Source organism: Cryptomeria japonica, chromosome 9, assembly GCF_030272615.1.
Source record: "Cryptomeria japonica chromosome 9, Sugi_1.0, whole genome shotgun sequence".
Classification (NCBI taxonomy): domain Eukaryota; kingdom Viridiplantae; phylum Streptophyta; class Pinopsida; order Cupressales; family Cupressaceae; genus Cryptomeria; species Cryptomeria japonica.
In genome coordinates, this window is record NC_081413.1 from 613,271,063 (window position 1) to 613,343,151 (window position 72,089).

At 32.3% G+C, this 72,089-nt stretch overlaps 1 pseudogene; it reads right to left on the reverse strand.

The window, feature by feature from the left end:
- Positions 1-41,190: 41,190 nt before the first annotated feature.
- Positions 41,191-52,292, reverse strand: LOC131858552 (probable indole-3-acetic acid-amido synthetase GH3.9; annotated as a pseudogene).
- Between the last annotated feature and the right edge of the window lie 19,797 nt (positions 52,293-72,089).

The window sequence follows — 72,089 nt, forward strand, 5'->3', positions numbered from 1 at the left end:
ATAGTTTTGTATTTGTTACCTCTTTTTTGTTTGTTAAATAGACGGATTTAAAAACCGAAGAACCAACTTAGGTGATAATTTTGAGTTTTTGTTTGCCTTAGGTTTGGCGTTCTTTCAAGCAAAGCAGTCCGGTGTTCTTTGGAGGTTCTTTCGAGCAGAGTAGTATGGTGTTGTGAATGGTAAAGGCATTTTGTGAAACAAGAAAAGAAAGAGTGATTTCATCAGGCGATTGGTGCAAAAGAAGTAAGTTTTAACAATTTTCTTCAATTTTTTTCCTGTAACGTAGTATTTTCTTTGCATTTTTTGTCAAGTAGGCGGATTTAAAAAATAAAGAACTAACTGAGCTGATAGTTTTGTATTTGTTGCCTCTTTTTTTTGTTAAATACCTGGATTTAAAAACCGAAGAACCAACTTAGCTGATAATTTTGTATTTGTTACCTCATGCTGTTTTTTCACATTTTTCAGTTATGACCTCTTTTTTGTTGTGTTTAATGCCATTTAATTGATTTGATGTCCACGTTAGGTTCACTCGCATCATGTTTACTGTTGAGTTTAATATGGTAGTCAAGTTGTATTTTCTCCGTTTATGAATTCTTCTTTGGTTTTTCTCAGTTAGCAAATCCTTCTATGGAGGCGAGCATTGTTATCGACGATGCATTTTTATGGATTCGGTATTGGCTCAAAAAAAACTTCGCAGAAAAATAGGGCTTCTCCTCATTTTTCTTAGCGTCTCTGTTCATTGTAGCAGAAGGAGCTTGCTACGCATCTCTGTTCATTGCAACAAAAGGAGCTTGTACTGTTGTCAGCCACATCACAGTCGAAACAACATGTAAGATCTGAAAGGTTTAGGTTAACTTTTTATTTTGGGGGTTTCATTGCCAGGCAATTATTTCTTTGGTTTTTGTTTTAAAATTTGATTGGAACCCTAGATTTGCTAAAGGTCACTCTGAAGAATACTCTTTGTTGTTGAAGTTTTTGGTAGAATAAACTGTTTAAGTTGTTGGAAAGTTCTTAGTCTATTTACAATCTATATGCTGCAATAGTACGTATCCAAGATAAGATTTGTTCCACATCAGTTTCCTCCTTCCAAGAAATAGTTAAAGATTTTTTTGCAGTGCCATGGATGCCTAAGGTTCTCGAAGAGCCAAAAACTGTGCATTCATTTCTAAGCATATTGCAAGAGGATAAAATGATGGGATTTGTTAATAGAGCATTGCAAGATAGTAATTACATTGGTGAAACTTAACTAGTTCGACATCACACAATTGTCATACAACAACAACCATTCTTAATTGTCCACTACTATTACATAGGTAAATACACTTGAATACTAATATATTTCACTTCCCACTTCACATTTTCAGCTTTCCAATGTTCCTTGACCGATATTGATTCCTTCTATTAGTTTATTTTCCATCCTTGCATTTTTCAACACATCTTCTATGTTCCATTTAGCGATGGTCCAACAAATTTTAACTTGGACCCCTTCGGTTGCTGATTTGAATTCTAAACATTTTCATCCACATGCCTACTACAAAGGACATCATGCTATCTCACCAAAAAAAAAGGGTACAATTTATAGTTTTCTCTTTTCTAAATATGTTATTTCAATCATATTTTAATTTCTTGAAGTTACTTATTCGTACTTGTCTATCTTTCACGCAATGTGGAGATTACCTTGGTTGCAATCCACTTGTTGATTTTAAACAATTGACTTCCATTACAAAGGTAATCTCTATTACATTTCTTATAACTAAGTTGAAACACTACCACCAATGTAGAAGCTGGTTTCATCCTTGTTCTCATATAATATGATGCTTAAGGTGATGACCATTTCACTCAAAACATCCATTGTGTTTCATCGTGACAGGTATAATATTTAAATTTAGATTTTTGAAATATGCTATATCAATAATTTAAAATGTATGAAAAGTGTCTTATTCCCACTTTAAATGAATTGTTCTGTTTATGAACAACTGCACCAACACTTTGAGAGTTTGAGAAACTAGCAGAGACACATCGTCAGTGCGGTTGGCAACATCCCATTGGCACTTCCCTTTGCATTGATTTCCCTTCTTCGTTTGACGACGTCACTAAAAACCAAAAATATTCTTTTTGCCTTCAAATTCTTCTATGGTGCAGTTTCAGCTTTACTAAATTCTACACTCATTGCACTTTAAACTATCTTTTTTTAGGTTGCCATCATATATTTGGAGTTTCCAGTCCACATATTGTTTTCTACACTACAATGCTTGGGTTCTTTGTCTTAACTCATTTACTTGCTTCTGTAAGTTAATAAATGTTGTTTTCTTATTGCACGTCCTTCAATTGTTTGCTTGCATATATTGTTCACTGGTTTTCAGTTACTGAACATGGAAATCCTTTCCAGGGCATGTAGAATTTCCTTTGCTACAAATATTTTCAGGCTCCCAATAAAGCACCAGAGCAACATTATAAGAAGGCTGGTTATCAATCACAGTTTGTTGTTCGCTTACATACTTTCCTAAAAATAAATTGTAAGCATTTCCATCACTTCCCTGACTTGTCTACTTTATTGCATTCTCCTAAATATATAATTCTTTTCTTATGCACTTTTCACTTTCTTGATGCCTCCACTGGTTGTTTCTTTATTTTCTGTCTCCAGGTTCCCACGTCTCGGATTTTTTGTTTCACACGGCTCAAAAAGCTTGTTATAGGCGCATTAGATTGCTTGATATGGAAGTTGCATGGTGATGACAAGAGGACATCTGCTTATTTTTAGCAGGCTCTATAGGTTTCCCCTCCACACTCGTGAACACACTTTCTTATGCATCCATATCTTCTTTTCAAATGTTATTTTTTCTTTGCCAACACATTAACAAAGTTACTCAAATATAACACTTAGAATTCTTGATGAATAAACTTTGAATTTGATTCGATTATTTTCATTCAACTTTTGATGTTTACTTAGACAACTAACAACCCATGTCTCATATAATGGATTGGAACTCAATGAATTTGTCCCTCTAAAGACATCATCTTCGCCCAATATGATCTGCATATTGTAGAGATGACTGTTAGAGAAACACTTGATTTCTCAGCTCGTTGCCAAGCACTGGATACCAGACAGGGTATGTAGTTGTCATTATTCTTTTTAAAATCAAGTTGGGTACACGGTTACATGTGATTTGTTGATTTCTTTCTTTTCTAAATACTTTACATCACTAAAATGTTCCTATGACATTTTTCAGGTTGTTGCAGCAAAGGATTTCAAATGAAATCTTGGAACAGACAATTTTTTGAAGGTGAAAAATTCAATTCTTTTAAGTAACACCTCTATAGACACGTACTATGTTAGCATATGTTATTTGATATATTCCTGAACAACTTCTACAAAGTGCTTACTCCTTACTATTTTACAAGAATTCACCATTGATCGTTTGGACAATTCTAGCTCATTAGACTGTCTCAAGGTACCTTGTCAGCTATATCTTTTCCTTTATATTTTTATCTAAAAGAACTAATATACTCTTCTACCCTTAAACTTCTATATCTTTGTTTTCTCTTCAAACGATTAGATACTGCTATCTTTGATAGTGATTGGGTCCTCATGGCTCAAATAATGCTACTGATTCTGTGAGTGAAGATCTTTGCTTTCTTTGTAAACAATCCATCTCTTTCTCTTTGCCAAATATTATTGTTCCAACAACAATGTTTGGAACTTATAATGGGAATTTAATTGTAAATTTGGGCCTTTCCATTCAATGATGGAAATGATAAGTGCATTGGAAAGCATATTCTTGCTTAAATGGGTAACACTTTTACTCAAGTCAACAAGAAAAAAAAAAACTTACCCCGAAGTAATGGTTTACCTCCAATAAGACTTGCTTTAAGACATTCAATAATCTCACACATTTGGGTTCCTTGTATATTTTAGTATAACTTTGCTTAGTTCAATTTGAGGAATAAAGAGGATTTATCTTCCATGTAAATATGTGTAGTTTCCTTCTCAGAAACAATTTGTATTTTCCAAGCAATATGATATTAATGTTGGTTAGACATGTAGGATAGATAGTCTTACTCTTTTAAGAAATAATTAACCCCTAGAAGTTTCTTTGATACTTTCACTCTCAAGCAAGTGTTTCTTTCATAGAATTAGAATCTTAATTAAAGCATTATTTCCTTACACTTAATCCATAGTATTGGTTCTTTTTCTTCAAGTATCACTAGTTAACTTCAAATAAATTCCAATAGTAAATAGGTTCCCTAATACATTTCAAATATTTAAGTTCTTTATTTATTTCAGGCTACCTTTTCCAATTAGTGCAAGTGTTAAAGGTTAAAATAATTTACCTACCAAATAATTATGCTTAGATTCATAGTTACCCCTTTTATGTACTTAAAGCAATATGATTTCCCCAAATCGAGAAGTTGATTATTTGATTGTTTCCTTAATAGATTCAAGATATAGAATATATGAGGCTTTTGAGAATAATCAAATATATTAATAGCTAAATCATTTACTTTCTAACTACAAAGAAACATAAAACTAGTACAAAGGAGAAGTTTCATTTATCTTGCAAGTAATTAGTATAGATAAATTTAATTAGCATTTAAACTTAGAGGTAAATTTCATACTTAAATCTTCATAAAATCTAAATGGTATAATCTATTTTGGAAGAACATCAGTATTAATTAGGATGTAAAGAAATTTTATTTAAATCAAAATAGTTTCCAGCAAATGGAAATGGAATAAAAATTGTAATCTTTTTTACAAGATATGATTAAATCTTGCGGAATCTCAAATTTAGTGAACCTTAGCTTGAAGATGAAATAAGTTATAATTTGTTATTATTGGATTCTTACCTTAAATTGAGAAACCTATCCTATGATCACTTAGAGAATTAGATTGAAGAAAATTATAGGAGCAAGTTTTAGCTCACTTCTAAGATTTTGAAATTTATGAAATAAAGTTAACATTACTTCAGGTGGAAGGTAATAGATAGTTGTCTCCTTATAGTCTTGCAAAGGATTTAGAATTAGTTCAAAAGCAACTAGAAGAAGATTGATTAGAATTATTTAGGAGCTTTATTTATATTGGTTAATTAGCAAGTAATTTAGACTCTCTTCTAATCTTAATTTCAAACTTTGGCAAGTAATGTGATTATCAATCTTCTTGTTAAATAGTTCATTCCTTCAAACAAGTAAGTATTAAATTCATTTCCAAAAGTCTTTTTATTTAATAATTTATTCCAATTTATTTCTTTCAAGAAAATTAGTATCTTTCAAGTATTATGATTCAAATTCAAAGTAAGGTTATCATTGTAGAAGATAATTAAAGATAAAATCTATGTTACTTCAAACAAAAGAATTAGTTGAGCTTATAGTTTTTTTCCCCTTCAAATAAGCAGGTGTTAAATTCATTTCCAAAGTCCTTCTATTTAATTATTTATTTTTCTTTCAATAAATTTATTACCTTTCAAGTGTTAGGATTCATACATAAAGTGTAATGGCTTTGTTCCAAAACAATTATATCTCGCAAGTAATTCAAATCATTTTCATAAGTTATCTTTACAAGTATCATTCCAAGCAATTAGTACTTTCATGTATTTAGTTCAAGTTTCAATTATTATCATAGTTTTTCCTTCAAAGAAAATACTTTTTCCAAGTAGTTGATTTGTTTATGTTCTTTTCAATTACGTAAAAATTATACCTTAGTTTTTAATTTCAAGCATAATTCCTTGTATATAATAGTTTCTTTTTTATAATTGTATCGGTATATTGCTTCATTTAAGGTTTATGAATTTAAAGTTTAATTTCTAGTTAGGCAACTAAACAAGAGGAGTTGAAACAAAAAACTAGCAACATTCAGTATCTATGGTGCCTCTGGGTCACGCTTACGGGTAATGCCATTGTGTTGAACTACAACACTTAACGCCTAATAAAGATGCAACAATGACGTCTGTGCCATCATCCCTATAAACCGTTGTGGAGAAATAAGGGTCATTTGGAAGTTAAAATCCAAGGGGCGGGTAATTCCACTTGGATCAATAATCTAAAAAGATTAATTTTAAAATGGATTTACATTCGCTCAGTTAAACCTTAGAAAACTCCATTAGGGTTTGGTTGCGTGTGATGTTTTGAATTCATTCATCTTGATGATTTTCAGTGAATGATAATGGGTCAAGGGTGATGCATTTGATAGGAAATAGGACTTAGATGTTTTAGGCCACAAGCAGAGGGCCACCTTGAGCCTTTTTGCTATAAAGCTACCATTGTGGGTAGCAACCGCAGAGAAACTGTTTGGGACATTGACGCTAGAAAGGGTTGCATACCCACCAAATAGTTTACACTAAACCATAGTTAGAAACCAGAACTACATACTTTACGCCTTGATCTCGTGCTGAAATAGGTATGTAGGCAGTCTAGGGACGAAGTTGTCCCTTGTACTCAGGCGTTCGGGGATGGGGATTAGGTTTTGGCTATGGGTGAGTTGATGGTTTTTCGAAGTTCCTTAAGTCCCTTAATTAAAGGGTGTAGATAATGCTAATTGGAAGGTTAAAATTTATTCAATGCATACTTAGAAGGAATCCCGTATGGATTCGCTTGACTTTCCAAGGCTTTAGGCCGAATTCCGAGGTGAAACTCAAGCTTGTTTTTATAATTATTTTTATATACTCCTAAAGATGGAAACCTCTATGCATTCCTAGTAGAGGAGTGTATTCTTTAGAGAGTGACTTAGGACCCGAATGGTCCTGATGAGTCTAAAGACTTTGGCCAGAGCATAGCCTATTCTTATGAATAGATGCCTACCCCGTTTGGGTAGATGCCTATCCCAGATTGGATAGATGAAACCTCCTGTCCCATATGGACAAATGCCTAACCCGTATGGTTAGATGCCTAACTTGTATGGTTAGATGCCTAATCTTGTATGGTTAGATGCCTGATCCTGTATGGATAGATGCCTAACCCGTATGGTTAGATGCCCATCCTAGTTGGATGGATGCCTATCCCGTTTGGATAGATGTACCTGAGTATGTGATTGAATCAAACATAATTAAGAATAAGTAAGAATAAGAAATCAATATTTATATATATATATATATATATATATATATATCAGTTGAGATTTAGGGTTAAGATGAGTGGGTTATTACACATAACTGCATCCCACTTCATCTAATGCAATCTACTTCATTTCCTCAAGGTTAACCATTTATCCTAACAACTACCCATTCACATTCATATTCTAGAGATATCCACTTACCAAGTATAACAAATTTTTTATTAAGAACATTCATTTAATGCCATCATAAATACTACATACATATCAAATATTCATTTACAACAAAAGCATTACAATGACTTCAATCCACTACTAGTCCACAAGCTACGAGATACATTACAATACATATCAATGTTTTCTTTCACCAAGCATAATCAAGTCCTAAGTTAACATCTACCATTACATACATATATCCAATATATCAAGAGCATTACTCTTCTACTACATATACATGATATATACATAACAAGTGCCATAAGATCAAATTGTTAGCATTTTCACAAAGGAGATTGTTAGCATCTCAGTAAGTTTGTTGGTATGAGGATATTGAGAAGGTTGTTGGAGATTGTTGATATAATTGAGTAAGGATGATTACTATCTTAATAACATTATTTTGTCATTGATGTCAAGCAATTGATTTTCTAATTCAATATGATGTTGCCATATCTTAATGAGTATGCTTTGATAAGTATAAAGATGTTGGTAAGAGATACAGAATGAATGTAAAAATAAAAGGGGAATAATAAGTTATTCAATGGGCAACTATTACCGAGTTAGACAGTGATGAGATTATGTTGTTTTGATTGTTTTGATATCCTATATATGAGTATTCAAAGACTAAACAAGAAGGAGAAAAAATTTCAAGCTATAGAATTAGTTAAGGCTTGATACTGTTCTATGTTACCGAGCAAGATGCTAGTCGGTAAACCCTAAGGTTATCACTATTGGTATGTCATGCAAGAAGTTTGTTGAGGATCTACGACATTGAAAATACAAGAGATAAGATCTATAGTGCAGATTGAACGGTCATAACCTAGCACAAGTTCCAAGGTGAGGTAAAATGTTTTCAGATCGAAGGATACAATGAACCTAGTCACGTTTTAAGATATGATGGCTAAGATTGATCATGGGAAATGTGATCGAGGAGATTAAGCAGTTAGGTATTGTTCATAAATAAGAAACTGTTGATGAACAATGCATGTGGGCAAAAATAGAAGAAAAGTGACACGACAGTAGTGATCACCAAGCACATAAGATTGAAGAATGGATTGAGAAGCCCAACAAGAAGCAAGATAGGTCTTATGACTAGATTGTTTTGAGCATATAGAATCTGCTTTAACATTTCAGATGTGAAGTTGCAGATATATTTTATTACAGTTATTTATTTTGTAAGTGACAGGAAATCTCTTAACCGAGTGGACTTAACAGTCTTATTTGTAAACCCTCTAGCAAGGTAACATTCTAAATGAGTGTTTGAAATCCTTTGACAAAGGTCACTTCTAACAAAGTGCAAGACTCTAACAAGTCTGAGGGAAATCCCTTAACTGGGTCACATCTAGCAATGTGTTTTTGTAATCTGTAACTGGATTAGCTTTTAACCGAGCATACTCTAGAAGGGTATATTTCTTAGTGGGTCCGAAATCCCACAGTGGTTTTTTCCTGTTTGGGTTTCCACGTTAAATCTGGTGTTAAATGTGTTATGATGTTTTAAGTGTATCTGTTTATGAGTTTTAAAAGATTTACAGTCATAGTTGCATATCAGTAAAGGCTACCGAGGTTGAATCTGGTGAATATATTGTATTGTGAGTTTTTATGATTCACCCCCCCCCTCTCATCTTAACTAGCAATTGATATCAGAGCTTTGGACTCCAGAAGAAAATTTTAAAGGTACTTGAGGCAAGATCCGAAGATGTATAAAAGGGATGCACCAAAGCTGAACAAGTCAAGTTTCTCCACATGGCAGAAAAGGATGAAGCTGCATTTATTAGGAATTGGAGAATATGCAACATATTATCTAGAGAATGATTACATAGCACCTAGCACCAACCCGATGACAATGGAAGAGATAAAGGCAAAGCAAGAACATATTCAAGCTATGATTGAAATAACATCAGGATTAACCGACTCAGAGTTTAATGATCTAGAAGGTTGCAATGATGCCAAAGCGATGTGGACTAAGCTTATATCTGTGTATGGTGGCGATGATCATGTTCAAAGAGCAAAAGTAGACAGTCTAAGAGGTCAACTTGAATCCATGAGAATGAATGAAGGTGAGAACATAAGCCAATACAGTACAAGGTTAAAGGAAACTGTCAATCAAATCAAAGGAGCAGGAGGAACTATTGAAGAAAAGGATGTAACAAGTAAGTTGCTTAGAACACTTCTACCTGCTTATGCCATTCGAGTATCTGCAATCAATGAATTAAGGTCTATGCCAAACATGCCAGTCTCTTTGGATGCTACTATCGGTAAGCTACATGCATTTGAGTTAAGTAATTTTGATAACAGTGGGTCCTCGGTAAATAAAGTTGAATTTGCATTCAATTCTTTTCATATTGGTGAATCTGATGATTACAATGATAGAATGTATAAGTATACTGAAGGAAATCATAGTGGAGCAAGTGAAAGATTTTGCAAAAACATGGAAGAGGTACACAAACTATATGAAGAAATCAGAAAGCAAGAAGAGTTTGAAGCATTATTAGCTAGAAGGTTACCGAGAGGCAATGGTAAGTATAAAGGAAAGTTACCTTTAAAATGTTTTAACTGTGATAGAATAGGACATATGGCTTCTAACTATCCTGACAAAGAATCTAGTGAAAAGAGAGAATACCGAGATGACAAATAGAAAGACAACCAATACAAAGAACATCAAGACTTCAAAAGGAAAGATAGAAAGACATGCCTAGTAGCTGATGAGGAATCCAACGATGATAAATCTGATGGGACTAATACAAAGGAAGTTGTTTATGTGGCTATCAAAGATGGATCAGATGAAGAAAGGTATGAAGAAAAAGCCCTGATATCTCACATAAATAAAAATGATTCTTGGATCATAGATAGTGGATGCTCACATCACATGACAGGTGATAAACACAAGTTTGTTAAATTAGAAGACTATGATGGAGGATATGTAAGATTTGGTAATGATGCACCATGTCTGGTGAAAGGTAAAGGATCTATAACACTTCTTGACAATGCTAAATGTGATGATGTATACTGAGCTGAAGGTTTGAAATACAATTTGTTGAGTGTAGCATAGCTAAACAATACAGGATACCGAATAGAATTCCAAAAGGGATGTGTCAAAGTTCATGACAAACATGGAAAGCTGGCTGCTACCGGGACACAAACAAAAGGTAATACATTTCATCTTGACTCAACTCAGAACAATTATCTATATGCTAAACTATAAGATACCTGGTTATGGCATAAAAGGTTTTGTCATGTAAATTTTGATAACCTGATCAAAATAAGTAAGAAGCACAGAGTACCGAACCTTTAAAAACCTGAGAATGCAATATGTTGAGGATGCTAGATGGGTAAGATGACAAAGTCAAGCTTTACAAGTAAGTCCTACACTTCTAAAGAAATTCTAGATCTAGTGCACACTGATCTTTGTGGTCCTATGAAAGTTCAAAGTTATTATGGAGATAAATACTTCATATTATTTGTGGATGATTACTCAAGAATGATGTCAGTTATGTTTTTAAAAGAAAAATCAGAAGCCTTTCAAATGTTCAAATGGTATAAGGCTAGAGTTGAAAAAGAAACAGGAAGACAGTTGAAATGTCTAAGATCTGATAGGGGAGGAGAATTCATTTATGATGAATTTAACCTATTTTGCAATGATCATGGTATAAAGAGACAAGTGTCTGTATCGAGAACACCTCAGCAAAATGGGATAGCTAAAAGAAGAAATAGATCAATTGTAGATTGTGCCAGAACCCTGATGATAGAAAAGAGGGTACCTCAAACATTTTGGAGAGAAGCAATCAACACTGCAGTTTTGTAATGCCCCTACCCTAGTCGGCCTTGTAAAACCCGTTTGACCTTGGTTGACTTTCTATGTGGCATTCTTGAATGATTGATTAACTGTGATGTAATGTTGTATATTAGATAATATAAATAATTATGCGTACCTATTATTGTGCTTTTGCATCGATTCTTGTGTAAATGTAATTGTTCCCTAATTCTTGTTATAAATCTCGAGCTAACGCCTTCACTGAATATGTATATATATGTATGCTTGCGTGACTCATGGTTGCAGGAGATTGTAGGTACTATATCGCCTTGGTGCGGGGATCATCTCCTTCAGGATTCACAGGGTTGAGTATACCTCCTTCATCCTTAGAATTCGGATTAGGTGGTCATAAAACTCTCATCTTGCCTTAGCCATGATCAGGTGAGCGTCGTGTGTGGTCCGTAGGGTTTCTTTGTCATTTGGGTTGCGTGTCGTGTGATTGATGGACTTTCTTGGTTTGCGTGCCTTGCATGTGGAGAATGGAGTATTTTATCCTAAGTATTTAATTCAATTTAATGTGTGGATGTACGCATTAGTAATTGAGAAATTTAAAATAGATAGTTTTCTTTTATATGATTAATCGTTAATTTAAGAGATCGCTTTATTTATAGTTGTAGCAAGCTTAAGTATTTAAATTGAATTAATGTGTTCATTTACGCATTAGTAGTTGAGGAATTAAAATAAACAGGTTTCTTTCATGAGATTAGTCATTTATTAAAAAGATCACTTTATTATGTTTGTAGCGAGTTTAGTTTAATAGTTAATTTTAAATAACGAATTGAATTAGCTTATGCGTTTTAAAAAAAGGAAGATTTAAAGTCATTTGGAAATAGAAATAATTTAACCACTTTTGCATTTTGGAAATGAAAGGGTAAATTTTATTATTTAAAGAAAATCATTTTTAATTTGTAAAGTTTGATATAGTGTAAAAGATTGATTTTGGAAATTAATTTAATTTAAATACTTTACCCTTGTCAATAGTTCGAAATATAAATGTTGGCTTAATTAATATTGAGGAATTAAAATTAAGATCAAAATAAGAGAGAAGTATATTAATTAGAAAATCAAGTTAAATCAATTTAATAGTTGAAAAGAATTATCATTTCTTTTTATTTTAAAAAGGGCTTAATTTTCAAAATTAGAAATTAGGTCAAAAGGGGTTTTCCATTTAACCTAAGTTGAAAAAAATATTTTTTGGGGGTGGAATTTTTGGAAAAGAAAGAAAAAGACGGGGGATGGAGATTTGGGGAAAAAAAGATGGATTTCTACAGCTGTAGATTTGGGGGCTCATCTTCAAACTCTTCCGAAAATGTGATAGAGGTAGGATTCGAATGCACCTCTTGTTTTTTTTTTTTGAATTTTGGGTATATCTCTAAAATTTGTTCTTGAAGATTTCTTGCTCAAAAAAAAAAAACCCCTTGATTGTTGTTTAAACGTAGGATTCAATTTTAAAAGATATGGGTTGTTCTTGGATCAAAATTTTCTTAATGAATCTGGTGTTTTAAACTTGCTGAGAAAATATCTTCCCAAAATGAGGGTTTGGGTAAAATCTGGAAAATAAATGGGTCTGTGATAAAAGAAAGAAATGGGGGGAATTTCGATTTTTGGGTTTTCATTATTCTTATACAAAAATTATTTTTTTACCTTAAACCTAAACTATGAATCCTTCAAAAAAAAGAGATATAAACAAAAAAAAAATTACATATTAATTGGGGTTTTCGGGGGGGGGAGCCAAAGCTCAACCCGCCCCTCCCCATGGCGCCATCCACAGCCATTCGGCTCCACAGAGTGGCGGTCCGAGGGGACTGCGACCCCCACGACGGCTGCAACAACCCCTGGATCCACACAGTGGGGGCCGAAGGGGATTGCATCCTCCATGGAGGCCGCAGCAACCCCCGGCTCCACTATGTGGAGGCCGAAGGGGCTGCGACCCCCACGACGGCCGCAGTAACCCCGGCTCCACTGTGAGTGGAGGCCGAGGGCCTGCATCCTCCGTGGAGGCCGCAGTTCCCTCCTGCTAGGGCACGGCTAGGGTTTCGGCCGCCCTAAAATTTATTATTATTTTTTGTCATGTTTAAAATTTAAGTTTGATGTTATTTTAGTATATATATAAAAAAAGATATATAATAACAAAAATATATTATAAGTAATATATATTTGTTATTAATAAAGTTTGGTTGTGATTTATATTTTTAGCAAGTAACAATTATTAAAAAAAAAGAGAAATTTTGAATGGAGTTTTGATTATTTAAATTCAGTTTTTATTTTATATTATTTAATTCGAGTATTAAATAATATCTGGATTTTAGATAATTGAAATTTAGATAATCCATATAGTAATATGTGTTATTAATCATATATTGATTTTTGCCAAACTCTGATTAATATATATAGCATTAATATTTAGTAATTATTAATTATGGATGAATGTGGATATTAAATAAATGATATTTTAGATAATCCATATATTAATATATAATATTAATTATATGTGGCTTTTTGGTCCCTTTGTAATGAATTTTGTCAGTGAATTAACCATTAGTGCTCAGACGTTAATTTTATTTGGTTAGATATAAATCGAGATACATGTATACTTGCCTTATATATATGCAAGAGATTTATAAATCATTGGGGAGTGTTTTCTTTTCACTTCAAAGATTCCTTTTAAGGTATATTTTCTTTTGAATAGGGTATAATGGTGTTGCAAGAGATGGGACTAGTGTATAGCTCTAAACCAATATGTCAATGATGTTTATCTAAGGATTAAATAACATACCTAGATGAGTGATGCTTTCATTTATGTGAACTTGGTTGGAAAACTTGTAGAGATGTATTTACTGACTGAAGTGGACGTTTGTATATTGGTTGTGTTCGCCTAAAAGGTAGAAATGTATATGACATGTAACTTATGTAATCCTAACTATATTAAATGCTAGAGGGGTCTTGTAGTTGAGCAGACCCAGAAATGTAGCCCTTTAGGGGTGAACTCTAAGATCATATCTGTGTTATGCGATGCTTTTGTTCCACCTGTTTATTCTTAGTGCTAGCATGTATGGTTGTATTTTGTAAGGGTATAATGGGGTTTTAATGAAGTTATTTCTTGGATGCATAAATAAAGTCATCTTGATAAAAGTAGTAATTAGGGTCATAAAAGCTTGTAAATATGATTATGGAAAGTATTTTGTTAATGTAATTGAAAAGAAGTAAGCATGGAAAGAATCTCGCTAGGTTACAAATATTGGAATTAATTTGTTTTAAAGCTTGTAATTGGAATGTAATGAATGGACAACAAATATTGGGTAACTGTCACAAGTTCTAGATTGAATTCTAATGGAAGAAACTCATTTGGGTATATACCTTTTAATCTTAATAAATGAACATCGTCATGTCAGCTATACTTCACTATATTGGATGAATTTATTTAGTTGTTTATGTTTTATTCTAAACAAATAATCCTCACTAGATTAGTTTTATGATTGGATGAACTCAAATTGGTTACCCTCATTATAACCTTAATAAATGATCTACAACATAATTTGAACTAAAACGGGAGAACTCATTTAGTTGTTTAAATCTTACCCATAGCAAATGTATTCCTTCATATTAACTTTATTTTAAACTAAAAAGAGTGGACTCATTAAGTTAGTTATATTTTAATCCTAATGGATGATCGTCACTATGTACTTATATTTTTAATCCTGAAAGAATGAATATTATCTTGCTAACTATATTCTAATTAAAGGGATGAATCTCATGCGACCATAGTACATTTTCACCTTAATGAATTGAGCTCCATCTCTTAGTATTATTTTTAACTTCAATGAAAGAACTCTTTGGCTATTTACATTTTATCCTCTATAAATGAACGATGACTTATTAGTTGGTTATGTTTAAAACCAAATGAAGGAACCTCATTTTATTATTTACAACTTAATTCTTAAAGAATGAATTTCACCTCTTTAACCATACTTTTAACTATAAAGAATGATCTCATTTGGGGTTGGTTACTTTTAAACCTAAATGAAGGAACTTCGTTATATTAGTCGCATTGTATCTAAAATGGATGGACTCGTCAAGTTAACCCTACTTAAACCTTAAAGGGTGGACTCTTAAGTTAATTATGTTTTAACTTCATTGAGTAAATATCCTCTTGTTAGCCTCATCCTCAATCATAATAGATGAAACGCTTTCTAAATTATAAAATGTCAAATCATCGAACATAACATATCCATGTCTTAAGCATTAACTCATAATTAAGATATCCAACTTATTGGATCAATTGTCGCGAGTTGAGTTAGGTGTGTGGTTACGTAATCACGTTGGGAAACTCCTTAGGTTCGTTTAGTCTTCCACTATGTTATCTAAGCTTTAGATAACTCTAATGTTTCTTAATGTTGTGTCTATTTTTAACACTCTTAATTATTAATTTAAAAAAATAAAAAATATTTACACTCCATTTGAGTGTTTTTAAACTTAAACCCCTTCGGGGTTTCCTAGCGGGGTATTACAAGTTTACACCCTGAACCGAGTACAACTGAAGAAAGGAACTTTGAAGACACCATATGAAATCTGGTATGATAAGAAACCTAATGTAAGTTGTTTTAAAATATTTGGAAGTAGATGTTATGTTCACAAAGATGACAGAAATGGAACGTTTGATCAGAAAAGCGAGGAAGGAACATTTCTTGGCTATTCTTCTAGAAGTAAAGCATTTAAATGTCTGATCAAATCATCTAACAAAATAGTAGAAAGTGCAAATATGAAAATTGATGAATTTGCAGAAAGAAATGATGAAGGAAATTCTAAAGAACCAAAAAATTATGAAGAATTTGTTTACGTTCAACCGAGAAATCCTACCAAGAAAGTTGATGAAGAAAATGAAGAAAATACTCAGTTACCGAGTGATGAAGAAGATCAAATAGAGCATACCAAGCCCATATTAGCCAAGTATGTCAAAAGAAATCATGCATCAAGTCAGATTATAGGAGATAAGGATGATCCAGTGATGACAAGGAACAAACTGAGACAAAACACATGTCTGATATCTGAATTTGAACCAAGGATAGTAAAAGAGGCATTTAGTAATGAAGATTGGGTAAATGCTATGGTAGAAGAAATTGAACAAATCAAGAAGAATGAAACATGGACACTAGTCCCAAGACCAAAAGAGAAAAATGTAATCGGTACAAAGTGGATTTTCAGAAACAAGCTAAATGAAAAGGAGAGGTCATTCGGAATAAAGAAAGACTAGTTTGCAAAGGATATGCTCAAGAAGAAGGAATTGATTATGGTGAGACTTTTGCACTTGTGGCAAGACTTGAAGGAGTGAGAACATTGTTGGCATATGCTACTTACAAAAATTTCAAGGTATATCAAATGGATGTTAAATCTGCATTTTTGAATGGTATACTAGAAGAAGAAGTTTATATTGAACAACATGAAGGATTTATTGAAGACAAGAATAAAGATCAGGTATGTAAGTTGAATAAAACTTTATATGGTTTAAAGCAAGCACCTAGAGCATGGTATGAAAGGCTGCACTCTTATTTGATCAAGATTGGATTTATAAGGACAAATGAAAACAACAACATGTCTATGAAAAATGATGAAAACAATGGTATACTGCTTTCAACCATATTTGTTGATGATATTATTTTTTGTGGAAATGACTCCTTATGCAAGAACTTTGGAAATGAAATGTGCAAAGAATTTGAGATGTCATTAATTGGTGAAATAAAGTATTTTATAGGTTTACAGATACTACAAATGAAAAATGAGATTTTCATTACTCAATCCAAGTATATAAAGGAAATCCTGAAGAAATTTGGAATGGAAGATTCTAAACCTATAAGTACTCCTATGACTACCAATTGTAAAATATCAAAGAGTGATGAATCTGCATCTGTTGATGAGACACTTTACTGATCTATGATTGGAAAGTTGTAATATGTGTTTCACAACAGGCCAGATATAACACATGCAGTAGGTACAGTTGCAAGATTTTCTGCCGATCCCAAAGAAACTCATTTGACAACAATCAAGAGAATTTTTAGATACCTGAGAGGCACTGAAGATTATGGCTTAGTATATCAAAAGAGAAATGTTTTTGACTTAAAAGTCTATACTGATGCTGATTGGGCATGAAACATTGATGACAAGAAAAGCACAAGCGGTGGAGCTTTCTTTTTGGGAGATAAACTAGTAAGTTGGCTAAGCAAGAAACAAGGATGCATTTCACAGTCAACAGTTGAAGCTGAATATGTCACTGCAGCATTGAATTGTACCAATATAGCATGGATCAAACAACTGTTGGAAGGTATGAACGAGAAATTTACTGAGCCAGTAACTATATTATGTGATAATACTAGTGCCATTAACATTTCAAAGAATCCGGTAATGCACTCTAAGACAAAGCATATCTCTATAAAGTATCATTATCTTAGAGAAGAAGTTCAAGAGAAGAAAGTTGTGCTGGAATATATCAATTCAAAGGAACAAATAGCAAATATTTTCACAAAGCCATTGCCAAGGGACACTTTTGAGTATCTCAGAAGTCAGTTAGGGGTCCTACCCCTATCTAGTACTCACTGACAGAGTTCGGTGAAAGCATCAATTCTATGAATCTAAAGGATAACTATTTATGAGTTGATGCTGCTTTACACACTTTAGGAGGTTGCCTAAAGTTGTACAAGAAAAAGTGATTGAAGACAAAGATGTTCTGACCGTGACTGAGACTGCAAGGAAATTACTTCACAAAGCAAGAAATCATGAATTAGTTTTTCTTTTTGGTATTGTTGTCAAAGGGGGAGAAGACTAATTTGTAAGGAACTAACAGAAGAACCTGGGAGAAGATTAATGACTGGGGGAGAATTCCAAAAAATTTCAGAAAATTTTAAACAGCAATCCGAATCCGAATCAATTGAAATAAATCATGTTGGTATTGCCATTAAAGTTGGTTTTGCCATCAATGCCAAAGGGGGAGATTGTTAGCATTTTCACAAAGGAGATTGTTAGCATCTCAGTAAGTTTGTTGGTATGAGGATATTGAGAAGGTTGTTGGAGATTGTTGATATAATTGAGTAAGGATGATTACTATCTTAATAACATTATTTTATCATTGATGTCAAACAATTGATTTTCTGATTCAGTATGATGTTGCCATATCTTAATGAGTATGCTTTGATAAGTATAAAGATGTTGGTAAGAGACACAGAATGAATGTGAAAATAAAAGGGGAATAATAAGTTATTCAATGGGCAACTATTACCGAGTTAGTCAGTGATGAGATTATGTTGTTTTGATTTTTTTGATATCCTATATATGAGTATTCAAAGACTGAACAAGAAGGAGAAAAGATTTCAAGCTATAGAATTAGTTAAGGTTTGATACTTTCCTTTGTTACCGAGCAAGATGCTAGTCGGTAAACCCTAAGTTTATCACTATCGGTTAAAGAAGGCAGAATATCTACCAAGTGAAGTTCAGTATTTACCGAGTAACAACCGAGTAATAACAGAATGCATTGGATGGATAAATACATTATTAAATATACAATACCAATGAGCTGGAGTTGATCAGGTTATTGGTATGTCGTGCAAGAAGTTTGTTGAGGATCTACGACATAAAAAATACAAGAGATAAGATCTACAACGCAGATTGAACGGTCATAACCTAGCACAAGTTCCAAGGCGAGGTAAAACATTTTCAGATCGAAGGATACAATGAACCTCGTCACATTTTAAGATCTGATGGCTAAGATTGATCATGGGAAATGTGATCAAGGAGATTAAGCGGTTAGGTATTGTTCATAAATAAGAAACTATTGATGAACAATGCATGCGGGAAAAAATAGAAGAAAAGTGACACGACAGTAGTGATCACCGAGCACAAAAGATTGAAGATCTGATTGAAGAACAGATTGAGAAGCCCAACAAGAAGCAAGATAAGTCTTATGACTAGATTGTTTTGAGCATATAGAATCTGCTTTAGCATTTTAGATGTGAAGTTGCAGATATATTTTATTACTGTTATTTATTTTGTAAGTGACAGGAAATCTCTTAACCGAGTGGACTTAACAGTCTTATTTGTAAACCCTCTAGTAAGGTAGGTAACATTCTAAATGAGTGTTTGAAATCCTTTGACAAAGGTCACTTCTAACAAAGTGCATGACTCTAACAAGTCTGAGGGAAATCCCTTAACCGGGTCACATCTAGCAATGTGTTTTTGTAATCTGTAACTGGATGAGCTTTTAACTGAGCATACTCTAGAAGGGTATATTTCTTAGTGGGTCCGAAATCCCACAGTGGTTTTTCCCTATTTGGGTTTCCACGTTAAATCTGGTGTTAAATGTGTTATGATGTTTTAAGTGTATCTGTTTATGAGTATTGAAAGATTTACATTCATAGTTGCATATCAGTAAAGGCTACTGAGGTTGAATCTGGTGAATATATTGTATTGTGAGTTTTTATGATTCACCCCCCCTCTCATCTTAACTAACACAAATACACCTATATGATCCAATATTCATCCATAAGCCATCATGATAGAAGAATCCACATCCACACAAGAATCCAATGAAGACATCCCAATGGAAGAAGGCATCAAGTACCCGACCATGTGGAACCAAAGGAACCACCCCTCGTGCTAGGATACGACACATGGCCCCAACACACACTCTAGACCTAAGATGACACCTAACAACCAAAGAGACTCAAACAACTCAAGAACTATAACCGTATATAATCATACTTAAATCACAAGGCAATCACAAATATAAACTCCTAGAGGTGTACCAACAATCAAGATATAAGTGTAAATCAAACAAAGGACGCATATAGGGGTGGTGTAGTACCCCTCCTCGATCAGTCTCTTTTGTATGTTTTGAGTTACTTCAGTGACTGCTATGTGGAACATTATTGTATTTTGATTCGGCTATTATGCGATGTTATTTCATGCTTTATTTGAATTTATGGTATATGATTTTATGCAGTATTTCAGTGCTTATGAGTAATGTTATTTTTATGGATCATTATCATGGATTGACACTTTTCCCTTATATTGCGATGTGTTTTTATATGTTGCGTGTTTGCAAGTGTATTGGGATGCGAGGGGATGATTTTCCTTCACTCACTCCGGTGAGACAAGAACGTCACGATTCTCCTTCATCGGTGTGCGTGTCGTGTCTGAATATATATATTGGTCTATATGCACGTGTGGTTCTTTGGTGCAGGATATTGCAGGTACTAGTACCGAGTAGGTACGGGGTATTGACTCCACCTAGTTTCGCAGGTCTGAGCATGCCTTATATATCTGATGGGAGTGGATGAGATGGTTGTTGTACCCTAGCTTGACCGCAGTTACACTCGTGTGAGTGTTGTCAGTCAGTTGTGTTTTCCTGTCTAACTGTTATGCGTGTCATGGTGCCTTGGTTTGGTCATTTGAGAGTCATTATTTGATCTGTCTTGGTTTTGAGTGTTTCTGTTTATTTAAATGGTTATTTAATTTAAATGGATGATGCTATCTTGTGTTGGCGTATTCATTTAATTAATATGCTTTGTGATTATTGATTTGTTTAAATTAATGATTGCTAGATTAAATGGTTAAATGGCGTAATTTATTGTGTAAGTTGCATAATGTATTTGTGTGAAATAAATAAATTGCCTAGCCATTTAAAAAGGTTAAATACTTATGTTGAAGGAAGTATTTATGGAAAAAGAAATAAGTAAAAGTTTTCCTTTTTTTTTTTTTTTTCCATTTGGCCTTTTTAAATTTAATCATTGGAAAGATTTATTATTTTTGGTAAATAATTAAATCTGATTGCCTTTTAGTTTTAAAATATTTAAATTTGATTGGATGAAAAACTTTAACCTAGAAGCTTGGGTTAAAAGATATTTTTGGGCATCCATTCTGGGCATTCACGATAGGAGAAGAAGAGAATTTTGGAGAGAAAAATCTGGAAAAACTTCTTGGAGGAGCTAGAAATTCGACCTGGCTGCAAGACTGGTTGTTCTTCATCTCTTTTCTTGCTAATTGCTTCAAGGTTGGAGGTTTCCTTCTTGTTTTGAATTTGTTTTATAATTTTTCAGTTTGCTTCATGTGTATGGAAATTTATACAATCTTCCTGTAGATGTTTGTGGAATGATTGAAATGGAAGAATTAGTGTTTATTTCTGCTGGTTTTGTGAAATCTATATCATATGGTTGCATTCAGGAAAGAAATGGTTCATTTCTCTATCTGATGTGTGTTTTGTTCTTGGAAATCAATTTCTTGCTTTACCTTTTCTTTTGAAAGAATGAACTTTAGATTGGGTTGGCTGGGTACTTCCTTGTTTCTTATTGTCAAGATTTGGTTAGTCATTCTTTCCAGTGTGTTTATTTCACCATTTACCTTGCTGGTAAACTCTTCCTTGAAATTTTGGAAATTGGCACTATATGTGTGTGCCCGTGAAATAATTCTGGAAATGAAGTGTTACCAGTTCAAAGAGGTAAGTGTTACCAGTTCAAAGAGGTAAGTGTTACCGGTTAGAAGAGGTAAGTGTTACCGGTTTGAAGAGGTAAGTGTTACTCATTTGAAGAGGTAAGTGTTACCAGTTTGGAGAGGTAAGGGTTACGAGTTCGAAGAGGTAAGGGTTACGAGTTCGAAGAGGTAAGTGTTACCGGTTCGAAGAGGTAAGTGTTACCAGTCGAAGAGGTAATTTTATAAATGGAATGTTTAAAGTGGTATTGCATGATGTAATATGATTTTCATGTGATTTCTATTATGTGGTTAATAAATTTATCAATGAAAATTAAGGCATGAATTAGAGATTCAAATGGTAGATTTGGGATATTGATTTGGAAATTGATTAGATGTGACTGTTGGAAAAGAGTGTTTTATTTAATTTTCAATCAATGATGTTGCAAGTGTTTATGATGCTGATATTTTCAAAGATTGTCTGAGTGCAGATTTGATGTATTTAGCTATCCTTTCATGTGTTTATTATGATATTTTGGTCTATGGTTCAGTCATCCTATGGTGGTGTAATTGGTACCTTTGACCAAGTGATATATGTTGGCTCCGTTGTCTTAACCATGTAGTGTCTTTGCCTTATGCTTAGTCAAGAGTCAGTATGTCCTTGTTTGGCCACTTGTTTCTGATAGTGGTGTTATGGCTATCTGCTTCACCATAGGGTCCTCGGGGAGTGATCATGCTTGTGTAGTGTCCTTTGAGAGAGTGGCTTTCGCTTGGGGGTTACACCCAAAGTGGTAGGAATTACGACCCAGCGAAAGTTAGATAATAATTGGTAATCTAATGAAATGATTAGCTGGGTAGTATCATAACATTAATAAAGATAATTGTACCTCGTGCATAGGTGAGTGCTAGTACATGGCTCATAATGTTGCGAGAAGGCCTGTAATGGCAAACCAACCACCTTGTCTTCACGAAAGGCTGGTAGGGTCCGCATGAGACTTAGTTGGAACTAGACGGTCGGGAGAGGTTACCAGGACAGTGAGCCGGGACCTATGGAGGCTGTACTAGGGTAACCATCTTAAGCTATGCGATGACACTCTCTCATTTGGTTCACTTGTGTTTTGTGATTTCAGTTCACTTGTGTTTGTGAAGTTGAGTCACCTGGATTCTTGTGGAGTCTTATTGTGCTACCATGGAGTCATATTGTTTTGTTGACCATGTCACGCCTATGCTTGTTTGAGGGTCCTCAGCTATCTCCTAGCATGGTGGGGTGATTCCATTTGGGAATTACATGGTTAGGTGGTAGTGCCACTTCCCATCGGATGTTCAGATTTGTGCCTCCATGCGAGGATTGGTTTCGCAGGTGTTCCTGTGGTTCGTGACTCATGCTTCATCTCATGTTTTGAAGGTTATTTGTATTGGTAGACCTATGTGGTCATTGTATCATTGTAATATTGATCTTATGTAACCTTGTAATTGGATGGGATCTATCCTATATGTTTATTGAGAAGCTATGTATTGGAAGAGCAATGTAATCCTATGTTTGGATGTTTTTTATCAACTCCTGGATGATGTTAGTAAATTCTTATTGAAGTGGAAATTATGTTGTATCCTTCCAATCTTTCTATGATGAAACTCTATTTGCTTTTGGCTTCTTGTGATCATTGAGTTATGATGCATATGTGGAATTTATGGTTTTGTGGAAGTTATTCTTGAAGTTAATTCTTCGTTGGTAACCCTTAAGGAATTCTGGTGTAAGTCTTCCGCTTGTGTTATCGTGCATGTTGTGTAAATGCACTTATGATGTTTATACTTTAAAAAAAAATTTGTTTCACCCTTGTTGTGGGTTTTCCTTTGGGGTTCTTGGCAGGGCATTACAGGTGGAGTGTCACCACATGCTATCCTCCAAAACATAAAAGCACTACCCTGAAAGGCACAATATTGATAGACATGTAGAGCCATCTCAACCTATGAGAAAAACAAGGGAGATTGACTTGCCATCGCAATGGCCTCTCCAAGCTTATCCTAAAACATCCTCCCTAGGATCAAGTCTTGGGGCTCACAACTATTAATTATCTTGATTAGATGAATCCTAATTACCCAACCTATCTAATTAATTATTAATGTTATCACTTAATTCCAATAAGGATGAACTTCCAATGTGCCTTGGCAGTATAGACTCCAAGCATCCTTACAAGGAATCTCTTAGTAGCCTATCTCTCATGACCCTGGTCATCACATGAAAGCCCACTCCCCCTAACACGTTCCCAAAACAACAAAAGCAACAAGGAGGCTCAAAGCAACATCCAGAATAATCCATAACAACACATAAGAATAAATAGCCATCAATATCAATCAAGAGCTTTAATGCGAGATAATGAATCAAGGGCCATCTCATGGGCAATCAAAATCTACCATAAACATTAAGCAATCCTCAACAACAAGGCTTATCAAATCGCTAGAGCAAAAGCAATAAAATAAACCTCACAACATGGCATATCAACATGTTGGAGAAGCATAAAAAACTCTACGACAAGGCTTACCAACTCGCCAGAGCATAAAACCACAATAAAACATCAAATCTGAAAGTGCACAATACAAGAAAAAACAAAAAAAACCTCAATACAAGCCTCTGGTACAAGGACAAATCTAAAAAATTCATCACAGATAAGCAAACTGAGAAAAACACTAAAACTACACAGACTAGTGCATATGACACGCAGAGTAGCGCATATGACTAACTCTGCAGCGCATATACAAACTCTGACAACACATTCAATAATTCCTGAAGTGCACATGAAACATCATTCAACGCATATGAAACATAAAGTAGCGCATACGATGAACATAAATGTGCATTTAACCAATGAAACAATACATATGAAATATAAAGTAGTGCATTTGATATAAACTTTATCGCATATGATATCCTTGGAAAATTTACACTGAAATACGAATCCAAAATAAAAGTCACAGGAAAAGTTCTAAGTCTCAAAATCAAACTTAAAGGAAACGCCTAGACATAAGGAAAAAGATGAAATAAACAACATAGAAAACCATAGACTAACATGAAAGATTTCACAAAACAAAGATCCATGACTTCCTAGCAAAACTTCACATAGAATAATTCACAGAGAATACAATAAACCCCAATAACACTCCCAAAACCTCCAATGTCACAAGAAATTCACCAGACAAAGATAAAACCCTGATTCCAAATGAAATATTGCACACACTAGAAGCCAAATCATACAACCAGAAATCCCGTTGTCGGCCATTCACGACAATGGCAAAACTTCCTAATATTAATTCCCAATACTATAGTCAAAACTTTATAATATAATTTTACTCATGAAATATTTCATTCTTTAACTATATAAACTATACAAATATTTTTCCCATTTCCTGGAAAATAATCTTTTCTCTGCAGACACGGAGAAGACAAGAAATAAAAATAAAATTCAAAAGTAAGATCCTCCAACCTGGAAATTGAAGTGATGGAAAGAGAAATATGAAGAAGCGCAACAATCCAAAGCCAAAATCCAAGCTCCAAGCCTTCAACCAAAATTATCAGCAAGCCAAGTAAATTCTCCAGATGGTAACCCCTCCAACTTGGAAATTGAAGTGATGGAAAGAGAAATATGAAGAAGCACAACAATCCAAAGCCAAAATCCAAGCTCCAAGCCTTCAACCAAAATTATCAGCAAGCCAAGTAAATTCTCCAGATGGTAACCTGACAAAATGCACATGCTACCATTTAAATATAAAATCATTCAAAACATAGCCTCAATGTCGGCCAATGAAAATAATAAAAAAACTAATAAATCTTACCTACCCCACCTTATATAATATTTTATTTCCCCAATACATATTTAATCAATAACAATTAACGGTAGGTAGGAAATATAATAAAACTTATTTACCATGTAACAAGAGAATATATTATAATAATATAATAAACGATAATAATAAATTAAAGCCCAATAAAATAAATTAAAGGCGATATAAATAAATGCTCCAATTAAATATAGAACCACAAATGATATAAATAATTAAACAAAACATTTTTGTAATATTATCATCACAATCATAACTCCCAAGAGGGCCAATCATAACAAGGGGTAGGTACATAAATAATAACAAATAAATAAAACAAAAATGCAAATTAATAAATAAATAACCAAAACAATTAATAATTGGACAAACAATAATAACCCAACAATAAATAAATAAAAAATAAAGAAGATAAATAAATAAATGTACGAACATACATAAATACCCATCCAGTAATTAAACAATAAATAAATAAATAAATAATAATCCAATAAATCAAAAGCTCAAATAATAAATCAAAACCAATATAAATAAGTAATAAATAACCAATAAATAGATGAGCCAAAAATAAATAAATAGATAAACAATAAACAAATAATTAAATGTACAGATACATATTAATGCTCTAGCCAATATAGTTTAAACTCAATACTATAAATATCTCCCACATACATATAAAATAATCAAATGAATAATAAATAAAGAAATGGATGTACCGATAAGCACCGATAAGCATAAATACTCAACTAATATAATTTCACCAATTGATTATTAATTAATTCTGAGTAAATATATTGTATTCGTACTAACCATTATTTAATAGTTTACACCAATGGACTATATGTAGTAATTGATTAATTAATTTCCACAATTCCAAATAACCAATAAAATATAAATCCATAAAATAAACATTAATGAATAATAATTCTCCATTAATAATAATTCACACATTAATTCATGGATTTTATCTCATGGATTGTGGAAACCTAATGTCTTTTATTCACACATTAATATCAAATATTTATGCCATCCATTACTTTAATTTAATAATAAATGAACTATATAAACCAATTAATTATTAATTAATAAGTAATCGCAAACTCACAAGGCAACCCGACATAAGGTTGAACAACATACTACATGACGCAGACCAACGAATCAAGCCAAGACACTAATTGACAAGGGTATCAACTTAAGCCTAGAGTATGAGAGAGAAACACATGCCATCTCCAACAACTTGTCATTGGGATAAAGACACACTCAGACCCGTGAGACTAGGTGGAGTCGATGTTTGATACTTGCAATCCTACATCCACCACTAAATGCAATACAACATATATACAACACATATACATCATAAATGATCAGGCAAGTGATAGAGAATCACAACGTCATATCGTGTTCGCAATGAGTGGTATGACATTGTCTCTAATCACGAATACACTAGAAGACAACTCACAAACATCTTAACATCAACTCAATCATCATAATCATAGAGTAGGGCTAGTGTAATCATAATGTCATCAAAATCCCATAAGCAATAGATCCATCATGAATAATGAGCACATGTAAATCATCAAATATAGATCCATCATCATATCCAATACAATCATGAAATAGGGCTAGTACATAACATGATACAATCAGATCATTATAAAATAGACTAAGCTAGATCAATATATTCCTTTGATGTACAAAAATACACGATGAATCAGGGAGGGGCACTACAAATTTGAAAATGCTAAGTAGCAGATTCATTCCTTGGAACATGTAATAATATTCTGCAGAGTCCCTCAAAATCATTGTACTCACTTGATTGCAATCTTAAATTTAGAATGCCCACTGCAATCCCTATCTTACATATGCCATCTCCCATTGATCTAACTTAAAATTCTAAACAAGAATGTATATATTTCTCCAATGAACAATGGATTCAAATTTAGCTTTACATGCGAGAATACAAAATCAAAAATCCTAAGAAGCCGTAGAAGAGCTTCACTATCTCTTCCATACTTTTGAATCGATGCATAAAGAGAGAGAAAGGTGAAATTTTAGTATGAAAGATCTTTGCGTAGATTCAAAGGTAAAATATATATTTGTATATTTAAGATGTAAAAAATCACAACATTTTTTTTTTCCAAATTATTGTAATCAAGTACTAAAGCTAATGCAAAAATTGATATATGAGATGAAGTGATGAGGAACACAGATACAAAAATACACTTTTGTTTGTAGGATTTTTTTGTTATCTACCTTTTCAAATGTATGATAACTTGGACTTACTTAATTATGAGGGATTCTTCAAGTTGTTGAATCTAATAGATATCCATTTTTAAAATAAAAATAAAAATTGTTCGATTAAAGATAACTTTTATTTTATAAATAATTATAACAAATTCATAGACCAAAATGTTCCAGCACATAGTTAAACAACAATAACTCAACTCTTGACAACAATAAGGGATCAATATGAAGAAAGATTTATGTGTAAATGCCAAGGAGACAAAATAAGCATACATAGAATTTCAAATGCTTATTCAAATCACCATGAACTCAACTTCAACTTGGCCTTTGGAAGCACAATTTCCATAAAAAAATGTACCTTTTATGTTTCATTTCACTAATTAAATTCACGTCTTTCTGAATGAGGCCATCTTTGTAGATTCCATCAAGTATTGCCACAGCCTTGAGAATTAGTCTACTTAAGTTTTTGTTTAGATATGGTTCTTTTTGTTTCGTTTACAATGTATAACCTCTTATATATGATTGGACACGTCTCTCAACTAATCAAAACATAAAAAACAATAATGATATGTGGGCACAGATACGAGAGCGAAAGAAATAGATTTGTTGTTGGAATGTGAAGTCCAAATTGATCTCTTCTAGATGTGCTCATTATCATGGATTCTCATCTAGATGTGGTTGAGTCATCACAGAGACTTACTATAAATAAAAAGTTTTGTTAGGAGACATACTATAAATAGTAATTTCGACATGTGTTATACATATAGTTGTGCGAGTCATACCTACTATATTTAGTAAGATGACTTCAATTAGGACTCTGCAACGCAGCTGTTATAGGCTACTCGAAGTCATGTTTTGATGTACAATTTTGAGATTGTTGTAACTCTGAAATTTTTTGAGAATCAATATGAAAGATATTTTTCTTGTGGTTTTTTTCTTGGTATAATTTTACAAAGTTTTTTCACATAAATTTGAGTGTTATGCGATTTTGTTCTTTTCTGTATTTTCTACACTTGTTATTTTTCTTACATTTGTAACGTTAATGATTACCTCAATTGTAATGGCTAGAGGGGTTTGACATTGAGTGCAAAGAGATTTCATGTATGCGGATTGCTGCTTCCACTGTAGATGCCTCTTGACCTAATAACACATACTAGAATTACTAGATTTCAACAAGTTATTTCATGACTGTGATGTAAGTGGATGTGATATTGGAGTAGTGTTGAGCTTAGAAAGAAGATTAATAACATATTTTAGTGAGAAGTTGAATTATGTAAGAAGGATATATATAATCAAGAATTTATGCCATTTTTGAAGCATAAAAAAGTGGGCATTACTTGTTGCCAAATAATTTATATTTTGGATACAAATCATCAAACATTTTAATATTTGACTATTCAAGGAAAGTTGAATCAAAAGCAGATGAGATGGGTAGAGTTTATGTGGGATTATACTTTTGTGTTGAAGCATAAGAGTGGAAAATCAAACAAGGTTATAGATGTATGAAGTAGGAGATAGAATTTTCTAATAGTTTTTTAGCAATGATGTCTCAACCTTGCTCCTAATGTTAAGATTACAAAAATAATGATTTTGAGTTGTAAAATATAAAATAAATTCTAGGCTATGCATATTATTTTTTACCAAAATAAATATTTTATTTTTTGGCATTAATTCTCACATACCTAACACATAGATCTCGTTGAGCTTTATAATAAAAAAAGGGCCCAAAAAACCAAAAGGACTCAAAGTACGTGAAAACACTTTCTACACTAATATTTTGAGGATATTGTTGTTAAAATTTCAATATTTTAACATTAAGAAAGAAAAGAATTATTTGAACATAATTTTAACAATATATACCATAACACAAGTATACATGGAGAAAACCCTTGAAGAAAAACTCCACACTCCAAAGAAACTCGATCTATTATTTAGTAAGCCATGAATATAATACGCTTTTAGAGTAAGCATTCATAAGAGTATCACCAACCAAATATTTAAATCAATTCTTATGCATTAATAGTATCTACAAAAATCTACACTCTAACTCCATATCAAGCACCTAATAGATAGAAGATACAAAATCCAAAACCATCAAATGGTAACTAGAAACCTATGAGTTAAAGCCACCCAAAAGTTCGCACACAAATTATCCCCAATAAAAAATGTCTTATGATGTGCCATAACACATGTCATAAGTTGGTAAATAGGTGTAACTCCCCTTTACAACTCTTTTATGCATCCAACAACTTTATGCATTTCCTATGAAAAATTTTACATGACATAACATTTGATTCTGTAGGCTGAATGAACTTCTTGTTTTTAACTTGAAGTACTTGAAGAGATATAACCAATAGGCAGCTCCATATGTAATTATAAACAATAAAAAATATTTATTTAAGCTAAAAACCAATCTTATAACCCCAAAATTGAGGTTTTTCCATTTTATATAAAAAAAATCACTTTTGTAATCTTAACATAGGAGTAAGGTTGAGACACCTTTTCCATTATCATCATCTTAGATAAAAAACCGTGGCCTTCAAAAGTTGGTTCCCCCATATCAAAAATATAAAAAATGTATATGGCACATAAAAGAGTTGTGAGAGGAAGTTATGCTTGTTGACCAACTTATGACATGTCATAAGACATATTTGAATAAGAATAATAAAGACAAAATAGAGTGCACAAGTTGGTGAATGGATCATATTGAATTTAAAATAAGTGGAAGAAATATGCTGTTTTTAACCTATAGAATCATCTTAGGATTTGGGTGTTGAATCTTAACTAAGAATTTTATCACATTTTTTGTGGTTTTAGTTCATTATTTCCTAATTACCATATGATGCTTTGATGCATAACTTCTTCTATTTATTGGGTGCTTGAGATTGATATTTTAATGTTGAATTTTATAGGTACTATTATGATGCCAAATTACTCTAGATTTATAGTTATGATACTTCTATAAAGGCTTAGACATTGTCAATGTATTGCAACTTTTGATTACTCAATATTACATTGAGATTCTTTGGACTAGGGTTTTTATCCCAAAAGGGTTTATCCCCATAAATTACTATGTTTTTTATTAAGGACCAAACAGGTTTTGAGGGGACCTGAAACCCCTTACAACAGGTTATAAAGAGATTTGAAACCTTTGGACTTAGCGGAAAACCATAACCCAAAAGAAAGATGTTGCACAATGATAACACAAAGACTAACAACAACCAAACATCAATTGAACATTAGCAAAAGGGCATCAAATAGTTAACTGAAACACCCATAAGGCCAAATCCATCAAACAAGAGAGACTAATGAGCCAAACATAAGCACAAGGATATAATAGGCTCCCTTACCTTGAACATGGGTTTCAACATGGCTCCCATAACCACCACCTCTGGGGAAATAAAAATGAAACAAACAAAACCAATCCGGAATACTGGGTTTTGAAAAGGCTCCCAAAATCTTCACTTGGGGCAAAAACACAAATCCATTAAACACCAAAAATTCAAACTCCACCTAGATCTTGACCTCAATAGAAGAAAAAGGAAAGAGAGAAAGAGAATACATGTCAATAGGAAGCCCATCCACCAAAACATGAGGAAAAAAGGTCCCCATCAAGCAACAACCTACTTTACCCGCCAAGCCAAGCTCCACCTTAATAGGAATCCCATCCACCTCAGTAGGATCAACTAGCAGGGAAGACAGACAAGAAGAAATCTAAAACTTGGCCACCCTCACACAAGGGTTCCCCACCTCAAAAGGAGACAACTCCACCTCAATAGGAGTAGTAGGGAGGAGGACCAGAGAAAAACCATCAAGAGCTCACAAAAGATAACAGAGTCCAAGAAACCAAAGAGCTCCATCCAGCTACACAAAGACATAGTTCACCTCCAAACCAAGGAAAGCCCTTAAAAGAGAATAGGAAGCCACACCCAAAGAGGCTCCATAAAGCTTGAATCCCAGCCACTTCACCAATAAAGAATCAATAGAAACCCTCTTGAGAGTGACAAAGAAGAGAAGAGAGGAGAACAATCTCCACAAAACATAGTAGCCACCCAAAGATATGAGTAGAGACACACCGATAGCATCAATGATATCCCCTAAAAGAGGGGCCATCCCAAGAATAATAGAGGCCCCAAACAAAGCCTTAGAAGAGAGGAACAATGCCTCAAAACCCTCAAAATAGCAAAAACTCACAACCCAAGAGTCCCTATAGAGAGAGGTCTTGCAGACACCACCCTATTGAAACCCAACACCATCTACCTCCACTCAAACAATGACCGTTACCACAACAAAAAAATAGTCACCAAAAAACCACCATATTCCTTCGCAGGTAGCATATTCATGCACGGGCAATGACCCCAGCCAATCCAAAGCAAGCAGAATAAGGTCGCCCTGAACCCCATTTGGATCGTCATCATCCTCTTCACTTGTATCACCTTCCCCACCCAAAACCATACCTCCCCCCTTCTCTCTCCTCTTCGCGCTCTCACTCATTTCAAATTCATAAATCACTATGTTATGGTATATTACTTATGTTTTTTTTTTTGTGTTATATGATTATTTTATTTTTACACATAACTCATCTAATAAATTAGTGTAAGGTGTATTTTGTACCTCTAGAACTTTATGAAAGGAAGCTAAGGTGTAGAAAATACTTCCTAACACAATTATAGTGGGGGATATAATGCAAATTTTCTTAATCTTAAATTGTTACAGAATAAGAAACACATACAAAAAGATATGTAAAATATGCAAGTTGATAAACACAATAAACATAAGATATATCAAGGGTAAAACCCTTTCGAGAGGAAAACCTCACACTCCAAAAGCACAATTCTTTGTATTAATGAAACAAAAGTTACAATATGTAATAGAAACACACCGCTCTTCAACACTCAATCCAACAATACTTTGAATCGATTTTGATAGCATATCACTTCACCTGCAAAACATAACATGACTAATACTCTCGAAGGCTACCTTATATAGATAAATACAACAAAGAAGGGAGCTTCTAGATGAAGCAAGAAGATGGGGTCATTCAAATCACTTAGAACAATATTTCAACCACTTAAAAACATGCAAATGACACAAGTCCATCTCCATATGACCCCCCATTCAAACCTCCTATGTTGGGCACCCAAAATTTACTATCTTGAGGTGTGACAAATGCTCTTATGCATCTTACAATTGTCATAAGAATTTGTCATAAATATTGTCATAAGTTACAACACTTACATCTGTAAGAGAATCTATCATAATTGACAATAAATAACACATTCTCTTACAATTTGTCATAACCCAATTTGAGTGCCTACTTTCACCATGCAAAAGGTATCTCCTGTCACTTGTCCAATTTTGTCACATAATTTGTCATAGTTTGTCATAAGTAAGTTTGTCATAATCAATGTCATGGATTCTATCATAAATCTATCATAACATGACACTTGTCAAGATCCTCAAAGTAGGATGCTTACTTTCACATGAGCAACATATGTGTCATACAACCACTACCATATAGGATGCCACCCAACTTGTGGGTCCCACTATATGACTAGACATTTATAGGAAATTAATTAATTAAAATAATAAATAAATATAACAAATGAATACAATAATCAATGTTAGGATTTGCAAAGGTTGAGACACCTTAATCCCAACACTTTATTATATTTTATATCAAATGTTGTTCACCTCAAATCCTAGTTGTTAGAGACAAGGATTTTTGTACTAATCTTAGATTGAGTGGGAGCTTATGTAAAAAAGGATCCTATTGCAAGAAAGTGGCAAGCACATCAAGGATAGAGATGGAGTTCACAAGCATAAATTTTGATCTTTGAAAGCTCAATATGGAGGATATGCCCATGGATAGAGATATATGTGTTGTTGTGTCTAGATTCAAATCTACCAATATGAAACAAAAAAGATTCAGATGAGTTGAACTAAAAAGAAAAGTATCTCATTATAATTTATTTGGCCAATTCAATATTTTTATGAAAGCTTGAGGGTAAAACTTGTATGTATTTTTGTTGTTTGACGTTTTAGATCACACTATGTGATCTTTCATCATGAAAATAAAAAATGACTAGGACAATAGATGTATGACCTTATAAAGAAAGAAATAAGGAATTAAAAATGAAAAATAAAGAAGAGACAAATAAAAGACAAAAAGAAAAAATCTAAAAAATAAAAATAATAATAATAAAAGGACAAGAAAATGACAAAATAGAGAAACAAATGACAAAAAGAAAGAAAATTGAAGATAAGGAAGATCACGATAAGAATAAAAATATACAAATCAAATGACAAAAGTGAGAAGGAACAACAAAAAAAACATGAATAATAAGACAAAAAAGGGGGTGGTTTTGGGTAGGGGATTAAGGTAAAAACAAAAGAAAGAATGGAAAAAAGGAAGGGGTTAAAATAATATAAGTAAATCATAAAATAATAAAATAATAAGTAATAAATAAATATATAAATAAAAAATAAAAAATATAAAGCAACAACTGAAAAGAACATTCATAAAAACAAAAATATTAAGGCAAACAAAAGAAAACAAAGAAAGATAAATAAAATAAGAAAAAACAAACTAAATAAACAAGACCAAAAAAAAGATAAAATAAGAAAATGAACAATTAAAAATTCATAAAAAAAAACTAATGAAAAACGAAAAAAAACAAACTAAAACAATAATAAAAAACAAATTCAAATATTGAAAGAAAGTTATGCAAAAGACACATATAAAACATAAAAGAGAGTTAACAAAAATTAGATATGAGAATAAAATTACAAGAGGAAAAGAAAAAGACAATAAAAACCAAAAGAAGTAAAAAAGATCAATCATAAAATAAAACAAAATTAAGGAGAAGGATGAAGGCAATTGAATTGATCCTTTTTCGTTCCTTTCTATTTTAATTTTATTATTATGCCAAACATATTCCTTATATGAAATATGGAACCTACTTTTTGAAATCAATGGTTCAGTGATTTCTTGTTCTTTTTTAAGGATTAATTTTTTTATTAAGTTTAAAATTTATTTAAATTATTTATATTTTTTTTATGAAACTTATATTAATTAAGAGTTATTAGAATTAATTTAATTTATATACATTTTAATTTTATGTTCTTTTATTAGGATATTTAGTGGTAGGCTTTATGTGGGAGGTTTTTAAGTCAAAATTTTTTTGTTATCCTTTGTTAATGCTAGTCACACAAAAATGACAACTTTATGTTTTGTGTGTATATTTTATAGATTATTTTAAATTGAAGATTATCTTGTTTATTATAGATGATTTTTTCTTTTTAGTATATTTTGAAGATTATCTTGAATATTTTTTAATTTTTTTTGAAGATTACCTTAAATAATTTTTAGAAATTTAAGATTTATGTTTTGTGTGCAACTTTTTGAAATTGATAATGTATCTCATTTTAGAGAAATCAATACTAATTTATAATATTTAAATATAATATAATAATGATTTTTTCTTATTAGTACTTGTCTTATTAATCAATTATTTTACACCAATCAAAAATTATTTATTTTTTGTTTTCAAAATAAACTTGATTTTTATAAAGTTGAGAGTTATATTTTTAAAATTAATATATATTGATTGGTTTAAAAAATTTTGTGTTATGGGAATAAGAATGATTGATTTTTTAGTTTTTTTAGATTTCTTTATATTTAAAAAAGAAATGTCTGTGTTAAATAGTTTTTTAATAAATTTATTTTATTTTTATAATATTGTAAATAAAGTAATTTTTCTATATAACTATATAAATTTTCATATTTTTATTTTAGATAATAAAATCAATTAGCTATTTTATAGAGATTTAATTAACACTATTTAAATAAAATAAGATACTCAAGTACTGTTATCATAGTGTAAAATTATTACTCTTATGTGTACAACTATTGGGGTAGCAATGTATATGCATTGGAGTATTTCATATTAGTAATTTGTCTTATCACAAATATAAAAGGTGAACACAATAAATACCTTTTTTTTCTCCATGAAATGTGAGGGATTCAACAATTGGTCCCTTTGTGTTCATATAAGTTTTATTTTATATCATAATATGTTGTTTTTGTGTTCAACTATTGATCCTTTGGTGTTGGATATAAAAGTTAGAGATAACACACATTTATGATTACTAATAGGTATTTGGTCCACTTAAGTTTCATATAAGTTATATTTTACATAAAAACACGATAGTATATTAATTACAAATGATATTTTTTTATTCAACAACTAGGGATTTTTAGATTAAGTTTTGGTCAAATATTTAAAAAGTCATTTTTTTGACACTTCGCACTAGACGTGTTATTTTGACAACTTGCATGATGAGTCACGCCTTCAAACCTTAGTTGTAGATAGTTAAGTGTCCATATTACATTTCTAAAAAAAAATAGAGGTCTTATAATATTCCATGTGACGGCTACATGTTGACGAAGTTAGCCCTAATGACTACTGGTCCCTCTCCCCTAGCTATGATATTTTATTTGAAACAAAAAATGATCTATTTCACTTGTTAATTAATGTATTTATGCCTTTTTTATATAACATTTATAGGTTCTCTTATGTTCAAGTATTGGTCCATTTTGATCAACATTTGACAATTTTTTTATTTACATGTGGATTATTTATTTACATTATATAGTATAAATATGTGGCAAGACTGAATATTATATGCACAATTGCTATAACGACTATTGAACCCTGTACAACTACTGGTCCCTCTCCCCTAACTGAACTGAACCCTATCTAATTATGAAGGAATGCCTTACTAGTTTAGAATGACATTTTTAATTAATTGATGATTATTGCGAAAAGTTATTTACTTAATTTTTGAACTCCCATTTCTAATTGTTATTGAATAATTCTCTTTACTTTTAGATTTGTTCTATGCCACATGCTATTTATCAACTTTTCAATCATGTTCTTGTTTATATGTGGTCTTTTTCCAACTCTTTTATGGGGAAATATTTGAACAGGCAATATAAAGTTATATAAGCTGTATGGAGTTTATGTTCAACATGGTCTACTTTTTCCTATCATTAGCTTTCTGCACTTTGTATGTTTTCTTAATTTTAATTAATAATTGATTAAAATAGTGGTGAATTCATTCATATAAGCAGAATCAAAGTGTAGAATTATGTTGGGTGAGGCAAACACTACAATATTGGTAGTAAGGATCCTTCGATAACCTCAATTTCAAACAATGGTTATTTCTGTCATATATCCACTTTTATTTTTTATAGTACATTTTTTTCCTTTCATTGTTACAGTATTGTGGATACGTATTTAATCTGTTTAATACATTCTAAATTGAGTTGGGTCTTCTAATCAAATAAAAAAGCAACTGGACAATGCTATATTAATTCAACTCAAAATTTCAGGAAACAATGGGTGGGCTCAAAGAATCTCAAGAAGAAAAATATACCCATTAAAGGAGGAGATGAACTTAATTTTAGTTCATCTAGAAATCATGTTAATATATTCTTTATATTCTCCTTACTAACAGTTTGACAGTTGTGTCAAAGATCATAGAATGTTTTCAAATTCATTTTCAAGTTTTTTTTTCAAACAACTTTTTCATTCTGATAATGGATAATGGAATACAATTCGAAATGTTAATGCAAACAAATTACACGTAGAAATAGAAAATAATAAATTTTAATATTGTCTATTGTTGAAAATTCTCCAAAACTTTGAATTCTCCTAAGATATGTTTTGCATTTTTAGCTATATAATCTGTTTTGGTTTCCTATTTTCTTTTTCTACTAAAGATACCCAGGGTTAGGGATCCTAAGTATGCAAGAAATATAGAATAAAATGTAAGCCATGAACAAGGAAACATCATCTAGGTTATATTATAGAAAGAATATTATCATGCTAATTTTCTCTTTAAATTATAGAATCTTAGATCATTACCCATTTCATCATAATTTGAAATTGAATCATGCAACAACTTGTGTATAACTAATGTCAGAGCACAACTGATAGATTATTGATTGTTGTTTATTTGATATAGTAAAGAACCTACGGTAGAATTGTTTACATGAACAAGGTAAACACAGAATTGGAAAATCCAACATATATCAGTTCATGAGATTCCAAGGGTCACCAAAACCCCTTGAGAATCGAAACCCAACAGTCATATTTGTTTATTTACATAATAAAATCCACTACGAAATTTTCAAAAAAACTATATGAAATTTTGTCCTAACTTTAACTAGACATAACTTTCTACTCAGGACTCGAAATTGCGAGTTGTTTAACTTGTTGGAAAGGTCTCCAAGAGTGACCAAAGTTTCAAGGGCTGAAAATGCTGCCCGGAAGGCCTTCAAAAACTCCAATTACTAACATATAGAAAAAACTAGAAAAAATATGGATTATTTTTTTTCAATATTTCAAATTTACTTCTGACCATTAATTCAATTAAAGATTGCTTCAATTAAATAACAACTTGCCTCTGCAATTATTGTCATAGATTGAGAGTGCTGATGCCATTCATGCTTGAGTTCTCACAAGACAAAATGGTTCCAATATAACAGAACTGAGTGTTAAAATAATAAATCATAATATTAAAGAGATTCCAATTGTTTTCTTTCCTATTTTACAACTTGGTTTCTAATTGAAATTTGTATTCATCATGACTTTCTATGATCTGAATTAATATGGCTAGATTTATGAGCTATTTTATTTTGGTTTTCTCATTGCTTTTTCTTTAGACCGTTATTTTCAGACTATTTTATGAAACATACCTGTTTGTAATGTAATTTTTTTGGGTACACCATAAATGATATTGTTAATATGATTCTATCTATGATGGTAGTTTTTAAGAATTCATTTTAAATTTATTGTGATTCTAAAGTAAGGCCATAATAAAAAAATTTCTAAATTGGTTTTGAGGCTTATTTCTAATCACTCCCCGAAAGATATTTGAGGGGACTTCTCTGTGAACGTGCAGTCTAATTATTTGTTCATATTTGATTATTTTGGAATTTTCACTCGGACATGCATTAGATTATTAGATTTATTGTGATTCTAAAGTAAGGCCATAATAAAAAAATTTCTAAATTGGTTTTGAGGCTTATTTCTAATCACTCCCCGAAAGATATTTGAGGGGACTTCTCTGTGAACGTGCAGTCTAATTATTTGTTCATATTTGATTATTTTGGAATTTTCACTCGGACATGCATTAGATTATTAGATCAATGGTGTGTAATTTCAAGTTATTTGAGATTGGGATTTCCCAAGAGCTCCAATTCAAGAAAAAATCTTGATTTTTTTTTTGCTTTTAATATTTTTAGTCTAATTGGAAATTGGTCTTTGGTTTAGCCTAAGACTCAATTGGTTTTTGATATTTTTTTGGTTTATGTTTTAAATCTCTGGATTAAATTGAACTTGTCCACTTTGATCTTTTGTTGATTAAAAAAAAAAGTCTTAAATAATTGACACTTGTTTTAAATATTATAAACCTATTTATTTGATTACTTGTGAATGTTTAATAATTTTTAAATTTGATATTTTTTGGTGTCTTTTACTTAATTCTTTTAAAATATAGGTACGTTAGTATTAGTATTATTCAAATTATTAGACATTCATATTTTTTGATTTATAGAACATTTAAGCTTTTAATGGTCTTTTGACTAAAAAAGTTGATAATATTATTGTTTTTTTTGTACTTCTTTAAAATATTATGAATTTTTTTTTTATCTTCCATTTAGAAAATCATAATACATCAAAATTCTCATTTTACATCAATTCAAAAATAATATTTAAAATTATTTTCATAGTTGAAATAATTTTTTTCGTTAAAAAATTGAAAAAATAAATAATTTAATATTTATTATAGAATTTATAATTATAAAAATATTTTTTTATTTCTTCACTATGAAAAAACATATCAATTAGAAGTAACTAGTAAATAAAGGATAAGAGACCAAGTGTGAGAACAAGAAAGAAAAAATAAAGGATAATAGCAGACTTAGATGAATAAAAAGATGCGAGAAAAGAGGTTCAAGGGCAAAAGGCACACAAACCAAAAATAATAGATGCAAATGAAATAAAATAAGAAAGAGAGACAAATACAAATAAGATGGAATATATATATATATATATATATATATATGACAAACAAGAGAAAGGAAGACAAACATTAAATACAACTAGGAAAAAACAAGATCAAAAAAGGAAAAAAATAAAAATAATAAAAAAGAACTAACTGATCAAAGGAACAAAAAGAAAAAAAGAAGAAAAAAATATTATTTTATTTTTCATTTTTAATTCCATTTTTTTTTCTCCTAGTATGTCTTCCTTTTTCTTGTTTGTGTCTCTTTTTTTGTAGTTTATATATATATCCTCTCTTTTCCATCTTATTTGTATTTGTCTCTCTTTCTTATTTTATTTCATTTACATCTATTGATTTTCATTTAGATTTAGTTTTAATATATTTTATAATTGTTTCTCCTCCTTAGTTTGTGTGTCATTTGTTCTTGAACCTCCTTTCTCCCATCTTTTTATTCTTCTAGGTCTGCTATTATTATTTATTTTTGCTCTCTTGTTCTCAAACTTGCTCTCTTGCATTAATGATGGCTCATGGTGTTTGATCCAAAAAATTGGCAACAACATAATTTACACAATCAAATCAAGAAACAAGCTAACCATTATGGATTGTGGAAATTTCATGATTTTCCTTTAACGAAACATAATGCACTAAACAAACTCATTTTTTAGGAACCCAAAAAACATTGTTTCAAATAGATTTTCTATTTTAGAATACCCAAACATTAAATCATGGAATATTTATCTTAAAATTATTACTATCCAAATATTTTATTATTTATTCATCACAAAGAAACATGAAATTAGATAAAAACACGATAGGCTCAAATCATTACATAACCGTCACGAAGGTGCACACACGGGAGGAGCTCACGAGTTGTGAGGGCACCAAGACCAAAAACACATAATAATGACAAACCTTTTTTTAAAAAGAGGCTTTTGACCACCAACAAAATTTGATTTCTTGTGTTTCATTTCAAAGAATTTTTCAAAAGGGTATTGAACCACTGAGGTCACAAATGAGAGACCTCATCCCTGACATAAACACTCAACAATAACATGCCAATGGGGATCAAACCACGGTGGCAAGAACAACAACACTGTTAAACTATCACAATCTGATAATACAGACTAGATCAAGAATTATAATGCACTAAAAAACTATTATTTTTCATTAACCAAAAAATCATGCTTTTAAATATTTTTTCTAAATTAAATCATGCAATATTTACATTAGAATTAACACTATCCAAATCTTTTTTATTTCTCTAAACTCGGATAAATTAAAAAAAACATTCAAATTTTCTCCATTTTATTTTCAAATCTTAGACATATATTCAACCAACCTTATTATGAAAATCGCATAATTGTGAATTATTCTATTATCAAAGATGTACACATAATAGCAATTCACTTAAATATTTTTTATTAGAATAAGTGCTAAACAAGAGTCTTGACCCTTTACAAAAACTATGCCTCAAGACAAACCAAATGTACTTATAAATGAATTATTAATAATTCCTTGGTTATTAAAAAAGTTCAAACAATGATTGCCCACTAATAAAATGAGCTACTTCATTTGAAATTTTAACTCTCGAGTTTAAAATCTCAAGCATGGAAATGAATTTTATACACCTAGGTGTTTTGTATTGGTTGATAGACATTCCTTTACCAAGAGAACACTCCATTGATTTATTGAATGTTCCCTCCTCTACTACTATTATTTCGAGAGGTCCAATGGATTTTAATCATTACCTTACATTTCTTGTAGCTATTATTCAAGGATTCTTATATACTTAACAAAAATATTCAAGAATTGATTTATGATCTTCAACTATTATCTTTGAGCTAAATGTAAGCTCCCAAAATAAAACATAGTGACCTTGTGTGGTAGAGATGTCAACATCGCTTGTATAATCAATGAGTTTACTAGCAATGAGATCCAAATGATGTATACGATTGTCTGCCCCACTTTGAATGTCTACCCCACTTTGAATCTCAGCTTCACTGGTTGTTTGATCAAAATCAATTGACAATAGAACATTCTTCTTGCATAGAAATTTAAATTGAGGAGTTTTATTATGAAATTTCACAACCAATAATATATCTCCCTTTCTATATCAATACAATCCTGCACATTAATAGAAAAAATATAGAATTACAAGATTGAATAAGCAATTTTGTTTTCTTGGACTATTTTTTCTATACTGATAATTTATATTAATGTATAATTTTTAAATCTAAAATTGAAATAAACAAAACATGCTAAAATTATTAACATGAAAAAAAAGTAAACATGTTTAATTTAAAAAAAATAGATATATAAAAAATAATTAAATAAATATATTTATTTTAAAATCTAAAATAAACTTAAATATTTAAACAAAACAAAGAAATTACTAATCTATAAAGGCGGATTGAAGGGAGTTCATGTGTGTTCCTATACAAGAATGAATGACATTTAATTTAGACTAATGTGTGTCTTGTTTACATGTATTAATATGAATAAATGTGAATATTTATTAAATATTTTTAGTTGAAAGATTTTTAACTGTTTTAAAATGGATTTTCTTTAATACATTTAGATGAGTGTAAGTTATTTTCTATAAAAACATAACATTAAATACAAAGATTTGCACACTTGACTCAAGACTATAAAACAAAAGTATAAAGTGGAGTCAATTTGTGTATTGAAAAGTATCACAATTGCAACTACAAAGTGTGAGATTTTGCCAAGATCAAGAGGCAATGGAAAGCACAAATAAGAGAGAACAAAATAGATGATAGAAATAAATTGTATTCTATCAAGATGAAAATACTGATCAACTGGATCATTAAGCATTACATACAATGAATATGAGCCTGCTTATATAGGCAAGGCTATATGGATATGTGAGCACACAAACATGACATGTGGCTCAATAAGAAACAAGGGTAGGTAGGAAATAGGTGTGGATAGGTAGGAGAAACAATATAATAGTCCACATGAGGTGGATCACCCACTGAATGTGGAGTGTAACAACAATATCAATACCATAAAAGGTGGAATTTCTCCTACACACACTATCCCAATATGGCACAAACACCCAAGTGTCTCATACCCAAACTACTATGAAATGCATTTCCTAAGTAAACTTAAGTAAGGTGTAATAATATCCATGATGAATAATTATTTACACCAACACAAAGTTGACCTCACACTAATGAACATGATCTTGGTGATACAATTAGGTTGGATTTGTGTCGAATAAGATTAATTATGAATAAGAATTAGATAAATAATAAAAATTAGATAGATAAATCAATTGAACTAAGATTGTATATACATAATAATAAGAATAGGTGAAAAATCCACTACAAATAGAAAAGAAATACCTAAACCTAATTATACTAAAAAATACACTATATAATTATATAGATAGGCCATCATAACTAATCAATCTTTTAAAATAAATGGAAAGATACCAAACCCCAAGTTTTCAATTTTTCTTAAGACAATATTTGAAAAAGAAAACAATCTACTTGAATATGTAGTGACCACTATTTCATACATTCGACCAGCTTCAACATCAACGAGATCCACTAACTCTTGCTACTTTTGCTTGTGCTCTTCATCATCTTGTGGGTCTTGCTCACTAGATTCTCCTTCCCTTAAAGAAAGAAACTCAAAATAACCCATGTTGGAGAGAATTGTGTATGACAGATCCTTAGGATAACACAATGGTTTTAAATTGATCCCAAAAAAGCATTAAGAGGAAGCATAAATGTCAGACACTAAAGTCAGTCCCTAAAGGAAGAAACTCAAAATAACCCATGTTGGGGAGAATTGTGTATGATATATCCTTAGGATAGCACAACGGTTTTAAATTGATTCCAATTCAGAGGAAGCATAGATGTTAGACACTAAAGTCAGTCCCTAAAGGAAGAAACTCAAAATAACCCATGTTGGGGAGAATTGTGTATGACACATCCTTAGGATAACACAGTGGTTTTAAATTGATCCCAAAAAAGCATTCAAAGGAAGCATATATGTCAGACACTAAATTCAGTCAGTCCCCTAGTGCGTAGTTGAGAATAGGAATGTATTGAGCCATTGAACCAGTCACAAGAACATCGATATAGTTGGCATTGGGCCTCAAACGACTCATGATGCCTTCCCACCTTCCACTGGAGAATCTTGGTAATGGCCTCTCTAATAGGGCCAGCCTTAAACCACACACACTAAACAACATATTAAGCTTAGAGAATGTCAGTCAATTCTGAATGTTTAACATTTTAAGCTTAAAAGTGTAAGCTTAATATATGTGATTTAAACAATTCGCTCTAATAGAAAGGTCTCTGATGTCTTTCAATGTCAGCACACAATCGTACCCAATTCTGTTTCACAAAGATTATGGCCATAAGAAACCCATAAGCAAAGGTGGTGCCCATTCTTATGACGTGGTGTCTCTGCAAGAGTCCACACAACAGCTGAGAGTACATATTCTCGTAATAGTTTGTGCATAGAATGCTTTGGATAGGGCTAGTGTAGGCGTTGCAATGGAAAGCTTCTTTGAACCCCTTGCTTATGTATAAGCTGCTTGTGGCTGAACAGTACGTTGCACCAACCCCCCTGCTGTTTTCTTTTTATCTTTTACAAAATAAAAATGCATTGCTTTCCAAATCGCCCACTTCTTCCACATATCTGCACCTGTGTCATTTTGCTAGGCTTAGGAGGGAGATTTAACCTCATACGTCCCTCTTACTTCTTCAATATCAAAGATCTTATTTGTATATTTTTAAAAAAATAAAAAAAATATAGAGATTGTTTTTTAGATTTGTTGTATATGTTTTTTATAGATATTTCAGATTACATTCAGTAATTCATCATCGAGAAGAGGAAAGTGAAGATTAACAATGTAAATATAGTCTTGGAAAGAAGTATTAAAGAAGATTTTGGTTTGAACAATACATTTTAGTTTAGGTGGCCCATCTAAAATCATCATAATAGGTGGATACGGAAAGTGAAGATTAACAATGTAAATATAGTCTTGAAAAGAAATATTAAGGAAGATTTTGGTTTGAACAACATATTTTTAATTTAGGTTGGCTCATCTAAAATCACCATAATAAGTGGATACTACTGGGGAATCTAGTGTGATTTAAGATGAGCCATCTAAACAAGTTAGAGCTTGAAGTGCCCTATTTGAATTTATCCATAAAGAAGGAATTTGAGAACAAGAACATTTCAGCTAATAGAAATATTTTCTAATTATTAAATAACATAATAATTATTGGGTCAACAAGTTTGACTTGAAAACTACATAGTATCTTCATTGTAAATATCATTAACTGACTTGTTGTCGAAAATATTTCCTACTTATCAATTGATGAGCTAAAAAGGCTCTATAATGAATGGTACATAAGACACAACACTTGCCGAAGGTTTTGCAAATGGGGTAGCAAGTTAAGTGGCTTAATCTTGAAGGAAACTCCATGATTAAGAAGCATATTTGAGTTGGAGTAGTACTAAGATGGGTGACCTTGTGAAAGATGGGTCAATGAGTTTTACTCAAAAACTACAGAGTTGAATCTTGATAAAAATATCATAATATTTTGATCCCTCCTTCCTTTTAAAACCATGTTTGCATCTTTAATCTTCATTTAATAACAGATTACTAAGAATGATCTAAAAATTCAGAAATAATTTTCATTGTATTCATTTGTTCCAGATCATCTATTATCAAATAAAAAAGAACAATAATAAATTACTGAATGTGATCAGTAAATCTAAAAACAATCTTATTATAATACTTCTCGAACTAGAGGAAACTCATACAACTAGTCTGAAATTATCTGACAAACTTAAAACTTACTGATTCCTCACTGTCGTAAGAAGACCGAAGAAGAAATTTATTCTTTCTCCATTATCTGCGTTAGTTGGCAACAGCTTTTGCTCACCCCCAGAAGTTCCTGAACTGAACAAATTTCACAATTTTTTCAGAGAAGTATTTGTGTGAATACAGAGAAGACAGTATACCATACCATAGCTATTCCATACTGTACATCCTGAGAAATTCTCAAGCTGGACGATGCTTCTGAAAATAAATAAATCTATTCCCTGCAGGTTATGACTTCATTACATGTGATTAATTATTGATAATATATAGTATAAATATGTTAGCATCATTAAATCTTTGAATCTCAAAACATTATATACCAACAAAGAATCTGTTTCTTAAATTACATATATTAAACTTTGATTTCTAAATTTGAAAGTGTTAAACTAATATTTTTTAGACTTGATATGTTGTTAAATATATATGATTTAAAACTGCATTACCTGGAGAGAATAGATTTATTTATTTTCAGAAGCATCGTCCAACTTGAATAGTTGGTTCCTTGTAAATCAAGCCATCACCTGCTCTTACATAAAGAACTGGATTTAATATATTTAGGGTTGGGAAATCTTGTCCCATCCCTACTCTTCCTTGCAGTGTGCATTTCAGTGAATTCAAATGATGACGCTTCACATGGTCTTTTGTTTTCACTTTATACATATTCAACACTCTTGCGCCAAATTAGACATACATTCTGCAGATATACCTAGACAGGCACCGATTGTAAATGAAATTATAAATTCTCTGGCCAGTTTCTACTGACTCATCAGCTCACAGTGACAGGTATTTTAAAAGTAGAATGCGTCTAGAATATGTAGAACAGCTTAAATTATAAACATTAATTAGTTTATATTTTTAGATTTAAAAGTGTTAAATATTCAGAGTTGATTGATATTTTTTAGGTTTAATATGTTGCTTAGTGTGTGTGGTTTAAAGCTGGTCGGATTATGTACCTGCCTTCCTACGAGATATAGAACAACACAATCTTTTGTTTGGAAAAGTGTATACGAATTCCTCATTTCCAATTGACACTGGCATACATCATTTTGGTTTATGTGAGCCCTCTCTCTCTCAAGTTTGGAAGCTGCATATGACCGCATTTTCCTAACATGCAAATATGAGTGTTCAAGTTGGAAAAGCTTTGCCAAAAGCTTGCAGTCTTTAAAATCGGTGCAACCTTCATTATGAATTGCCCATATGTGGTGGTTGACACATGGGCTCTTTCTATCTCTATTTTTGCCTCTCTCACTTCCTTTCTCCTTCCATCTCTCCTCCCTCTTACCAACTCTATCTTTCACAATTTATATCTCTCTATCTTTTCTTTCTATACATATACCTCTCTTTTTATCCCTCTTTCTCCTCATCACTCCCTCTTTCTAGATCTCTCTACTCCTCTCTCCTAAGTCTATTTCTCCCTCTACCTCTCTATTTATTCATATCTCTCTATAACTCACGAATACACACATCCCTTGTTTATCTATCCCTATCTATACCTTTATCTCTATTTCTATTTCTATTTCTATCTCTATCTCCATCTCTATTTCTATCGCATGTCTGTCTCTCCCTCTATATTTCTATCTCTATACTTATCTATCTATTAGTTGTCTCTATCACCTTCTTTCTCTCTCACTCTTGCCTTCTCTATTTGTCTCCTAATCTTTCCCTCCACCACTCTCTCTCTCTCTCTCTCTCTCTCTCTCTCTCTCTCTCTCTCTCTCTCTCTCTCTCTCTCTCTCTCTCTCTCTCTTCATATCCCTCTCTATCTCTCTATATCTCTCTTTATCTATATCACTCCCTATCTCCCATCTACCTATTGATCTATCTCTCCATGTATCCCCCTCTCCTCACTCTCTCTCTTATTCACTCCATCTATATATATATATATTGAGCGCTCAAGTCTTTCTATCTCCCTCTCACTCATCTCTCTATCTCTTTCTATCCATACCTTTCTCTACCTCTATCTCCCTATCCCTTTATCTCTTTACTTATCCCTCTCATCTCTCTATATCACCCTCTATCTATATCTTTGTTTCTCTCCCTCTCCCCCTCTATATATTGATCTATCTCTTCCTACCCCCTGCCCCCCATCTCTCTCTCTCTCTCCTCTATTTTTCTCTCCTTCCCTTTATATATTCCCCCCACATTCCCCCTGTCTCTATTTATCCCTATCCCTCCCTTCCTTGCTACCCCCTCATCTTCTATCTATCTCTCTATCTACCTCACTCTCCTTTTCTCTTCTCATATATATCTCTCTCTCACACTCTCTCTCCTTCCTACATATCTCTATCTCTCCCTCTTTCTCTCTCCTCTATCTTCCCTATTTATCTCTTCCTCTTTGTTTATCTATCTCTACTTCTCTTTATTTCTCTATCTTTCTACCTTTCGCTCCCCCTCTCCATTTCTCTTTATATCTCATTATATCTAGATCGCCATCACTCTATCACTCTATCTATCTATCTATCTATCTATCTATCTATCTATCTATATCTCCATATCTCTCCTCTCTCTCTCTCTCTCTCTCTCTCTCTCTCTCTCTCTCTCTATCTCTCTATGTATCCCTCTCCCTCTCTCCCTCTCTCCCTCTACCTTTATCATCCTCTCTCCCTATCTATCTCTCAATCTAAAACTTGTTGATCTAGATGATTAACTTGGTTGCAATCCGTGGTCTAGTATAATGCAATTATAGTGGGATTTCAATGGTCATGCGAATGTGTGCAGTCTATTTGTGGTTGTTTCAGAAGGCTTTTAATGATGTATCCTAAAGTTTCTGGAGCTTTGGTGTTGGTTTAAAAGATCCATAATTGATGTTTAGACATGTGATTGTTTCAGTGTCAGTGTACATGAATGTGTTGCATTCCTATACTTTCTAGTATTCTGGTGATGTGGTTGCTTATTTAGTGTTAATGATGTTTATTGATGCCATCTTGGGCATCTGCAAGTACTATAGATGGTCTGCATTGAAGATTGTGTATATATTGGTCCATGTGGTTGTGTGTGGATCTATGGGCGATGATTTAGGATGGACTAGAAGCATTTTGACTTACTGTGAAGCCTCACATGTCTCATTTTGCCTTCCATATTTGTTTTGGAGTTTGTTTCTAGCCAACTATTTTGTATTTACACATTACACCTAATTAAGCTGACCTAATTTGTGTTCTCAAGCTTTTGATTGGTATATAAAGGGTGGATTCATTGTGGAGAGTGATAGATAAGGTGTGTGTGTTATGTGAAGCATTACACTGGTCTAAAAGTGTTATAGAGTAGTGATGAAGACAATTTATGATATATTTTGAATTGTGAACTGTGATCAACATTATTGTGGATGTGGTTCCTTAGAATCCAACTATATTGAAGTATCTTTATTAGATGTATTAAATCTTGCCCTAAAGAAGTGATCTTCAGTGTTTTCAAGTCCCTTTTTGTATCTTGCCCTAAGGTTGTGTGACTTAGCTTTGCAATTCATCTCAGGGGTAGTGAGCTCCTTGGCATTTGGCCTAAACATTGTTATCATATAGTGAGATTGTTCTCATCATGGTTTTTCTTTTGTAGTTTCAATTATTTACTTTCATGCATATGTTAGATGGAATGAATGTTCAGTAAAAGATTAAGTCTAGTTAAGTTTTAGTGCATGTTAATTCACTCCCCCCTCTTAGCATATGGTGGTGTTCAACAAGATCCTTCTAATATAGATAATCTTCCATTTGCATCTTCCATAGTTGATAGTATTGGTCGTGGAATTTCTCAACCTTAAGCTTGCCTTCTTCTACCATTTCTCCCACTCAAATCTAAAATCCGATACTAAATGATTAAAAGTACACAACTCTGATACCATTTGTTAGGTTTTAGTCAAATCAGAGTGATAAACAATATTAAATATAATGCATCATAAAATTGGCAAAGATAACACATCACAATAGCACAAATATGTAATGTGGTTCACCCAATGTGGGCTACATCCAGAGAAATAATCATTCACTTTTTTTTTTAATTATTTAACAAAGAGCGAATTACAATCCAATGCAAGTTAATGCTCATGTTCATAAATATTTTAATATGAATTCAGAGTTCTCCTCCTAGGACAATTTTATGATTTCTTTTGGGAAAAGTATCATTATTCCTGTATCACATGCCTTTCTAAGGATTCGGAAAACACCCGTAGACAAAAATTCCATAAAATGGCATCCCCCTTTTTGTAAATTGAATTTTGATGGATCCTCTCGTGGAAATCCTGGTGATTTAGGAATAGGGATAGTTTTTCGTGATCATTTGGGTTCTTTAATAGCATTAAAAGCTATGCCAATTTCTTCTGGCACAAATAATATGGCCAAGGCTTGTACTCTTTTAGAAGGTCTTGTTATGGCTAAGGATTTGAATTTCAAATGCCTTCATATTGAAGGTGATTCGGCTATTGTCATTAATGCTTGCAAGACAAGAAAATATGATAATTGGCATTTCCGGTATATTCTTGAACAAATATGGACTCTTCTTGATACGTTTGAGCACCTCATCATCTCACATGTTTATCGTGAAGGTAATGCATTGGATGATTGCCTCGGTAATATGGGTTGTGACAAAACTATTATTGATTCCTCTCGATTGGGGTGTGATTTGATGAGCTTCCCAAACCTATTAAGTATAGCCTGTAGAGAGTCGAGTGTTTAATCTTTCTTATTATATGATTACTCGTTTATACGAGTTGGGTTTCTTGTAAATTCTCTACGTTCTATAGTATATATATATATATATATATATATATATATATTGATTGATTGATTGATTGATTGCAGGTGTTTTTTGGTACAGGGGCATGTCAATTTTGGTTGTAGGAGTTCTTTGTTGTAGGGCCTTCAAGATATCCCATGAAGATGGATCTGTCCTTCGATGTTGGTTTAGTCCTCTTGCTTTTTGGAGCTCTCTTCTTCATTCACTGGGCAGCCTATGTTATTTCTTTTTCATGTCCTTATTTTGTAAATAAGCTTCCATGCTCCTATTCTGTAAAATGAGCTTACATGCTCCTATTTGTAAATGAGCTTGCATGCTCCTTTGGTGATCTCTATTTTGTAACTAGCTCCGGATAGAGGATTGTTCACTACTTCTCTTCTATAGTCATGTTGATGAGAAATGACCAGAGTTTTTCTTGTTGGTTCTTTTCTCTGGGAGCTCAGTTTGAACCATTTTTTAAATATATTGAAAAAAATATATATTATTAATAAAATATATCAAGTGGCATTGCCACCTTGCCAAAATATAAAAATAAAAATCTAATGCTTTTTCACATTACATAGCCACTTATTTATCAAGCATTTTGGCAATTTACAAAGGTTAGTTTATATGCCAAAATAATAGCCAACTCCTTTATTAAATAATGAAAAAAAAAATGGGGGAATTTCCTCGAGACCCCTACCATGAGCTCTTCCCCTGAGCTCCGGTTGGGGGATGGTCTCCTTGGGCCACACAAGAGAGGCTCTACCCTCTTGCACTCCCTTATTGACTTATTTGGTGGAAAAAACGGCTAACAAAGTCGCTAAAATTTAAGCCCAACAACATGATCTTTCGCCACATACCAACATTTTTCTTATTCATTTTTTCTAATTTGTATCGTCTTAATCTTCTATTTTTATATTCCTATCATGATATATTTTGATCATGCAAGTACATGACCTAGATTTTCCCCTTCTTTCTTCATCTATTGATTCTTAGCCACTTGGGTCCATGATCTACTTGTTCCTCTTGAACTCTCTTTTTTCATATATTTGGGGTATGAGCTTAGATTTTCCTTCTTCTTTTTTTCTCTTCAAAATACTTGTAATTTCCTATTTCTTATCTCTTTTTCTACTTAAATTTACTCTTTTTATACTTCTCTCACCAATAAATTTAAGCAGGAAATATATCCTACATCACTCAAATTTTCTCCCTCTTATCTTTGATAGTTGAGCATGACTATGATGACTATCATTTCTCATCATTATGGTTCTATCTTTTCCTCTTTATCGAATCAAGTGGGTACCATATATCTATTGAATCACATGATATCTTTTATTTTTTAATTTCATTTTTTGATGACAACCTCAAATCCATAGGTCGTAATCTCATATCCATGGGTCACAACTTCAAAGATAGGAAGAGTAACCTCAAACCAAAGGGGGTAATCTCAAATCTAAGTGTGGTAACCTCCAATTAAATTTATCTCGTTTTCATTTAATTTTTAACCTTTTTGTTGATCATCAAAATCAATTTTTACCTTTAGCCTAGTCGCGACTCATTTTTGGGTGGCTATTGCATATCCCTTGTCATAATCGTTTACGGTTTCTTATTTATTTTTACATTAAATGAATTCCTGCCCAACTTTGTCTTCCTATATCCATTATGGATCCTTTCCAAACTCTCTTTCCTTATTTCTTTTATGGAGTAGATCTTTGTAAATAAATCCCTCAAAATAACATGGTTTTGGATTAAGGCAAAAATAGGTTTTTAAGGGGCTCTGAAACCCTTTACATAGAAGATTCTAAAAGGCTTAGAATCGAAGCATTAGATAGTCCAAACAAAATAGGCTGCAAAAGATAGGACAATTCAAAGAGCAACCAAGAAACCAACAAATGCCCAAACGGGCAGACAAAACCAACAAAAAACCAAGAACACAAAACATCGAACCACAAAAACACATAAACACAAAAAAGACAACACAATTACATGAAGCTCTTAAGGGTCTCAATGACCTCAACCTCCAGCTGGCTCATGTTGTCAGCAACCATCCTCATCTATTTGTAATCCTCACTTCGAGTCACAATTTTTTTCTTCATGTTGCCCCAGGTCCATGTACAAGGGCCTTGACCAGCCCGAGTCTTCTTATTATCATCACCAATTTTGATAAGAACTTTCTCCTATTGCACATTGTCAAGATTATTCACCATTGCTTGCATGGCATCCGTTGTCTGTTTGACAATCTTGTGATTGTTGGTCATAATTGTGATGAGAGTGGTTTGAATTCTCTTATAGTTCTCTTCAACATGGGTTAGCCTATCCTCAAATATTTTTTGCATCTGATCAATGCCCTCCACTACTCTATTGATACAATCCACCACATATTTATTTTCATCTTCCGTCCATTGCCCGTTACCTTTTTGATTATCTTGGGCAGAGACCACAAGAATAACATCCATCTTGTTACCCAAACACCTTTGGTTGAGTTTGACCTCTTTAATATCATCAAAGAGCCACTTAAACATGTTGTAAGTATCAATGGCATGGTCCCTAGTCATACCCAGAACATCTTCATAGTCATCCCTCTTATCATTCAGCTTTGTACTCTTCGCATGAAGTTCCTTGATGGTATTCTGTAGAGGTGACGAAGGGGGCGACTAGGGGGGCTTCTCAAAATTCTGGCTGTCAGGCTTCATGCTACCCCCATTACCACCTGTTGAGCCCTTAGATTTAGCCTTATTACCACTAGACACAGGGGAATCTTTGCCAACTGAGGTGGACAAAGAAGAAACAACCAACTGCTTCTGCACATTCTTACCCTTACCCAAAGAAGATTTGGCCTTTGGGGAAAACTCAAATTTGGCTTTTTTATGAGGGGGAGGAGAGTCTGCCTCGTAGTCCGATATAGACTCCTCACCTCCTGACTACCCTACGTTAGTATCATCCTCATAAGAAGTAGGGATATAATCAGACAGGGCAGGAAGGGCATGAAAATGGGAATCAATGAGAACCAGAATCCCTTCCTGGAGGATGGGGAACTTAATAGGGTTCTTCTTATGATCCCTAAAATTAACCCTCAAGGCAAACATCAGATAAAAAGGAAGGGACACCTTGACACCATGATGGAAGTGGTTCAGAAGCACAAAGTGATGTCCATAAACCCTAGTGAAACAACCATAAAGAGTGAAATATTCCATAATTACCTTGGGGATTTTCGCCCAAAACTCTTTGATGACAGAGATGTCGTAGTAGCTCGTCATTTTCTTCACCATCTTGGCCCTCTCCTCTTTATTTTTAGGGAAGTTATATATCACCATCTCCGAGTAGTTTCTGTCCTTGTAATATTTCATTCCATTAGTTGAAAGGCCGGTGACCTGTGCAATCAAACTCTCATCGATAAGCACCTTGCGCCCAAGCAGAGTGACAGTACCATCTTTCCAATGTTTCTCAAAATAGGCAGTCACATCCTTATTTCTCCCCTTTAACCTCTCAATATAGAGGGTGACACCCCTTTTCTCCAGGAGCATACATAATTTCTTATCCTTCTTGAGCTGCACAGAGCTTGGAGGTTCAATTTTCTTCCTCGCATTACCCATTATTCTCTTAACTCTATGACTGAAGAAACTCACGACCTTCAAATTAAGAAAATCCCAAATAAATCCAATACTGACCCACAAAGCATGTGAATTAAATCTGCAATAATGACACTAACCTCTAAATGCACATGCCAAATGCAGGAAGGGGCCGATCTTTCTAGATACATATCTAGTAATGATGGAAAGAGTACTCATAAATTTAGCTACCTCAACTTCTATCATGAAGAGCAATCATATAGAGTTCATTGTTGAATTTATCCTCATTGGTCCAGCTCACTTGACTAGTACTTCTCACTCCCTTATTAGCTAAGTAGTCGGCCACGTAGTTGGACTCCCTAAAAACATGGGATATGAAGCATTGATCAAAAGAGTTAATAATTTCCCTAGCCTTATTAATCCAAACTTTGACATTCCAAGATGGCTTCAATATACCTTTGAGATAGATAATAATATTTTTGGAATCACCCTCCACCCACACAAGCATGTAGTTATGTTTTCTAGCTAAGTTGAGTCCTTGGTAAGCTCCTATGGCTTCAACAAGGTGGTTAGTTTGAATTCCCAAGGGGAGCGCCACCACTAAAACAAGATTGCCATTATGATCTCGCAACACTCCCCGCACATCCTGCCAGCCTTGGGTTACCTTTGACTACCCCATCAAAATTAATTTTGGCCCAACCTTGAGGTGGTCTTTTCCAACCTTGGCTGATCAAAATAACATGGTTAATTTGTTGTTTTATTTAGAAATTTCACAAGAACCTCGTGGGATGGTATATTTACTTGTTCAATATTCTATACTTTGATTATAACTTCTTCATTATTTTGGATTGTGTTTCCTCTACATGTTTCTTATATGTATTTCTTATGTAACCTTCCATTACTTTTTGTGTTATATATTCTCTCTCATTATTATATGGGGACTATTCTTTTTGAAAATTATTTTAAGGGATAGATACACATGAATGAAGATCAAAAATCTAAATTGAAGACCAATATATATTTGACGGTAATAGTATCACTTGTAGTTAATGATATTTACTATACTCATACTTCCAGTAGCTTTCTTCATCTAGAACATCATGAGCTTTCTAAAGTAGGGATAAAATTTAGTAGAATTAATTATATTATTTAATTGCTTTTATTGTGTTTTGCATTTATTTTAGATTCAATTTATTTTTGTATTTTTTATCTCATTTTGATATACTTTTTGCTTTTCTAAACTTGGTCCCGTCCTTCTCATGTCATCATTATGCCCTTTTCTTTGTACTTCTTATTTAATCAATATTTTTTCTTGTTTCCCCTCAGCCAATAATTATTCCTCCTCATCATATCCTCTTATTTATAAAACTCCTGGGTCCCACACAACTACGTTTTTTATGTAGAAAACAATGTAGGCATTCAAGACAAATTGAAGGAAAACATTCATTTTTTTATAGAGATAAAATCCACGCATCCAACAAAATTGATTATGTAGGTGTGTGATTATTCTCATAGTGGAAGTGACCCACAATGAAAAATAATTATTTTTGTATTCCAAGACATTTTTTCATCTCTCCTAATTTATTTATTTGCATATTAATGAATCATTTTTCACAAGTATCTACATTGAGTTTCCAGTTAAGTACCTTTGTTTTATTTATTCAATTTTAACATCTACTTAGCACTTTACCCCAAGTATTACCTTTCTCAATTATTTTAATTTTAAGTTAATATTATAGTTATTTTGGTTTAATATATTTAAACCTAAGATTGCATGTTTAGATTCTAAGGCATTCATTTGATCTTTTCTAATTTTTCTACACTTTAATAAATTATCTATCATAATATATCTACATTGGCTTTCCAACAAAATATTAGCATATTATTTATTTAAATTTATATTTACTTAGCACTTTACTCTAAGTAGTTCCTTTTCTCAATTTTTTTAAACTCTAATTAATATATAGTTATTAAGATTTGATATATTTACCTTGGACTTTATCCTCCTTTTCAAATGCATATATCATCATTATATTAAGAGATTGTTGGTTGAAATTTTTGTAAACTTGTGAGGTTTACAAAATGGTGGTTTCAGCGACGAAGTGTGAGATTAAATCTCTCCTATTTATAAGGGAAGACTCCCCCTTTGCTTATTGCTCTAAACAATTTTAAACAAAATTCTAACTAATAATCCTATTCTAAGCTTAGGCGTGACACCATCTAATTCTTTTTTTTTTCAGAAGATGTTTATCCTTTTCTCTTTTGTCAGAAATGATATTACAATTAAGAATAATAATAATTTAGAAATCTACTAAGTTCTTAAGAAACAACCTAGGAGAATATCAATAAAATTTACAAATAAAAAAGAAGCAAAGTTTCTATAAAAGCACAAAGTCTTTCATTGCTTCATGGGATGAGAAAATAGTAATGAATCCCAAAGTCTTTAGCACACTATAATCCTATCAACCTTTTTTGATGAATAACTTCTATATCCACTATGAACTTTCTTTAAGTTAACAAAATAAAGCTCAAAGTCTTTATATTGCTATTTACATACAAATTCATAAACTTTCACTATGATAACAAAATAAAGCTCAAAGTCTTTAAATTGTTATCTACTTATGAATTCTTCTCTACAACTTCTAAACTGTAACACGAAGACTACAAAACCAAATTTACTCCACTCTCCAACAATGCTTCTACACATTGATTTTACTCAATCAAATTAGATTATTTAACAAGAATGACATAAGAACATTCTCATCAAAAAATACAATGAATTCAACACAAAGTTTGAATGCCAAAGATGTTTTCCTTTTTTATTGAATTTGCAAAATTACAAAGGAATTCAAAGTTTCACTTTGCTCTTCACTTTGGAAAAGTTTAGTTGCATAAAGTCCCAAAAAGAGATCTATTTTCAAAGAGTGCCCTCATATTTATAGAGGAGGGGTTGTGAGAAAAACTAGGAACTAACAACAACTTATTCAAAGTACAATCGTGCTTGACTTTGACTTGTACTTTTGTTACATGTAATTACATATTCCTAAGTTACATGTAACATGTCAAAAAAAAAATTTACAATGTACATATCTAAGGACACACAAATGATCTATGTGTATTGGGGCACATCTTATTCTTTCTTCAAGAATTCATCAAACTTCTAGAGAGAATTTTGAATTTCTAAATCATTTGGTCCTTTGGTGTGACTGGAGATGGTACGGATCTGGATGATTGCATCCTCAATACTTGTGTAGCCTTCTTGTGCTTCTTCTTAATTATCCTCAGGTCATCCAAAATAATCTGAAAGTCAATTAATTTATCAATGGAGTCCAAAGTGAACTCCTTCTCCTTAGTTTCTATACTGACCAATAGACTGAATTCTTGAATGATGTTGTCAATGGGAAGCAACTTGTTATCATCATCGAACAACTTGCAAGGAAATTTTGAAGTCTTGTTTGAGATATTGAGGCCTTTGTCTACACATTCCTTCTATGCCTTTTTCAAATCCTTTATTAGCTTTTTTAGAGTGTCCATCTTATACTCTTAGGCCTTGTGTTGCTTGATGTACATTCCTCTTGTTGGAATGACTTCATCTTCTACCAAGACCTCTAGCTCAAAATCTTCAAGTTTAAGCCATGCATTGCAGTCTCTCTCTAAAAATTGAAGTTCTTTTGAAAATGTGTCCAACATTTGATCTAACTCTAATTTTATGTTATCCAGACTTCCAATCAACTTGTTAGAAGAGCTTAAAAGGTGGGTACCTCGAGAAATAATTCTATCAATCCGTTCATTGGCAACCCTTCCTCGTGCTCCTATATGTTCAACCTTCTTCATTGATGCATCACCAACCACTGTTTCAACATGAGCCACTACCTCAGATGATTTGGTGATTTTGACCAATACTACAATCAATTGCTCAGCTCAAATTTTATAGTGATCTTTTGTTTCCCTGACCTTATCATATCTTTGCACTAAAGTATCCAAGGAAGATTGAGCATCAACCTTTGTATTGTTATGACTTTATATCCCAAGGTCAATTCTTCTGACAGTATAATCCTCCTCTTGAACTTCATCACGAATTTTATCTAGAGGAGGTGCCACCACTTTGTTAGGAATTGCACGCATGAAATATCAATTATATGCAAATAAAGATAAAATAGAGAAATGAAAAACACATAAATAATAACAAAGATGAGATAATTTTAACGTGGTTCACCCAAAACGAGCTACATTCACCAAAAAAAGAGAGTCCAATATTATTATCTAGTAAATCGATCTGATTACAACCAAGAATCCCTTGCAACTCAATACCACTACAAAATGCTACAGAAAATCCTAACCCTTAGTCGTTTTTATCAAGACTTATGTTGATTACAAAATTAGGGTTACAATTTGTCAACCAATGGAAAAATAACATTCGATGCCTTTATAAAATAATAAAATTTGTTTGAGCCTCGTGGGGCATTGCCCCTCGACCTTGCCATGTATCATGCCAAGGAATGTGCTAGGGGCGCTGCCCCTTGACAACATCTTGGGGGTGCTACCCCCAAACCCCTGTTGAATAATTTAGGGGGAAGTTGCATCGATAAAAGGGGAAAATATAACCTCTGAGTCTAATTAGGATCCATATAACAACACACTTTTTCATACTTCATCTTATTTTGATCTACCCTAATCTAAGAGAAATTTTTGGCTTTCTTGATCGTTTTAGGTTTGGTGTCAAGTAACCGACTGAAATCAAAATCATCTGGAGAAATGGCTTGTTTCTTCCTCTTTGATGTTGAAGAGTCTAACCATGGACCTAGACCCAAAGAAACAATCTGTTGAGATGTATCTTGATGTTGCACAACAGTGGTGAGAATAGTCGGAGCACTAACTTGTATTGCAAAAGGAGTAATACTCTTCTATGTAGAATAATTGATAATCATGTCCAAGTCAAAGATATCTTCTTGCATAGTTGTTGAAACATTTGATAGACTTGGGAATGATGATAAAGTATTGAAAACATTCTCAATACTATCATGAGGAGTTTCTAGTGTAGACTCACTTGGGGTAGAGGAAGGTATCGTCTGTATAGAAACATCAGATAAAATAGGAACAATAGTGACCATAGGAGTTGAGAGGTAATTTGACATTGTTACCAAGCAAGGAGTGACAAAAGCGACAACAGGAGTTGACATTGTAGGAAGATTTCCTGTTGTCATGTCCCCTTCCACTGCGAGGTTCTCTTTTGCTTGCTAACTTGGTTCTTATTTTGTTTCATTTTCAAGCTCAACTTCTAGTTCATCCGCATCTGTAGGCTCCTCAGACTCTTTCTCCTTCTCCTTCCTCTAAGGTTTGTCTTGGGCTTTCTTAGGAACTTTAGAAGAAGAAGATCCCCCTTTACCTTTATCCTTTCCAAGTGTGAATTTGATGGTAGGATCTTTCTTGGCAGCCTTAGGGTCTTCTTTATTCTTCGTCCTTATCTTAGAGGTCTTACCAACTGGACCTTGAGGATCTTCCTTCTCATAACCAGTTTCAAAAGGTTTTGGTATGATTCCTTTTCCTTACAACCAAATATTTGTGTTCCTAAGAATAGATTGAATGTTCTCTCAGATTGACTCTAATTCCTTCTCGGACCAGTGGATTGATGGGGGTGGTGAATTAGCAACATGATCAGTTACATAAAAAGGATCAAGAACATCACCTTCTTCTTGCATGTCATCAAGAATGTTAGCTAGGTTGAGAGTTCTTAACTGATAAAGAGTAAGACGATTATAATCAAGCTTCCCAATATCTTCTTTTGTTCTACACTTAGCCCAGATACCTTCTATCCCGTGAACATAATGATAGGCTCTCTTCAACCTATCCTTCATTCCCTTGTAGTCAAATTCCTCCCTACATTTGAAATTCCTAATTTTAATCCATTGCATTTTAGTTTCCATGTTCTTGGCCTTGAAAAGTGTTTATAGTATACCTACCAATGGAGAGTGGAACCTTGAATCTTGGTATATGAGCATTTGACTGTTGGGCATGAATAGATATGATTTGTCTACATAATTCCATGAGAACAATCTTATCATTGGGGTACTGCGGGAGCATGTATGGTTGATCATCATAGCACCCGACTTAGATGTATGTGTAGGTGGGAAACTGTATAAACACAACTATATTTATTCACTATCTAGTACGCTTAATTTGACAATCTTTTCTTCACTAAGTCTTTATTAAAATGCACATGTAAAATGAAAAGAAGACATCATTAACCCTCCTAAAGTTATGCTTACTTTATTTCATAGTAAATTGAGAGTAATACTTGTACACAAGCACTTGTCTGCGATCACCCTCTATAGAAAAACCTAGCATAGACCAAATAAGATGTCATATAGAACTTCAAGGTTGTGTGAACCTTGGAGAGTTGATCATAGATGACATCACTAATCTCCTTCCCCTAGTAGATCTTAGGTTCAAGGTTTTTAATACAGTTTGGATGTACATGTACATCCAGTCTTGGAAAATACTAGAGTTTGGTAAGCCTTTGAGTCTGCTCAAGAGAGTGATGAGATCATTGATCTCCTCTTTGAAATCACTCCTATGCAAGGACTTGGGCTATCTAGTGTAAGTTGCCTTGGGCTCCTTCAACAACTATGTGTTGATCACCCTTTTGCATTCTTTTGTATTATTTTCATAATGTTTAATGGCTTTGCCCATCTTCATGTCTGCATAGGATTCAAAATCTCTGACACATGAAGATCTTGTCGAATAATTACTCTGTAAGATAGATGGGCACATTTCCATTTGAATCTCTGACACATCTGTTTGTGGCATCGAAATGGATCGTTGTTGCTAGCTCGAAATCAAGATCATGTGCCAACATAGGAATGTTAAAACATTGTGAATATTGCTTTTGATGATTGTCTTCATCTTTGGAGTAGAAGACTCTATTTCAATCCTTCCTTAAAAGTCTACCAAATTGACATGCCTTGATTTGTTGTCTTTAATGTCAGTCACATTTGAAGCAACTAATCTCTTTGGATTCATCTTCAGCGACATCATACTTTTACTTCATCACTTTCTTGCTTGGGGACGACTCAGTCATAATGAATTGGAAGTTGCAGAGAAATAATGCAAATTAATTAAGAGTAAGAGAAAACCTCCAATTTGATCCACATGTGTAGTTGGAGAGAAAAAATCTGCTTTTATATCGTGTGTGCAAACATACAAAGACTTAGAAAAAACACATCTTAGATGCAATTCAGGTTTCAAACCCCATATTGCACATTTGGATAGTTCACTTTGACTTGCAGTTCAGGGTTTGAAACCCAAACTGCATGTAGATGATAGAATGAATTGCTTAAGAAAAATATGTAGTTCGGGTTTAAGGCCCGAACTACAAGTATAGCATGGGAAATACATATCATAAGTTGCACTTCAAGTCTTTAAACTCAAACTACATGTTAAGACTTGTACCTTTAGTTTATATACAGTAAGTTGTAGTTCAGGTTTCATAACCTCAACTACAAGTTGTTAAACTTGTTTAAGGAAGGGCAATATTAAATGTAGTTCGGGCCAAGAGACCCAAACTACATGCGGTTCAGGCCTCACGGTCTAAACTAGATGCAATTTGTTTGTCAAAGCAACAAAACACAGACTTGTAATACAGGTTCCAAAACTCGGTCTACAAGTTAGTGGAAGCTTGTAACCTGGGTTTTTTAAACTCGTAACACAAGCCAAAACTTGGCTACAAAATATTAGATTTAATTGTAGTGTAGGAGGTCAGGAGTTTCATTTTGTCGCACACCATTATATGGTGTTGGACAAAAGAGAACCCTCAACCACCACCATTGTATCATGTGGGCTCAAACGAAAAAGAAAAAGATGGCATTTAAAACCTGTAGACTACTGAAAAACAAAGAGTTGAACCCTAGATAAAAGTAAATAAGAAATACTTGGGTCGTGCTCTTGCCTTGCCTTGCTCCACACGCACTGGCTTGAAGACCTCCAATAATTAAAAATGAAATGACAAAAAAAGAAAAAAATAAAACAGTATAAAAACCGAAATTGAAGCTCATTAAATCCCATACGTGTAAGGGTATGACATGTATATTAGGTTTCGTAACCCAATATGCATGTGTAAAGGTTGAAAGACTTTAAACATGTGTAATGTCAATTATGAAACCCGACTAAACACATATATATCATTTGCAAAGCTAACAACACATGTAGTTTTGGATTTAAAACCCAATTCTACATGTGTGTTATACAAGACTTTTTAAAGACACTTGTAGTGTCGGGTTTTAAACCCGACACTACATGTGTATTAATTTTTTTTTAAATAAGAGTAAAGAAAAGATTTTAAACTTTAAATAAATGACACAAAAATGACTATGAACCTTCATGAAGTTTGAGGCAATGATTTGGCATGATGGAAAGACAATTACGACCTTCCTTGAAAAATATGTCTTAGAGAATTAGGCTACGATATGAATAAAATTTGTAGGGGTAATCCCAATTTTATCCCTACTCAAATTGAGGATAATAGAGATAAGACAGTCATTTCATTGTACATTATATTTAATGCTACAAATGGTGTATTTGCATTAATTGCGAAAACTATAAATGACACATAAGTTTTATTAAATAATAACCCATGCATCAATGCAAATGAGTAGATCATTGGTCTCCCTAATTTTGTGAATCCTTAGTTTTCATGAATTATTCTCTAAATTGTGCAAGGATCTTGACTCGTGAGTCATCTTTTGTTCAATCCTTGGTAATTCTTTCTTTGGTTTAAATTCCCCCACAAAATTTCATGTGGGGAATAATTCTCCAAATATGTATGATTTCATTGTAGCATTTGGCTGCTTCGACTAGACTATCCCCTTATTTGCATGAGATGTCTCTAGTGGAGGCAATAGTTGAGGATATTTGCTTCTCTCTCCCCATTCTAAGGACTTGGATACTAGTCTATCTTGAATGATTGTTCAAAGAATCGAGACACGTATTCCTAAATCTGTTTCATTTTTCATATTTGAGTGCAAATTACTAGGTTGGAATCAAGTGTTGTGTAGTTGTGTGTTTTATTGTTTGTGAGTGGCAACAAGGTTATTACTAGTATATTGGATTCTTTTTGTCCCACATCTAACATTCTATTTTCCTATTATTTATTTAACTCTACAAGGATTTGGGCCCTTTCAATCCCCATTTTACCAATATTAAAAACTCTAGATCCTTATTCCTATTCAAAACTTAGAGACTTGTCAATTCCTATAAATTTAATTAATTTTCTTTTCATACAATGGTCTTGATTCACCTACCTGTCAGGTCTCATAATCATTGCTCAATTTCCTAGAAATAAGTTTCACCCAAAAGGTCAAGTTTTTAAATAAATGAATGAAATAAGTTCATTAACTGAATCATGGGAACTCAAAGCTAACTCAACCAAGAGTGGGTTTTGTTTTCTACACTTTGAGGTCAAATTGAATTTGGGAGGATACTCCTAGGGGTATACCTAAATAGGTATTGGAATCACTTACAGTAAGTAGCAATGAACTTGATGATAGCTAAACCCAACCTACCTTTGCAATCCTTAAGATTGGCATTGGACTAAGAAAACTAGCCATCTCTAACCCTATATAGTTGATGAAATGCCTTGAGAACAAATGCAAGGTGGGGTGAGTTCCATGATTTACAAAAAAATGTTTCCCTTTACTCCCTACAAATAATGATATCATAAACACACAAATTGGGAATAAAATAAAACTCGTAAGTTTTATGATTTTGTTTAAGGTGACTGGAACACATACAAAGGGATCAATATGTATTCCAAGGTAGTAGAGTCATGGTAAACACGATAAAATGGTAAAGGAAAAGTGATAAATCAAAAGTAATGTGCTTAGTATAACATCAACAATCACCATGAATGATTTCATCTACTTAGTTATCCACTATCATCTACCCAAGCTCATATACAAGAATATAAAGAGCTATCACAACAATTATAATAGATTTAAAACTCTATCAAGTTCCTCTAAAGATGGTTACTTTCATAGCAACAAGTGTGCTAAAGACAAAAACCCAAGATGATATATTTTTTGAGTTTTTGCATATAATAATGGAGACATGAAATTGAAAAATGATATTACAATGTTTCAATAGCAATGTGACATAACCTGTACCCTCCTACAACTAATTCTACAACTAATTTTTTGATGGTCCTCCCTTATAAATATTCTTTTGCTAAACTCCACTCTTTAGTGTCCAATAATGAAAATTAAAATCTAAATGCCCAGAAAAAACATGCTCTCAGGAAAACCCTAAGTTGTCACACTATAGAAAATTCAAAATGAAGGTTTACTGAAGATTTATCTTTCTCCCTAAAATGAATGCATCAAATTGAAGGAGAATGACAACATTAACACAAGTAGTTGGAATAGCACCACCATTAATGCTAGTAGGTGTTGCAAGTGTTACCATACATTTACATTGTGTAAAAATATAAAAAATGTGTCTTAGGTATTATCAACGAATGATTAAGCCTTTGCATGTGCATATATATTTGAAAGAAAATCATTAAATTTATTGCAAGCCTAAAAAGTCAAGCCCTATTGATTATCAGCCCTTAGACCTATCTCATATTCTACTCCAAGATCATGTTGAAGGCAAGAAGAAATAATAGTCCATATATTAAAAATTGTTAAAAAATGATAACTAGTGTAAGTAGAGTATTTATTACATTACATAGTGTGTAATATTTTTTTTTAAATGTATATTTAATTGGATAGATATGAATGACATCACAAATGACATTCAAGAAGACAACATAATGTTAAAGTCAACAATGTACTTTTATAATGATGTATAAAATATTTTATATGTCATTCAAGTCATTAATTGAACTGACAAATTTTTAAATATATTTAATAATTTGATTTTTGCAATGATTATCCCAACATGAGCCAATAGAGAGAAAGATAAATGATATTTTTCAAATTATTAAATAAAAACAGTAATTATAGACTACAAATTGTTATTCAATTTTTTTAATTCTATATAATGATCGATTGAACTAATTGAAAAGTTGGATGCAACGAATGAATTAATATCCCTTCCTTTGAAAAAAACTAATAATAGTCCATATATTAAATAATTCCACAAGAAGATCATTGATCTCCCAAAGTGTGTGAATCCAAGTCATTAACTCTAGATCTTCTTTCCTTTTCAAAACTTGGACACTTTCCTTAGTTATTTTTTAATAAATTGGTCTTCATTTAGTGATGTCTTAATATCCTCCACATGCTTTATTTTTGAATAAGTTATAGGAATGTTTCATTTTTTACAATTATATTGTATGTTTAAATTAAGAAATACATAATCATTTCATTATAAATTTACTTTTTAAAAATGATAAATATTTTATATAGTGTGAAAAATATTAGATGTATATTTTTTCTTAAATAATGGTCTACACATCAAATAATTCCATCAAAAAGATCATTATCTTTCGAGAATTTACACGAATCACAAACTTTTGATTTTTACTCTATTTAAAATTTGGATAATTTCCAATTTCTATTTCTTCCCTTAATTTTAATTTCATAAAAAAACTCCATTCACCAACTGATGCAGAGCGCTACAACGCTAAGCTTGGCTAGCCCAAACAAATACTGTGATATTCAATAAGAAATTCAGACTGTTCTTCTTTGATGAATAAAAGGAAATGCAATGTTCATTAAAATCATCACAAATTGAATTCTTAATCAATAAAAACAATAATCCACCAGTTCGACACAAATCTGAATTTTAACATGTTCAGATGCTAGTCCACTAACTCCGGAAAGATATTTGCCAAACTCTGTTTCCTGCTGAGGTCTACAGTTCTCTAAAGATGTATTACTGTTGAACTTTTGAGTTTTAAAGCCTTGCTGGTTTTCCAACTGCACACGCATATTGTGGTTTATTCTCAAATACACTTGTTTTGATTTGTTCCCCCCATTCTGTTTGTAACATGATTAGATAGCATCCAAATTCAACAAAACTTGTTTACACTCAGGAATCCCAATTCTCTAGTTGATCAGGCTAGTTTAGGCTTCGACTGGTTTGTCAAGCTTTGGAACCCGATGCCATTGTAAGGTGTTAATTCTGTGCCATAAACAGGGGTTTTAATTTAAACAGTCTTTCTGGTTCAAACTTTCGATTATGGTATTTGATTATTGTTTCCCAATCAATCCCTTCAAGTTTTGGATCGACTCACATTCCAAAATTGGTTTCAACATGAACTGTTGCAACAATCCCGTTAATATTCAGTCCACTGGACCCAAATCAATATCACGGTCTTCAGAATTTATTTACTGCACATACACACTTGAGCGATAACCATAATGACCCAACTCCAAACTGTTTTCGAACCATTTAAACTATTCCGGGTTTAATTTCAACACACTTATATACCGTACGGGCTAGGGCAAGCTAGATCGACGGTTTTATCTCAAGAACAGAGGCGATGATCCCGGATGTAACAATGTTGTTGGTTTAACTCTTTTAAACATTGTCTTTGAAGCATTTATCACTTCAACAGGCTCGAGCATTGAAAACATTAAACATATTCGCCCTAAACTGTTCTTCACCAGTCGACATTATGATTCCCACGGAGGAAAAACAGTTCGGAACTAGGTTTGCATAACAATGTGATCATACAGCTTCCGTTAATCAGTTTATTCGAACTTTTGTTTGTAGAAATTACAATCAATTCAAAACGGCGCAGTTACATGATTAAACCATTGTGTTTATCGCAGACATATATTCACAGTGTATCAATGCACTCCAACCCGAAAAGCGAACAAAGAGTTCTTGAAACAAGCATTCAAATCACTTACAGATTTTGACTGCGAACCCGTTTAAAATGTTTTTACATCCGGTTTGCATCTGTTCCTCATTCCATCTCTTCGAACCCTGTTTTAATCAAAACAACCGAACTGCAGGAAGAATCACGGAATAAGAGTTCTTCTTCCAAACTGTTATTTGTGTTTTATTACCTTGCTTCGCAGACTCCTGTTCCAACCATTAGTTGGACGCGCTTTATACACAGCAACAGACACCCAACCGGTGCAAACCAGTTGGGGTCGTTGCCACAACTGAACCAACAAAGATGTAAATAAAAAAACTCCGCTAAACACAGCAATAACAAAGCACAACCAAAGTCCAATGGACTAAGAGTTATTGGCTTATAGAAATACCAATAACACTCTTGACCATACAAGAAATGGACAAATGGACTAATTCACTTATTCCCGTTATTACAACAAAAACAAACCAAAATCCTTGTGGACTAAGACTCGACAGCTTATAAGCATGTTGTAGGTAGTCATGACCACACAATAGGAGAGAGATGATCGTAAATGATCAAACTCAAATTATTACAAATAATTAAACCAGAACTATCCTATTACCACAGGTGCCCTGCACCACCAACACCATCTTAATAACATCCATGTGTATCTCATGATTAGTTTTTTTTAAATATTATATTGGTGTCCAACTTTTCTTACAACCATATTTAATGTTTATATTTAGTATTAAATAATTCTTCCCTACTCTTTCATGTATAGAAGTTCAAAGAACATTTGGAGAAATTACTCTAGTACATCATTTCTTACATAAGGGATGTTTAAAAATCCTAAAAACAATTTCATTTTTAAGAGATAAAGAAAATATTATTGATGTTATTTCTTCTTAAAAGCCTAATCAATTAATTATAAATCTTTAATTAGAAGGGAGAAAATCCTTAGCAGTATCATAACAAACTTTAGTTTCAAGATTGTCTTATCTTTATCATAATTTTTCTTTTATAAGCTCTTTATATGGGTATGAATAATTTTTTATCAAATATTGGATTTCATTGTCCATGTGTTCTTTCACTTTGATCGTATAATATTAGATCACCAAAAAATTTATAATTTTTGTTTATTAATAAAAATGATGATGGAAAGATATTACTACATATTTATGAATGTGTTATTTGTATGTATACATATCTATCAAGGAAGTCATCATCTTTCAAGTTGTTGAAGTGAGAGTGTAATTATTCTATATATCTATGATAAATGATTCTACCACACTAGTATTCTCAACATAGATCTTCCACCATTTTGGTTGTAGAAAAAATATATTAACAAAACTTATTTTTAAATTCTAATAAAAATTAGTTACATATAATAAAAGCGAACTCATGGTGACAAGGTCTAAAGTAAAGAATGTTGATCTTGTAGTTGTGAAAATCGAGTGTAACTTGTTTGCTAGATCATTAATAGGGTGTACAGTGATTAAAATAATTAGTACACCACTACATAATAAAAGGATCTACAATCTTTAAGTATTACAATAAAAATAAATCTAGATTTTGTAAGGGTATAATTGTAGAAAAATAAAAGTATATATAGTAATCAATGTCAATTGCAACAATAATTATCAAGAAAAGATCTAATATATAAATATAGCAGTAAACCTTAACCACGAGATCCAAGTTTATTGTTTTTTTTCAAAAGCCATAAGCATAGATAAAGGTTAGAAAATGAACTATTTATGGCTTCTCAACTACAACATAAGAAATACAATATGGATGGAACAAAAAAATATAAATCCTTATGAATATCTAAAATGAAAATGATAATTATTGATCCCAAAATATTAATTAATATAAAAAGACATCACTAAATCAGGTGGCCCTTGGTATAGTAATGAAGTTGAATGACCCATAAAGAATTTGTCAAGGTTTAAGTCTTCTGGATTCAAAAGGGCCAACTCCCTTAAAGGATGAAGCTAAGATTGTATCAACATGTGAATTTGGTAGAAATGATACTTGTAAGACCTTGGATCTAAATTGGAAGAGGTGATTATTGAAGCACCTAATGTCACAATTACAATTAAAAAAACATCATAAGAGTTTCAAATCCTCTAATATCTTTTAGGAGTAATAATACAATAGAGAAATCTACTCTACAAATGTGGGAGCCCTTAATTTCACTCTAAAAGGTATTTGTAAGAACATTAACCAATTTTCTAGAATTCTAACCTATGAAATGATATTATAGGAGGAAGGTCATGTTCATTTGAAACATTCAACTAGCTATTTGTTGATCAAACCTCACTATTGAACTAGAAGGAATATTTATGAAAATATGTTATAGTGAAAATAAAGTTGATTGTTCTATATGTCATAAGGTAGGAATGATTTTTCAAAAGTGACCATATAGGGAGCCTAAAAGATGGAATTGAATGGTTTATCGCACAATGACCTCACAAGTAAGGATTAAACTAGCATACCCATATTTTAAGATATATAAGTAAGATATGCCGAGAGATATCAAATTATAAAAATATTTAATATTCATAAAGAATAATAAATATTTTATAGTAATGAGTTTGAAGTGAAATGGTTGAATAGATCATTTAGAGTATTTGAAAGAAATTCTACAATGTAAGGCACAACATAGATGAACAAGATCCATATATCAATGGTTGTACATTTTGATATTCTAATAATATATAATTTTTTTGTTTTAAAGCAATTATGACTTTGAAAATTTGAAGCATGCATAGATAAATTATAAGATGTTATGGAGAAAACTAATATTATATTTGTTATGTATGTATTAAACAAATTAGACATTACAGAAAATAGAAGATTTTCAAACAAAATTTGAATTATGTATTAATAAATAGATACATAAAACCATAAATAATATTCAATTACATTTTGTTTGGATAATTTTAAATAAATGGTAAAAAAAAAATAGACTAACTTTGATCAAATTATTTAATTCAATTTATTTAATTGATTTTGTTATTTTATTTAATTTTTAATTCTCAAATAATTCTTAAATTTTAATTAACTTGTTTTTTCTCTTAATTCTATATTTTAAAAAAATATATGATATTTCTTTTAATGTATCAAATTGTGAAATCGAATCTTGATATTTCATCTGATCAAGTGACTGCACTTAATTTATGCAATTTTATTTAAAATAAGTTTTGGACTAAGTAGTTGTTGTTGATAATATTAGTTATATTTGACATTTGATATTTTGATGATATTTGACGTGTTTGACGATATTATGATATTATTTAACATTATTAATGACATTTTTTAAATATGATGCCAATTAATGCTATTAACGATATTAAGTGATATTTTTAAGATGGTGTAATGGGGTCTTCTAGCTCGTCGACAATGACTCATAGAATATAACCTGTACACAAACTCACACAAATAATAATAATTAAATCGAATAATTACATAAAATATAAAAATCAAATTAGAAAGGTGGACATAAACTTTGAATATTAAAAATATTAAATTTTAAATTTTAAAAAATTATAATTGATAACTCCCAGTAACTTGAGAAAACTAAACTCTTCAATTTCATCAATTTGGGGAGTAAACTCTTGAGCTGCAAATTTTGATGGAGAGTTAAACTTCCTGGGACTCCAATTTGAACTCTTCATTTGCTTTTTAACTGACTAATCTAATTCAGTTTTTCTCACTTCTAATTCCCCATTCACCCAGACTTCTACCAATTTAAATCCATGATTCATGAATCAAATTTCCTGACTCAGGGAACTTATAAAAACCAGTTGAAATATCATTCGATGGACAGGGAAAAAAATGAAAAATAGTTCCAGGCTAAAATCTGATTAGTTCCAGGGTGAATCTTTGAGGGGGCCGCTTCCACATCTTCTTGCATATTATCTTGCTATCAACATTTTGTGTCAAAACAGTTTGAAGGTAATTCTTTTTGACTGTGCCTGCCAAATTATATCTCTCTTTCTCTGTGTTTGTTTGATGAGACTAATGGAAATGTTTTTAGGAAATTTTGATTTGTTTTGATTTACCCTTACACCAAACTCAGAGCTGGAAATGTTATTAGTTTAGGATTTAAATCGATATTCTAGGGCTCCCTTCCTAACCGGTTTCTATTCTTGCCCTGTAAATCTTGGTTAAATTTTCTGAGAACCCCTGCAGTTTTTCCTCATTCCATTTAATTTAACCTGCAATGATTTTGACTCCCCTTTCAAATCGATTTGGCTGGCAACTGAAATGATGTGATCAGAATTGTCTTTCTCCTTTTCGATCTGTATTTGATTATCATTCTCCTCTTTTACCCACAGAACCCTAGCTTCTTCTAACATGCAATAACAGAATTATTTTAGTACTGTAAATCAAAACCATGGAGAATCTATTGTGCACATATTTACTAAAACAGAAAGAAATAAAAAATAAATACATATAAAAATATCAAGGGCGTGAGATCAATTCAAATGGAAACAATTGGTGCAGTGGCCAAAATAATTTGAAGGGACTATTAAGTTCTGAGGTCAAATCCCACTAATTGCTATATATTTGTTTTGTTACTTTGTGAATAAAAAAAATCATATAGAATGGATTTTTAAAGCGTTTGAAAATAAATAATTGTGTAGGGAGTATGTTTAAAAAAAAAACAAGGGAATTTTATTAGTCATCTTCTCGTATAGAATGGATTTTTAAAGCATTAAGAATTAGATGTGAATGGTAGGTGCTATTTGTTTATGTTATCAATATATATTAAAAATGAAGAGGATAAAAGACTTGTGAGGTGGATTAGTTAATAAGCATGTAAATCAAACATGGAAGCATATGAAATAAAAGACATAATTTGAAATGCATTAAAACATGAATAATGAAAATGCATATACCTCACACAATCCTTTTACCTTCTCCTTCGGATGGAGCTTGATGAAGTGAAGGCACCCTTGGATGATGTTTCACTTGATGTGCTCCTCTTGCTTGCTTGATGTGGATGGTTCTCCAATGTTGTGCACAAAGGGAATAGATTTAGAAGATGATAAGGATGAGATGATCAAGTGTGGATGAGATATGATTTGAACATGATAAGGTTGTCAAGATGATTTCTTGGGCTCAAAAGGACAACATAAGATTACTAAACTTGGAGATGAAAAATGAAGGGATGGAGTCCTCAATTTATAAGAGGAGGAGAGGAAGAATGGATGGCTAGGATGGATTCAAGATGAAGGGCTAGGATTGCTTGTGAGCTCACACAAGGTTCAAGAGAGGGTGTGGAGACCAAGAGATATGCCTTAAAGACATTTCTTGTCTCCACACTCCACAAGGTGCATTAGGAAGACTCCCAAGGTACCTTGAGAAGAACAAGGCCTTGAAAGGAGCAAGAGATGTGACATTCCTTGAAGAATGGGGAGGAGGAATTTAAAATTCTCCAAAAAGGGATAATCATGGGGATTAGA